Genomic DNA, 60,948 nt, shown 5'->3' on the forward strand with positions numbered 1-60,948 from the left:
AAAGAAATTTTAAATTTTTTTTTAAAATACTTTCCAGTACCAAACACTGCTTTCTCTCTGATAATAGATCATGATGAAAAATATCACCATGTCGTTTATAACTTATTCAACTGTATCAGTTGACATCGAACTTGTACGAGTGAGCCTTGTAATAATCAGCTTTTGTAATATATATATATATATTTTGGTGGTGGGGGCGAAAGCTTTTCCTCCATGAGTGGTCACGGAAGCTGCTTACCTACCTTTAGCCACATTCATCTATTAGGTGGGGAAAACAAAGCAAACATAGAGCAAAAATAGAAGCCGTTCTTTTTCTCAATAATGATATATATGAGAAAAAATGGCATATACTATGTAATAATGCATCATCAAATATGTGAATGATAATGTGCCCCCCATTATAGACACATTATTAACATATCTCATGTGTATAAGGGTCGAAGTTTGTCTTTTTATAGGTACATGTTATGAGTGTGTCTGCGTGGTAATAAAGTTTCATCTAATTTTTTTATATAACTTTAATTTTTTAAAATAAAAAAATCCATCCTCTCTATGGTGATAAAGTTTCATCTAATTTATTTTTATATAATTTTATATTTTTTTAAAAATTCATCTCCTCTATTTACACATGTATATATAACATTTTGAATTAAATGGAAGGGAGAAATTGACACTAAATAAATTTTGTTTGTAGTGGTGTGTGGTTATGGATTTTTTGGTTGTATGTGCTTGTGGTTATTATGTATTCTCGTTCAAAATTATTGCATATAACAATAAAGCAATCTCCTCCACCGACTATCACAATCGGTATTTTTTGTTTTTAATAATAGAAGGTTTTGATGTTACTCAAAATATCACAATCGATAAGAGGAGCGTCACTTGGATTAATTAATCCACAAAATAAACAATCTAACAAAATTTTTAGATTTGTTTTATGCTCTTTTCGCTGATATGAATTTTACTGATAGTTTCATGGATTGAAATACTTGATCGGAAAAACTCTCATAGATAATTTGTAGTTTTTTGATACATTCTTTGATAATAACATTACTTATAAATTTACTAACAGTACAAGTGCACCAAAAAAAATTCATCTGCTTTATTTTATTGATATTTTTATTTGTGAATATAATATATCACCGAAAGAAAAACCATATATAATTCAATCAATGATTTTTTTTTTCACCATCGATATTTCTCTTGATGAATTTCACATATAATTGATAAAAAAAAGCGTATGCAATTCCATTGGTAATTAAACAATTAAAGTGATATTTGCAATAATTCTATTTTCGCTCTCTAGAATATACCAACAAACTTAATATGTGAGTAACACCATCAATAATAGTATAAAAATATTTTTTTACAAAAAATCTATTAAATAGAAGTAGAAAATAATTAAAATAAAAATAAAATATTTATTACAAATCTAAACATTTATAAGTTTAAATATAATCAATCCAACATAGAAGCGCTGGAAGAGAAAGAAGAGGTGGGTCTTTGTAGAGATCGTGGGGCCAATAAAAGGAAGTACACGTACCACCCATATGTGATTTCATTTTCATTACCAATCGACGGAGTTCGACTGTCTCCGCACTCAGTCGTGCATAATCATCATTAAGATAGGTCATCCGAGCTTATACTCGTTGGTCTAAAATCGTCTTGAAATTCAGAGTTTGAGTGCTCAGAACTGATTATGAACATCCAATGGTTGAAACACAATGTGCTGTCCGTAAGTTCTCTGTTGTAGTGTACAAAGACCAAACACCTGATTTTTATTGGGTTCACCGAATGATCTTTTCTCTAACTATAAATCCGGATCGAAATTCAGATAAATCAAAGGATCATCCATGTATCTTTTCTTTAACTAGATATTATATGTATCCTAAAACAAAGTCTAATGTCAATATAATAATTACTCTTAAGAAGTATTTTTAAAAAGTATTCTTATTATAATATCAAACATCAAAATAAATCTCATAGCCCGAGGCCAATATAATAATTACTTGTTGTGCATGACAATCAAAACTTTAATCATCTCTCTCATTATTTTCATTTTTTAAGAAGATGGAAAACAAAGACATTATCCAACCAAAAAAGTTGTAATCTCCGTCAACTAAAGTGAAATGATTAAAAAATACAAAAAGTAGACACCATTTTATATATATATATATATATATATATATATATAAACTATAAAGACGGTTGGAAGGGGCTTAGAACAACTTTCTGAATTGCGAAAGAGTAACCTTTCCACCATCCCCTAGCTACTATTCTAGCCTATAATTAACTCTATATTTAATGAAGGTATAAACTGCTTCTGATAAAAATCTTGTAGTTAAAATCTCTGTTAAAAATTTCTCAAATAATAGATTATTATGAAAAATGTCATCATGCCATTTATAACGTATTCAACTGTACCAGTTGACATCGAACTGGTATGAATGATCCTTGTAATAATCAGCTTTTGTAATTAATATATATATTTTGGTGGTGAGGGCGAAAGCTTTTTCTCCTTGAGTGGGCACGGAAGCTGCCGACCTACCTTTATCTATATTCATCCATTTGGGGGGAAAACAAAACAAAAGAAACATTTTGCGAAAATAGAAGCCGTTCTTATTTTTCCAGAGGTTACTTGAAAATGTAATATCGGTTGTTTTTTAAAATTTTTTATTTTAAAATATATTAAAGTAATATTTTTTATTTTTAAAAAATTATTTTTGACATCAGCACATTAAAATAATCAAAAAATATTAAAAATATATTAATTTAAAGCAAAATAAAAAATAAAAAAATTTTAAATTTTTTTAAAAGTACTTTCCAACTGCACTTACAAACACATAATAGCATATCATATGTAACAATGCATCAGCAAATATCACTAATTTTTTCCTTTTATTTTTATTAAAGGAAGCCTATTATAAGAAATAAGTGTTCAGTCTAGGAGACCAGCCCACACTATACAAGACCACAAAAACCGACTAAAAAAATAAAATCATCTTATCCAGAGAAAAAAAGGCAATAAAACAGTATTTTTCTTTGTATATTTTCCAATTACATTGAATAGAAAAAATACTGTCAAATTTCCATATATATAAACACATACACATATGTGATTGATAATTTGTCCCATGTTATAGAGACATTAATAACATGTCTCATGTATATAAGGGCTTGTATTGTTTTTATAGTTACATGTTATCGGTGTGTCGGCACGGTTACAAAGTGTTATGTTTTTTAATATAACTTTAAATTAAAAATCTCGTCCCCTCTCTTTACACATGAACATATGTACATGATGATGATATATCCTTGCGCCATGGAACATGTATGTATATAAACTAATGTTTGAAGTCCAACTTTGATTTTATGTCAAAAGTGCTAGCTAGGAAGGCATTGAGGCCAAATTGAATTAATTGGAAGGTAGAAGTTGACACTAAATATATTTTGTTTGTATGTGCTTGTGGTTATGTATTCTCCTTCAGAATTACTGCGTGTAACAATAAAGCAATCTCCTCCACCGACTATCACAATCGATATGCAGTAGCTAGCTCGACTTAGATAATTAATCCACTAAAATAAACATATATTTAAGAAAAAGAAATTGGTTACCTTATCTTCTTGATTTGTTGGTTTGCTATTGTTGTTTTGTTAAAATGATTTTTAAATTATTTTTTTATCTAAAAAATTATTAAATTAATATTTTTAAATGTTTTTTTTATGATTTTGATGTGCTAACATAGAAAAACAATTATAAAAAAATTATTTTGATATATTTTTAATTAAAAAATATTTTTTAAAAATACCATACATTATAATATCAAACATCACAATAAAAATTACATAGCTTGAGGCCACATAATAATTACTTTTGTTGTGCATGAAAATTAAAACTTCAACCCTTCTCATTATCTTCAAATTTTACAAAGATGCACATAAAGGCATTATCTAAAATACAAGTGGTAATCTTCAAAAACTAAAGTGAAATAACTAAAAATACAAACATTCGACACAATTGGTTTAGCAATAATATTACCCATTGCTCAGAAATAGACTTGGAGGATCAATTCTCAGGCCCTCCTCCAAATTAATTAACACTTTTAAGAGACTAAAAGTGAAAAAAAAAAAGAAGATAAAAAAGAGTGAGTGAAGGAAAAAAAGTTAAACGCTAATTTACGAAGGACGAGCACTCTCTGAAATGGTTAGAAGATCTTCCAAGTAATCAGCCCCTAAATCCTCCAGGACCACCACATTTTCCATTCCAATTCTCGTTCCTTTCTCTTTCCTTTTCCTACTCTCGGCTTTCCTATTCATTGAGTGTCTTTTTTTCATTGCTACAATTGGCGATTGCCCTTCTTGGAAACCATAGCCCATTTGTTGAAGTGACTCATAAACTTTTTGAACAGGAAAATTTAGTACGGCCATTGAACCTCTAATTGTAAATGCAGCTTGATCATAAGCTAAGGCCGCGGCCTCGGCAGTATCAAATGTTCCTAACCAAACTCTCACATGTTTTCTTGTTGAATCCCTTATCTCGGCAGCATACTTGCCCCAAGGCCGCCTCCTAACCCCTCTATAAGCAATTTCTTGGGGTGGCTCCTCTTGATAATTAGCTCTAGAACTTGCCTCGTCATAGTTAGTATTGGTGGATGAAGAGGTATCAAAGGAGTTGATGGGGGGCTCATTTGGGACTCCTAAGAGAAGCATTTCTTGGGAATCATTTTGATTAAAAGGAAGGGGTTCGCTGTAGAAGTTTTGTACGTTACATGAGAAAGAATCAAGGGAATTGAAAGAAGAAGATGATCCCGGGAAGAATTGAGAGTTTTGGGAGTGAAAATATGAAGAATCCATTAATGGATCGAGCGAATTTCTTTTGATGTTTGAATGAGTATTTATCTTCAATTTTTTGAATAGTAGAACTTTTGGTAGTGAAATGGCCTTTGGTCATAGGAGATACTTGTTCTGAAGCCAAGGGAGAATATATAGGCAAAATAGAGGGAAAAACCCTGAAGTTACTGAATAATATAAGGTAAAAGAGATAGATAACATGAATATAATATGGTAATTGGAGGATATTTTTCAATAAATTTGGTCGTTATAGGGACCCATGAACGAGTCAAAGGACCCATGGCGGCTAAGGTCAAATAAGAATTCATGCTGACATAATCAAGGGAATTGAAAGAAGAGGATGAGTTCAGTGATTTTGGTGTTTTGTAGGTTGATGGTGGATTAATACCAGTTGCAGTTGTCTCCTAGGCACCCTAGCCTAGATCTATTTGGCAGTGACACCCACTAATAATTGATTCGTCGTGTCCATATTCAGCAACTTGCGTGTCTCACTCTCATTTTTGTTCACACTTGTCAATGCAATTGCCCGACAAAATAGTAACAGCATCAAGTATCAAGAGCACGTTCAATGAAAAGGTAGGTTTCAAAGAGTTTTTTAAATTATATTTTATTTAAAAAGATATTAAACAATTTGTTTTTGGATGTCCTAAGTAGTATAGTTTTGATGTTCATCTTCAGATATTAAAAATAAAAAATATAAAAAATTATTATTATTATTATTATTATTATTATTATTATTATGCATTTTTATAAAAAATATTATTATTTAATATAAAAATATTTTTATAAAAGTATATTGCAGTGCATTACCAACCATATAAGCACTAGAAGACTAATTTGGATTTTTTTGTTAAAAAATAAAAAAAAAAATCTCTTTTATTTGGAGTTATATATATATATATGGCTTGTGAAAGTGATTAATATGGTTTTATATTAGTAAATAACTCATTTTACATGTGTGTAGCGTTGCGATGATCATCCTCCCGAATTGAGATCTTTGTGGTGATTGGTGGAAATAAAAAGATATTCTTATTTCTTATCAATAAAAGGGGATAGAGTCTCCATCTAGTATTTTGATCACTAAAAACCCTAACTGATCTCAGAGTTTTGATAAAAAAAAAAAACGGATTGTGTATAGGGAGGGCGTGTAAACCCCTGGTCAAAAATAAATAAATTTAAGTTAAATAGTATAACTATTAATTAAAAATGATAAATTAGGAAGAAAATCTTATGAATCATTTCCAGGAAATTAATTTAAAATTCATAGAAGATAAAGTAATAAAATAGAATAATAATTTGTAGGATAAACTTTTGTAAATTGGGTGATATTATATGTCCAATAAAATGAAATGTCAAATAAATCAATACATAACCCTTTGCGTGGGAAACTTTGAATTCCAGTATAATCCTCGCGCACAATCACGCTATTAGGACTGAACGTGGTAAAAAACTATGAGGAAGATTTTATGATAATTATGAATAAGAATATACAAAGATTTAGTCTAAGATCCAAGATGATTTAAGTAAATTATACGGTGTACAAAATTCAAATTTTGGCGTGAAATTACCGACTAATTTTACAATATTGAACATATCATTCAATCTGATTATTGGATCGGACTGAAATTTTATGTGAGGACTTAAAACATATTGTTGTATCTTTGGTTAAACTTTGAGGTCTATCGGAGTTCATAAAAATCCTAAAAATAAAGACACAGTGTTGGGTCAGTACAACAAACCAGAATTAGGGGGTAAGTAGGGGTATAATAGTAATGAACCTAGAAAAAACCTAATATAACTACTATAGTTGCTACTGTTCACCCCTAACAACAACTAAAAAAAAAGGAAGAGGCTTCTCTCTTGCCTCTCTTCAAAAATTATTTAAGAAATCCTTCCAAAATTATGAGATTGAAGCTTACAAATAGGTTTTTGTAAGGAGAGAAACACATTTAGGCTAAAATTAGAAAGTTTGGTTGGAGGAGAGGAGCTTGAGGGACAAGTATGGGTGATTAAAAGGAAGAATAACTAAAGAATAAATTGGTAAGAACTCTTCAATTTGAACTTGAAATTATTAATAAAAGTGTTTTTCTTTAGTTTTCCTCTTTGATTTCTTAGGTAGTAAAGGATAATTGAAAAAAATATCAATGTTGTGATTCTAGGGTTCTTGAAAATATATAGGAAATGAGAATTTCTTTGAATAAATAGGTTAGGATGTTAATAAAAAGGCTTAAGCCAAAGAAATGATGGAAGAAAATAGAAAAATTTAAGAAGAAATCTTACCTATAGGGCTGGCTAGTTTTAATCTAAGTGGAGGGGTGGAAAAATTGGGTTAAAAATGGTAATATTATGTTTTTGAACAAGCCATGTGAAAGAGAAGTGGTGGTTAAAATGAGTTTTAATTAGGTTGATGAATTATATGCTCTTGTACAAGTGGAATGATGAACAACGATGAGGTTAGGAAAATTTTTTTGATATGTGAAGATGTTTAAATAAAGAAAACTAAATGATAGGATGTATATGTGTGAATGAGATAGAAAAATGAAGCAAATACAATAAAAAAAAAATAAAAATTTGAACATGTTAAGGCTAGCCATGTGAATGGTTTAAAGGAAATTGATGAGTGATGGAAAGATCCATTGTTATGAAATGATGTAAGAACATTAGTTGATATTGTGCACGTATCTAAAATTACTAGTACAATTCTAAACATGAGTTGTAAATTTGAAAGTAGAAGTATGAGTAATTATAATAGATGTGACAATGCATGAAAATACTTAGTGTGCTTGTTAAATTTATCTCTCATGTAACTAAAATTTTGATAGTCTTACTAGCTAACTTCTAGTTGGAATTACAACTTGCAAATAATATAAGTTAGAGTTGGTGTCTTTATAAAAGTTTTAGGAATGAATGTTATATTTCAAATAAAACTGATCTTGATTTATTTGGAGTTGTATAACTCCAGATATGAGAAGCACACTAAGTAAAGGTCCAGATAGACATAGTACTAGATAAATTTCAGGTACTACCATAATTATTAATTTTGAGCCTTAAAACAATATAATTTGGAGTTTATGTCTTTATAGAGGTTGTAGGTATGGATGTTATATTTCCAATGGAACTAGTATTGACTTATTTGAAGTTGTATAACTCCACGTATGAGTACAACATTGAGTAAAGGTCAAGACTAATTTAGTATTAGACATATTTCTTATGGTACTGTAATGAGCGAGTTTAGACATGTAGATGACAACATTGAGTGTTGTGTCTTTCATGAAAGGTATAGCCCTATGTAATAACTTTCTATATAGACAAACCATGCAAAAAATAATAATTCTAAAACTTTAGTTACGATTAAAATACCAAACAGTGTTCGAGGTTGGGTGGATTAAACCAACTAGGCCTAATCAATCCCTAATCTTTACTTGGAATTTGTTGTTGATTGAGGGTTCTAACATTTGGATTAATAAGAATAATTATGAATATGGGAAATATGTATGTGTAAGGAATTTTAAGGATTTTCCTTGCCAATGGTTTGAATAAAATGATGATTAAATGAGAATTGAAATGAAATGTTGATGTTGGTTGCATTGTTGATGATAAATGTATCCTTAATGGTACATGATAGGACAATAACAGGGAGTAGCAGCACATGCACAAGATCAATGTGGATGCTCGACACTTTATCTTTTTAGAATTAATACAATTTTAATTTATGAAATTCATAATTTCTATGCTTCTTATTTCCTATGGATGGTAAAAAAATATGAGTAGAGTATAATACTGAAATACCTAAAATACAAAAGAAAAGAGCTAGTACTCTAAGGTATATGAATCTCTCTCTTCTAAAAGGGTTTAAGAGATTTCTCACTAGTCATTCATGTGGATTATCATTACAGGCCGGACAATTGAATAACTTATGGTTTACGACAACTCAGCCTTTGAAGCAACTATTCAAAGTAAAAACTACACCTGATCTTCTAGTAATCTTCACATAAAACTATAAAACAACTCTAGATTTGTCTAACGAGATCCTTGAAATTCCTAAAAAATTTTAAATTTACCGTTTTCGCTATGTTAATATGTTTCAGAAAACCCAACATAAAAATAAAAACGGATCAGTTTATAGCTAGATTTGATGGTGTGAAAACAAGAGTCTTTCTCACTTTATTCTCTTTACACAATATACATATATAGAGTCTACACAATGAACTAGAGAATACATTAATTTTACACTAGGATCAAGGTATATCTATAATTATGGAATTATAGGTCTAAATATGGTAAGATAAGAATCATATTATGGAATTATATGTCTAAATAAGGTAGGTCAACATTTTTGTAACCAAGGTTGTTAAAAATGTTTTTATGACATGACATTGAAAATACAATATAAACTTGGATCGTAAAAACATATCATAAAATCATAAGTGATTTTTTTCATACATGTTCCATATAAACAATAAACAATTTCATCAATAAAGATATGGTGTATTTGTTTTTGCATGATAAAAACCTATTATGCAAAATCCAAGAAAAAAAGTCAGAAATGCTTGATAAGGCTCTACGTCCAAGAAAAAAACATTGAAAACAACTATTTCTTTAAAATTATGCTCCCTTGTTGCCAATTTCAATGCTCCCTCCAAATGCATGACCATTTGTAGTGTTTTAGTTCATCTGATATCTTTTGTCTTGATGAAGATTGATCATTTTTAGATATTGTTATAATTTTATAAGTTTTAGATATTCTTTATTACACACCATGATTCTCAACAAGTGGATCTATAAAGAATTGTAGGTTTTATATGAACTAAAACAAATGAATCAAACAATTCAAAGCAAAACCTTTATTATTATTATTATTATTATTATTATTATTATTATTATTATTATCTTGAAGTCTAGTTCCTTGTTAGATCATATCTTAGAGAAGTCATGTGATTTTCTATAGAGAAATCACAATATTGTAAACTTGTTTAAAAGGCTATAATGTTTAGGCATAAACACATGGTGGATCAAACTTCAAAGCATGGTTTGTCACTCTTATTCGTAAAAATATCCCTATAGAATAAGAATTTTCATTTTTCTATCCCATAATAAATAATTTTTTTATTTATTAGGAAGGGTTTAAGCAAGACTATGTTTCTTTCATCATTGCACTATTGATTAAAGAAGGAATCCATGAATATAGGCTTTTATAGGGCTTATGTGTTAGTGAGTAAACACAAGGGTATGCAATACAGAAGGTAAGAATTGAAAATATGGAATTATTGTAAAATCATATTAAAATCATGATTTTACCTGATTTTACCGATTTTACACGATTTCAGTTTGATTTTATCATTTTTTTTCTTTTACATGATTTTGCACAATAAATATATGTTGACCTATAAAATTGTATGATTTTACGAGTTAACTCATGGTTTTAACAATACCTCCATTATGATCTTTAGTTGGGCAACCCCTTCATTCTAGTCCTTTTATTGATTCCTGCAATCCCTTCATTATGATATGGTTTATAGATTGATATTTAGATTGATAATTTTGTTTAGGAAATGAAATACTGAGTTTGATAATTTTGTTTATTTTTTTTTAGTTTAGGAATTTTTAAAATAATCGTATAATTATTTACGGAGATTCTTTTCCTTTCCATCAATAATTATAGGGTTATTTTAAGCATTACAAAACTAATAAGGAAAAATAAAATTACGAATCTTAATATTTTTTTCTAGATAAATAGGAAAAAAATGAAAACGCTTGTATAATATTTTCTTAAACCAAATAGAAAATAATAATAACTAAGAAAAATAACTTCTCCCTATAAATCCTCTTGCATTGCTTTTTCTCTGTAACTATAATGGGAAAACCAAAAAAGAAAAGAAGAAACCCTACTCTCTTATCTCCAATTGAAAATCCTATGAACCCTTTGTAAGGAATCCAATTTGAAAATCTCAAGTAAATTTATCTAAAAACCATAATTATAAGACCCGACCTGGTTTAAAGTATAGGTTATGTGTTAGACAGGTCAATCTCTATGTTTGCGAGTGGACTAAATCTATTTTTTCAGTCGAAAACAACCTCATTTTGTAAAAAAATTGATTGTGTCACACATGATTTGCGGGTTGACCCTTAGTCATCCAAATTTGACTAGGTCAACTCTTCAAGTTCTCAACATCAAACCTAGCTTGAGCTAGACCTTGAGTCACCAGGTCAACTTGTTAGTCTTAAGTGTGTTTGATAACTACGCTAAACATCCTAAGTTACTATTTGTTGTTATTCTCATTGTCATTTTTATTGTTATTGTTGTTATTATTGTTGTTGTCGCTACTACATGTTATTGTTGTTGTTTATTATAATGATAATGGTAAAGTTAAAGTTAAAGGGGTGGATGGGAAATATAAGGATCGGAAGGAATAGATGAAAAATAAAAGGACTTATCAGGATTTTTATGGGTTTTTCCATCGATTTATCCGTCAAAGGCTAATAGGATAAGCACATTAAAAAAACATCAATCAAGTTTTTTTTTCCATTTAGGACTATTTATTTTTTAGGTGGTGGGTTATTACAATTTAGCATAAAAGAATATGTTAAAAATCGGGTTGTATCTCTCACCTACCTCTCCACTCGGCTTTGATTAAAGTGGTAAGATTTACCTATTTTTGATTTGACCCTACTTAAATTGAATAAAAATCCGATCCAACAGGATTAAATGACACCGATCCTTTGGATACCAACAAGTCAAAATAAAATTGCCGTACCTAACCACTAGTCTAGTTTTGTAAAAACTAAAATCTCTTATCACTAGAAACAGGGAAACTTAGCAATAGCTTTATTAAATTTGAAGAAAAAATCGATGCAGTACTAGCCATTAATGCAATGTCACAACCACCATCCATTTCCACTAAGAACATCTTGCACCAATCAAGGTTATTGACAACATTTTTTTAAACAGCTATAATAACAAAGGAAACTTCAGTGATTTTCCAATGCACAGCGTGAAATTATACGTGCAGAGGAGCCACCATCTAGAACTTTCAAGCAGTTATGAGAAACGTAGTTTATCACCTCCATTTCCTTCTATAAATGATGGGTTTCCATATGCTATTAACTGTTTTTATTATTATTATTATTATTATAAATATACAAATCAGTTTATATACATCTCAACTGATTACATAAATCTTAAAATTAATAATAAATTTTTAATAATCCTGAAAACTCCAACTAACTGTAAAGAGCAAAGCTATTAACATTAACTGCTTTGTTTGGACCATAAAGTGAGCACCCTGTGCTCAGTACTTTTTGAATTGTCATTTCAGATAGCTGTTCCATCACAAAAATCAGAAAATAAAATATTAACTAGCACTGTTAAGCAACTTCAATGATGCAAAGGTGAAAGGATTTGGTTTTTCTATTCAAATGGAATGATATACAAGCACAAAGTATAACAATGTCACTCTTGAACTGGCCATATGCTCTCGAATGCATGGTCAAACATTCAGTAATCCTTTGACAACATAATCACGAACAAAGTGTAAATCAATGGAAATATGTTTCATGCGAGAAGGATGCACTGGATTTATACTTAACTAAGTTTGATGTGAATCTCAATTTTATAAAAGTGTAATTGGCCTAATTAGAACTTGCATTGGATCTTTTTCTGTAGTCTTGATTATATCAAAGTTACTCTAATATTACATAAAATGACAGGTGATTGCTAAATGGGAATACGAAGTTCCCTGAAAAGAGAGGAGAGCTACCCAATTTCAGAAGTTATTGCAGCTAATGCATGATACTCCGCCTCTGTTGAAGAACACGAGCAACTACATGTTGCTTTTCTGTGCTTCAAGATATTGGGTTAGACCCTAGAAAGACCATATAAGCATTTGTGGAGGTTCGATCTGTCATCCAAATTTCCAACCAAATCAACATCAAAATATGTAGTAACAACCATTGATGAAGCATGTCGAAGATGTAGTCCATAGTATAAGGTGCCTTTGAGATAGCGAAGTAGTCTCTTGACTGTAGATAAGTGAGTTTGAGATGGCTTATGCATAAACTGAGCTAGTTTATTTACTGGAAAAGAAAATGTCTGGTTGGGTCAGTGACAAATACTATAAGGTACAAATAACACTTTTATACAGAGAGGAATGGAATCAGTAGCAGCACTACCATCATGTAGCATGAGTGATTCTGTCATGGATATAGGTGTGTGAATTGGTTTAGCTCCTTCCAGGTTGTATCGTGCAAGTATGTCACAAATATAGCGATGCTGATTTAGGAAGAGAAAACCTGTCGTGGTATGAACTACCTACTCTTTTAGAAAGAAATGCACGTTTCCAAGGTCCTTAAGATTAAATTGTTGGTTTAATGCGAAAATGAACCTGTCAAGAAAAAGATTAGAGTTTCGTGTGAAGATTAAATCATCTACATAAACCAAGTAGTATGCAATATGATTTGCATGATTGTAGAGAAATAGGGAAGGATCTATTTGAGATTGTTGAAATCCCAATGAGGTTAGGCCTTGACTAAAAGCTTGATACTAGGCACGGTGCCTGTTTGAGAACATAAAGAGACCATCTGAGTTTGCAAATGTGATATGGATGGTGTGTACTATCAATAAATCCTACTAGTTGCTGCATGTAAACAACTTCATTAAGTTTTCCATGAAAAATGCATTATTCACGTCTTGTTGATGAGGAGACCTGTTCTGAGTGATGGCAAGTGGTAGAAAAATTCGTTTTGTTGCTGGTTTAATGTTAGGTCAAAACATTTATGCGTAGTCAATACCAGGTCGCTGATGAAACATGACGTCAGACCTAAGGCTTGTAACTGAACTTCAAGCTGGGGAAGGAAAGCAAGGAACTGATACGCAAAACTAACTAGCAAGCAAGGCACAAAAGGCACTCCTTAGGCCTCATCAATCGAAGATGGAGACATTCCAATCGTTGAAAAAGCCTTCTTGATATTGGTTGGCCTTTCATCGTCCTTTAGGATATTTGATTGAATCAGAGAATCAGTTCTTACAGTGCCCGAAATTAGACAAATCCTTTTGCAATAAGACGAGCTTTGTATTTTTCAATGGTGCCATCTACCCTTCTTTTGATACAAAAACCCTTTTACAACCAATTGGTTTGATGTTTTCAGCAAGTGGTACCAGCTCCCAAGTGGACACCATAGTTTGTATATGCTTTGTATTTAACTTGATGATTTGGGAGGCAATTATCTTTGATGGATGGCCTAGACGTTAATGCCATTGAACACCAGAATGAAATTCAGTGGCATTGGCAGCAAATTTGTCAGGAGCAGTATGGCTTGCTAGTGGATACACACCATTTTGACATCTTCCTTGTAGCATAGTCGCCCCTATGATCCGATCTTTCACAAGAAAGTAATCAGGATGAAATTCAATGAGTACATAATTTAAATTTGATTGAGCTGAAAATTTGATGTTGTTGCCAAGTATCAATACTTTGTCCTTAAAGCTTGATTTTTCGTCACTTGATGCAAACATATAAAATGCAATAAGTCTCTTAAGATTTGAACAACAACACTTGATTCATTTTGTACTAAATTTGATTGCATTTTTGTGTTCTTGTTGTATCTGCTCAAGATTGAAAAACAGAACAAACTTGTCTGTATGTATGTATTAACAGAAGCTAAAAATATGTTTCTTTTAGAAAAGATCTGAACTGATGGGTTTTGTATTCTTCTTACTTCTTTTCTGCGTTATCTGGTGAGTTTCTTATAGGAAAAAATGTACTGATAAAGGAAATTTTTTAAGGTAGAATCAAATATCCTGAGGTTACGTTCGGACAAAAGACTAATATAACATTTCCTCATCATTTATATAGATATTCAGTTCTTAATCTTATTTTACTGAGAACATTGATCTAGCTATCAAAATGAAGACGTCAATCTCTTATACTTTGAGAGCGATATGTTCATATGGTTGGAGAATGACTTGAACTCCATGTTGGGGGCACATTGTTAGAACTTCAGTTGGGCAGTGGGCATAAGTTGGTGAGAGAGTAAAACTGTAACGTTGCAGGATCATAGAGAGTGCTAACTTTGTCTCTGTGATAGCAAAGTTCATCCCCGCACAATTTCGAGGTCCCAGACCAAATGGCATGAACGCAGCTATGTTATTGTTTGTAGCTTTAACCACCCCGTCTGCAAATCTCTCTGGTTTAAAAAGAAGAGCATCTTCTCCCCATATTTCAGGATTTTGATGAACTGCTAAAGTTGAAATGTAAACTTCAGTATTCGCTGGAACAGTTATTTTTCCCAATTTAGTTTCCCTTTCAACTCTCCTCATCAGAATAGCATTAGGAGTATATAGTCTTAGAGATTCGTTAATTACCATGCCCATCTACAAAGAAGAGACAGAAAATTTAGTTAAAGAACTGAATCAAGAGGTATAATGTTGCAAAGTTCATAATTTTGGTTAGAAGGTAGCCATGGTGGAATGGTTGCTTACAATTTTCAATTTTGCAATGCGATCTTGACTTGGAATTTGTAGGCCAAATAATTCAAGCACCTCTTTCCTTGCTTTATCTTGCCAATCTGAGTGGACTGCTAGAAGAAAAACAATCCAGGTAAGTGCGCTTGCTGATGTTTCTTGCCCAGCTAGATAAAAATTCTTGCACTGATCAATCAGGTCATCTAATGATATTTTCCTGGTCTCATCCGAATCATGATACGCCTTTAGGAGCAATCCAAATAAATCATGTCCATAGCCATCCAGTTCTCCCAACGTAGCGTCTTTCTCTCTTCTCTTCATCATGTTCATAAATGATTTTCTTATCTTCGCTTCCAGATTTTCAAATTCAATATCATAACTCGCTTTAACAAATTTTCTGCAACAATAGAAAAATGCCATTCATTTCTGCAACATTAGAATCTTGTATAAATGAAAAGGTGGGAGCCTGAAAATGACAGAATTAAAAGATTTAAAATTTCACGTCAGCAAGATAATTGTCTACAAGGAAAAACTCATGTCAGGCATGATTATGCCGATGCATGCACATTTATGGTGTTTACCCCATTCCAGGAATTCTAACTCTGTAATTGTTTTCTGAAATAATGTGAGTCATTCTCGTAAGCATATCAAATACGTGCTGCCCTTCCAAGTAGCTGCTTCCAAAAGACGTCCTGGAAATTACTTCTGATGTTAAAATCTTGAACTCTACAAATATATCTATCTCCTTGCTATGATGGTGTCTCCATCTTTCAAGCATAATCTCTAAACTGGCGATCATTTCTGGAACCATACCCTGCAGAGCATAGAAACGGTGCTTAGTAGTTGATAGAATTACCCTAGGTGGGTGACTTTCGTATATATTTGTACTGTTTATCTAGTTCAATAGTAGTTTAGTTATATATCTGCCAGCTTCATGATCACAGTTCAAAACCAAAACAAGAATTTACTTTTATGCTCTCTCCATGGAAAGCGTGGTTGGCCAGCTTCCTGAGTTTAACCCATTTTTCCCCTTCTGATAAGACAATTCCATCCCCTAGGAGCTTCTTTATTTCACTTGAGACCTTCGTTTTGGGGTACGCTCGATCTTTGTTGCTTAATATTTGTTTGACCAGCTCAGGTTCAGTGATGATCAGTTGTGCTTGGGGACCATACCATTGAAGGAAGTTCATCCCTGTACAGAAATATGTAGTCAAAGTCAATTTATATAATTCTGCAGACATTTTGTTGATGTAAGAAGTTATAATTCATCTAAATTTAAGCAAGAATATTGCTTGATATCTAAAGTATGAGAAGATTGTTACCGTAGAGCTTGATCCATGAATAAAAGTGGGGATGAACCATGGGCAATGTATGATGTAGTAATTCCTGGGGACTGCTCCTAATTTTTCTTATCATTGTGGAGATCTCTTTGGTGTTACCATGCAGAAATCTGTAAGAAGGGCCTCTGATTCCCTGTGACTTCATCAAAGACTGGATGCGAATGGGAGTCCACCATACTTTATTAAAGAACTTGATGAGAATAATGAGAATAGATAGGAACAGACAGCCTGAAAAGTAGATTAAAGGGTTCGCCATTGTTGCTAGAAGCATGTGTTCTTCACTGACTGAACAAAAACAGAGAAACCATGGTCATAGATGGCTTTGGCATCTATGAATTGTTGTTTACATGAGAGAAAACTAGGGTACCATTTGGCTATCCGATGCAGTAGCTTTTTAGAGAATAAATCTAACTCGAATAATATGATTTTGGGCCAGGATCAAGGTATCTACAATTATTGTTCTTGCTAAGGTAAGTTAATAATCCTTTTATGGAATTATGGGTCCAAATAAGGTATTTCAACATTGTTGTAAACTTGTAATCCCTCCATTCATTCTGATATGGTTTACAGCTCGCTCCAACAAGATTTTGTTCCACCGATCTTTGTCACAAAATATTTAAAACCATCGTCATTCTCTGTATGATTTTTTTAAATCAGTTTAAAAACAAATAAATTTGAAAATCAAACTATATTTTTATCTAATTTTTCATAAAATAGAATTTAAATTTAAAATCTATGTATAAAAATGTAAAAATACTTCATAAATTATTAGATAAAAATCCAAGTATTTCTAAAAAATAAAACTATAACTTCACATATTTTTTTTTTTAAGTCAAACTATATGGTGTATAACATTTTTCTATAACGCACAGTTTAATATTAGTGGGTATACATTTTAATTTAATTGTTGGATCGGGATAAAAAAAAATTTAAAAAAAATCTAGAAGCTTGTTTCCTTTAAAGTTAAAATTTCATAACAATGAAAGTTTAGAAAGATCTTCAAATAATGCTCATAATTAAGTTATTGTTGGGATTTATTATATTTTTTTTCTATTTAGTTTAAAACTTTTTTATTATTTTTTCAACTTTGTTTAGGATTTTTTACTAGTATATAAACAAACCTATAAAAGTTGTAATATAGAGTTTTGATTAGAATATTTGTGTGGTAAAATATTTAGTAATAAAATTTTTGATTAAGGATTCACAGTGTGACCTTATTTGGTGGAATTACTACCAGAAATTTGACAAATATAAATGAAAACACTGACATAATTTTTTTGTTGGTAGATTGCAGTGAATTTTACCAACAAACTTTTTCATTGTTGTATCCCTTGGTAAACACCAACGAAAACATTTTGTTAGTATATACCGAGGAAATTACAGTGAAAAAAAAAAGAAAAAAAACGGATAATAACAAATTTTCTTAATTGGAAAAGTTTGGAATTAAACAAAATTTAAATTAATGATATTTTAAGGATATAAAATAATAAATATTATCTCAAGAGATACATCTTTTTTATACCTCCTATCTTGGAAATATAAAAATTCTTTCTAAAATTATATAAATAATGACTTTATTTTTATATTTCTATCGCTATCTATTACCTTCTCTCTTATCCTAAAAAATTAACCAAACATTATCTAAAATCTCATTTTATATTTGTGAATTAAGGTAATTTAGTTCCTTCCCAACCAATTCCAATTACTCAAGAATTCTCCCTCTAAAACATATTTTCCTCGTAATGCTTGAAAACCATATTATAGAAAGTGCTAATTTATATATTATAGTAATTATATTTACAATGTGTATAGATTGAGTTTTGTCTTATAATTTCTACATCAACTATTATATACTTCCCTATATATATAAATAAAAAAAATTGACGGACTAATAAGTTTAAATCTTCTATTATTTTTAACTTGGTATGAGAATCCTCAGCATTAAAATTATATCTTTTCTTTCTCTTTAATGGACGCAATCACTGCAAGTCATGTTGCCCCTTCTACTACTGTAAATCCAATTCTAATTTCTTCCCAACCCATAGCTTCTACACTGGTGCCGTCTTCACTCTCCTCCTTTGTATTGAATGGTGATTATTTTTCTCCTTCCACTATCATTGTTGCTGTTGTCACTGATTCTTCCATTGGAGAAGTTGTTCCTGAAATGTAAATAAGTTAAGCTTCCTATTATTCTGAACTAAACACAACAAACATTTACAGTTTTTGAAAAATATATTTCGATGGATCAAGAATAAAAAGATCAATTGGGGAAAGTGGAAGCAAAGACCACTCATTAAGAATAATAGAGAGATTAATCAAGCCACTCCACATGATGCATATTAATACAACACGTTACACACACATAACATAAATAAAGAAGATCTTCTCTTGCTTCTGGAAGAAACTTAAGAAGAGTACATTGTTTCCTCATTATTTATGACAGAGGTACATAATTATCAACTCAACACACCTCACAACGAAGCCTGACTTGAACTAGTGCTAACAGTGACTCCAGCACTAAAGTCACAGGCAAATTTGAAACAGTACTAATCATACGGGCAGGTAACTTGGACAACGTTGCCTTGGACATTAGCAACGTTCTACTTTATGAATTGTCAAGCAGATATGTGGGTTAAGCGAGCTTTCCGTATCTCGACCAATCGGCTTGCAAAACTGCACAACATCAAAGCGAGGTTGCAATAATTAAGATCAACAAGTTAGCTTGCTTCGGTGCTAATTGGAAAAGCCAAGATGATTCATAAATCTAGCTCTTACGCTTCAAGTTTGGCATCATTTTGTTCTGCTAAATCCTGACCGATCTTCTTGAGTCTCTCCAGATTTTCTTTGCTTGTATTGTCCATCATGCCTTCACTGGGTTTTAGCTCAACCTGATTGTAGTATGAAATGGCAACGCATCATTAACAATGAAATGCCAGCTTCCCTAATTTCACCACGACCAAATAAATAGCTATCTCGTTGCCGAAAATTCCTCCTTTTTATACTTTCAAGTGGTTTACCTGGATCCGAGTATAGTTGTGTTCTAATCCACTGTATTGAAAGACGGTAGACATGTACATCTCAGTCATTTCATCTGGTGCAGTCGTCAAGATATCCAGCAACGGGTTGGAATTGTCATCCTGCCAAAGCCAATCAACAATTCCCCATTTTCCGTCTCTAACCTCTAGCCTGCCACTTGCATCTGGTGCTCCAGTTCCAAGGGAAAGAACAACAAATTTGTGAAAATCTGTCTTTTGTTCTTTCATCGCCTCACACACAGCTAGGAAAGACTGATAAGATTATGACAAGAGAGATAAGCCATTAATTAAAACAAAGACTATAAATGCATTATAGAACTACAAAAACGTGGGACTTGATTGCCAAATAGCAGTATAATTTCTACAAATGATAGTGCATTCTTTTTCCTAGCGATGCTAGCTTATCATTTTCCTAGTATAAATGTTATTATATCACAATAAACAGCAACTTACAGGATTATTGGCTGCAACACCGCCATCAACTAGGTTGAAGGGCTTGCTGGTTTTAAAATGATAAGGGGGAAAGTAATACGGTGCTGCAGAGGTGGCCCTACAAACGTCTGCTAGTGGAGCATCCATTGACCTGTCACGCTTGGCCTACAATTAATTTGTTCATACACAGGCGAATATCGTTAAAGGAAAAAATGTTATGCGGACTTAGTGCATGCAAATTGAATTCATTAATATTTTCAATGCATATAATAGAATTTTTTTTTTTCTATGTGTTTTGAACATGCTCATAGAAAGAAGAATCATGTTGCAGATTATTTGGCCAAACAAAACGTTTTTAGAGTAGTTGACTTAGTTGTTTGGTTTTGATTGTGAATTTAGTTTTGTTCATAAGTTTTCCGACTCTTCTGAGTTTTTTATACTATTTTAATTGTTAAGCCATATTTTTAATGACTATATATAATAGATGATTAATAAATCTCTGGTATTTGATAAAAATAAAATCAAGATGAGATCGATACGTACATTACAAACATCAGGTAACATTAATAAATGTTGGAATATACAAGTATATATTGGAAAATATTAGAAAATCAAGAAGAACAGTGACCTTTAAGGTAGAAAAGATGGTAGGCCCAAAATGCTTGATGTCGAAGGCGGGGATTATCACATTCGTTAGAGTCTCACTGAGAGCTAGTTTCTCTCCCAAAAGTCCCTTAATCGTATCTTGCAGATTCTTACCGTCATATTTTGGTTGTAGTAAATATGTATTAAGAGGTTCTACATAATCCTTCGCCTCAGGACTGAGGTCTACGATAATATCAATAATACCCCGCAAAAAAGTAGCTGGAGTATTAATGACTTCGGCGGACCTGTTCAAAAGACAGATCCTGTCAGCGATATTAATTTATGTAAATGTCGTTAACCATTCAGCAGAAAAGGAAGAGATTTGTTCGGAGAACATGGTTTGAATTACAAAACAAGTTCAATCCATTATTGGATTTGTTTTACCTACGTTGTCAAAGGTTCTTCCGTCGCTTCATCAGGATCAGAGATTCTGGAATCCTCTTCAGTGGACGGAGGTTGGTTTGTTTCAGGTGTTTTGAGAAAGATATTTGGACTCTTGTCTTGATAAAACTTGGCAATATCTTTTGCAGCAAACAGAGGTCGTTTTTCATCATTTGGGGCCGTAAGCATAGCTGTCATGAGGCCTCCTGTGCTTGTCCCAGCAATGAAGTCAAAATAATCTGCAATCCTTGCATCCTTGTTGTCCACATCCAGTTTCTACGTGAAGAACAATAATGAAACGAGGCTGACTACATGCAGTTCTCTTGTGTACAAGATTGATGAAGGAAAAAATGAGCAAGCATGTTGAGAGAGTAAAATAACCTGGAGCTTCGCTTCAAGAACACTTAGAACTTCACTAGGAATGATACCTCTCACTCCTCCACCATCAATACTAAGGATTGTGATGAAGTCTCCCTGATTCTCTGGTTCACGAGAACTTCCATTCCCTGAAAATTTAACAAGGAACATAACAAGAACAAAGTGAATTAGCAAATAATACTGGTGATTGTATGCAACTTAAATCATGAGACTGATCAGCAACAGAAGATCATGTTGTAGGAATCAATGCAAATGCTAGCTTTGGCATGGTGGTGATTAAGGGCCCACCCATTTTGTGAAAGCCGAAGTATTAGAACCTTTCGGCTTGTGACTATGTTTGCTCAACTACCACTCTCGAACTAGGATCGAAGGCTCCCTTTTTATAGCACAATTTGGGGTGATGATTCATCAATGTGAACGAGAAAATAAATAAATAAATAAAGGGTTATCCTTAAAGTCGCTGTGCGCTTGATTGCCTTTGGGCCCAGCTCCAACCTAATGACGAGATAAGGTTAGTTGTTTCTGTGTGGATAAGAGTAAACAACATGTTATTGGCTAAGTTGCATTGCGCATGAGCAAAATAATTCGGATTATTAGGAATATCTATATAAATTAACTACAGATTAATCTTAGTTTCATGAATTTATTATATATTTTTTTCATTTTTTTAATTTTAATTTGGTGTGGTATTGATTTTAAATTTTAGAACAAAAAAATCAATTTAAATTATATCAAATTAATCATTTTATTAAATCCGAATAAACTAGGTTAGCTGAATACATATAGTCAAATCTTATTAAAAATAGCTTAACTAAAAATTTGTTGAATTTCTTTTTCAAACTAAATTATCACTTTTATCTTTTATGTAGTAATCTTATAAATTTCACCTTTTTTGGATTTTACAATAAATAATGCAAGTATTTTTACTAATTAATCATCAGAGTATTCTAATGCTAATTATTAGTATACCCGACATGTATAGAAATGTTTTTTAAAAAAAATTAATTACACGTAAAATTGATAAATCAATATGATATATAATTACTCAAATATATATATATATATATATATATATATATATATAAGAAGTTAGTGTAAGTTATTGTAAGGGGAAAATTACAGTAACCCCTCGATCGAGGTATAATGAAATCACAATGATAATTCGTTAGATAAATCTTATTTTATATCCAAAATATCCTTAAACTATGAACCCTTTCAAAGAGAAATCAAAACCCTAATAAATAAGAAAAATACACAAAAATCGACAGATTAGACATCAGATTTGGGATTGTTGACTACAAAAATAAAAGAAAAGAACAAAAAAAACCCTCAAGGGGGAAGGGAAATTATTTTTATTTTTATTTTTGTTGTAATTAGACAAGACAAAATAATGCAATGCACTAAAGCCATGTTGCCTAGGCCCATAATGGCCTATGTGAAAATTGTCATCTCACATACCTACAGACACCACTGAAAATAATTATACCCCGGTAACCCACCAGCCATGAAAGCACCATGCAACGTGAAACACGAATTTTTTTATTGTTTTGTGTTTAAAAAATATTTTTAAAAAGATTTAAAAGTTTTTTGTTTTTTATTTTAAATTAATATTATTTTTTTTTAATATTTTCAGATATTTTAATATATTAATGTCAAAAATAATTTTAAAAAAATAAAAAAATTATTATTTTAATATATTTTTAAATAAAAAATATTTTTTAAGTAACTGTTATCATATTTTCAAATAAATCTCATGAGACATAACCAGACAATCCACTAACTCCATGGATGTCTGCTTGCTAAGGATTTGTTTCGATTCCTTTTAACTTTGACATGACACTGATATATATTGATGTGTATAAAGGAAAACAACCACCACCATCACCACTGGCTTGATCTTTATCAACTTTGATGTCCTAAGCATATTGAATGGCTAAGTGTATACTTCACAATAATTTAATTTCTTTGAGTTTTCTTAAAACTAACACAGTAAAAAAAACTTATTTATGGATATATAATAGAGTTTGTTGAGCTACGGCAACATCATTAACACAAGCTCAACGAAATTTTTATTGGCTGAAACAATGTTATTGTAAATTTTTTGAAAAAAAATAAAGGTTGCGACAATAATACTCAGTCAACCTTTAAGTTTATATATATATATATATAAAAATTGTTACAAATGCTTTGACAGTGTGAAGTGTAGTTGCATTTTAGGTGATTAGTAGATAACTATTATCCGATATGCTCCATGTTAGATTATTTTTTTTAATATAAAAAATATCCAATGATTTTTTTGGTAAAAAAAATTAAATTATTTGAAAATTAACTTGATATGACCTAATAAACTTAATAGATCAGAAAATAGCATGGGTGAACATTAAATAAGATAAAAACAAATTGGATTGACTCAAATCAATCCAAGTTAATTATCAAATTCATGATCCGGATCATGAGAATAGAATAATCATTAACTTGTTAAATTTGTGACCAGATCATGAAACCGAGATAACCTCATATAAATCAAATCGGAAAAAATTATGAAACTCAAATTTCAATCAACTCAATGTTAAAAGAATAAAAATAAAAAAAATACCATAAAACAAATAACTCAAGTCAACTCAAGCTAATATATCAAAGCCTCAACCCGGGTCATGTGACTGGGATTATAGAAAGCAAATCGAAACAAATTATGAAACTCAAATCTCAATCAATCTAATCTTTAAAGATGAAGTTGAAAAAAAATCATTTAAAAAAATAAATCAATATAGGTTAACTTGACAAACCTACTAACTAGGTAATTAAATCAAGATAACCTAATAGAAAACAAACTAAAAAAATAAAATCTACTTCTAAATCAACAAAATATTTAATGATAAAATTAAAGAAAAAATAATTAAAAAAAAAGAGAAAAACTCTGAATTAACCTATCAATCCTGCGACTTGAATCATAAATTAAAATCATGATAAGTAAATCTAATATTATATTGAAAAAAATAAATTAAAAAATAAACCTTAAAAATATAAAATAAAACAAATCAAAACAAGTTATGAGGAGAGAAACATTGAATTTCCCTTCTCAATTAGTTTATGTTAATATGCTGTCTTTTGTTGTTGTTTTGGTCAATCCATTTAATTATTAAATGAGTTAAACAATTGGTAGCCATACCTTATTTATATTTATGGATGTTACAGTGGTGGTCTTATGGACTGTTTGTGTGCATTTCTGAGAGAGAGGTTCTCACAACAAGAGGTTACAATTAAGTTTGTCCAGTAGTGAGAGAGAAAAAGTAGGCAAAAGTCATGATCATGCCTTGTTCTTTTCTTTTCTTTTTTCATGTACATGAAAGAAATGTCTCATTTAATGGAGGAACTTCACACCATCAACGCATTTGTTAAGTGCATGGGTAAGTGGCACTAGCCAAGTTCTCAGTAAGATTATGAAAAATCGATATTTCTAGTTGATTTTATATTTATTTATGAATTGAAAAATATAAGGGATAGAATTAGAATCAGAAAATCAAAAATGTCTTCTTCTTTTAATTGATTTCTTATCACTTAACTATTGTTATTAAGCTACTAACTCACTTGTGGTTTCTTAACTAAGAGTGTGTTTGAGATTATGATAATGATAACGGTTCAAAGTATATTTTATTTAGAAATATATTAAAATAAAAAAAAATTAAAATTATTTTTGATATTAAGATATTAAAAAAATTTAAAAATTTTATTTTAAATAAAATTTTAAAAAATATAATTTGGATCCTGTTTCAAACACAGCGTAAATATTCACACCTCCCTGTTGGGATCAGAAAATATGTGCATCGCAGTATGTGCTCGCGCGGGTGAAGAAGCTCTACGGTGGCACATAGATTTGGAAACTTAGGATGGGAGGGAGGGAGAAAGAGAGCAGCTAGGTTTATACAATCAAACATATTTATATAAAAACTCAAAGACAAAAAATGTGCATTTATTTACTCGATTGAAGAAGTCAGAATAAAATTTCACATTCCATTCTAACATGGAGGGAAATAAAAATTTAGACTAATGGTGTTGGATCCAAAATTGAGAAAAAAGAGTTTGATTGCATAACTTCTACGAAGTTACTAATTTTTTGAAAAAACCAAATTAGATGAAGTTGGAAACAAAAAAACCTAATACATAATTACAATCATTAATAGTTAAAGAAAAAGGTGTATTGAAATTAAATATTACAAGAATGAAGAATTATTAAGTATTGTTTATATATGTTTTGAATCATAAATTATTTATTTTGTAATTGAAAAATTTTAAGATTATCATATGTGAATTTTGAGATAGTAAAAATTAACGATGTTATTTATGAGAAATTATTCAATTTATCAGTTTATAAGAGTATACAAGAAAAAATATTTAAAATAACATGTTAATATTGTACTTACTGGATAATAGATCTCAATTCATTATAGTTAAATAACATATAATTATATACATGTCTAAATTTGATTTCTATCAATTATCTTTCTCTCACTGTATTTTTTTTATAAAGGTCATCTAGAATGGGAAAATATTGATAAATTCCTATAAGAAGACATTTCACCACCATTATCATGTCTTGGAATGCATGTGATTATTGTTTTGAAGTGCAACTTAAAATAGTACAAGATAAATTTTGAGATCTCTTAAAAAATATAAGCCTCAACATACACCTTATTTTAAATTTTTTTTCTTAAAGTTGAATAAATATCTGGATGAAATAAATGAGTGTTTTAAATTAAAAAATAAAGTAAACATAAATTTAATTATGATGCATTTGTAATCCATAACCTCTTGAATAGATACATCCATTTATATTTAATATGACCTTCAACTTTTGTCTCAAATAATAAATGTAAGGGTAGATGCTTCATTGAGTTGAAGAAGGATAAAGGAAATATTATGTAAAGTTTGCAGATTATCTGGACGATATTCGTTTCAAATTTCTCCATGTGTTGAGTATGTAACTTGTTAGAGCATATATCTTTAAAAAGTGATTGCTCTCTGTAAGTGCATCTCATATCTCTTTTTGCAATTAATCTCAGTACACAAATGAAATGGGTGTTTGCATAACCATGTGGCAGTCATGACTCTTTATTTTATTAAATCTATCATCCATCAAATTCCCTAATTTAGATATGTTTGAAGCATATCCATAAGGCAAATACAGGCTCTTGAGCCATTGATAGATAAGTAATTGTGCATTATTGTTTAAGGAGAAGATGACTTTGGGTTTTGTGACCTGTAATCTATCATAAATCAACTTTATATTCTTACAGTGAAAAAATAAAGGTATGTATTTTCTAGTCTTTATGTTGTCCCCTGTTAAAATATTTTCAAACATGTTCTTTTTTATATGTATGACATCCAGATTATGACGAAGTAATTTATTCTTTTAATAAAAAAATTTCCAAAAATTACTTCGCTTTATTCAATTATAGGTTACACTAAAACTAGAAAACTTTTGCTTACTGGATTAAAAACCAAACACAATGCCCTCGCGCTGTGATACCACGGCATACAATTCTTCATCCGACGATACTAGTAGTGTAACATATCTTTCAACTCTACCTACAAAATTTTTTTTTTGTTCTTTTTATACTTATCGGTTGGATTCTGGTGGTAAAAAAAAAAAAAACTTTACCACCATTTGTTAAGATGAATACCTTGTAATATTCTATATAATATAGACACGTTATTTTTATGTTTAAATCCTAGTTTGATTTAGGAGTGAGAAATTAGTACTTTCTATTTTGCAATCTGTAAGAAAAACCACATAATCCTAGATGCTATCAGAGTAAAGGATCATAAACAAAGACTTTCAATCATTCAATGCTACATATTTGATTCAAGCAATGGTCATTCGCCTGAAAATTAAAAGAATCGATAATCAATAAAAGTTGCAACCTAATTAATTGACTTAAGTTTGCTCAAAGAAAAGCTATTGAATTGTTCGCATAAATTAACACATTTAATTCAATTTATATAAATAATTACCTGAAGGATCGGGAGGAGTTGTGAGCTCAACAGTGCTACCATGTCGTCCAGCACTTTTTATTGCATGGTGACCTCCTACAACCTTCCATTTTGCAGCGGATTCTTTCTGTGCCAAGACCATATTTTACGTCACAATTAAATATGTTTCCAAACAATTATTATTTTGTTAATTATGCAGCTAGCTAATTGATTGATCAAGAAGGTAATATGCCACTCCAATCATACACATGTTCCTCTGGCTCTCTTTTATATATATATATAAAATAAATAAAGCCTAGAAAAGGCAGAACCAGCTACCCAATGAGTAGATTGTAAATAGAATCAATAGATACAATAGAAACAGAGAGACCAAGCAAAAGAAATATAACCCAAAGGCTGTAGTTTAAAACAATAACAGATCCATCCTTAGTAAAATCCTTTAGATCCTCAAAACAATAATCGACTTGGGTCTTCGAAGCATGATAACGATTGTTTTTTAAATTATTTTTTATTCAGAAATGTATTAAAATATTTTTTTTAATTTTTAAAAATTATTTTTAACATCAATACATCAAAATAATATAAAACATTAAAAAATATTAATTTCAAGCAAAGAAAAAAATATAAAAATTTAAATATTTTCAAAAACATTTTTTAAACTAAAAAACAAATAAGATTTATTTGTATTTAAGAATGTGATTGCGGTTGTAATTTAAAATATTTTTTACTTAAAAATATATAAAAATAATATTTTCTTATGACTTTAACTAGTAAAAACAATCTAAACATATAAGAATAATTAATTTTTTTTAACAAATTTAAATTTTTAAAAAATGTAATTTCAACTGTATTTTCAACCTGTCTCCCGGGCAGCTTCAATGAAATCCAAAATCTTGCCTCTCTATAAAAGAAACTAGAGTCCTGCCCATAAAATCAGCTGTGCCCCAAAAGACAATCAGGATAATAGGACAAAATGTCTGCATCACCCAATCACAGCAGAACAGAGAGCCCAGGAACCTGCCAGCAGTTACTACCCGAAGAAATCCATAGCGGTCCTCTGGTTTATTTAAAATAAAAAAAAAATAGAAAGAATAGCTGTGTGGTTGTTTTTTAAAGTGTTTTTTTATTTAAAAAGATATGTTAATAATATTTTTTTATTTTTTAAAAATTATTTTTAACATCAACATATCAAAATAATTTGAAAACATCAAAAAAATATCACTTCAAAGTAAAAAAAATTTTTAAATTTTTTCAGAAATACTTTTAAAAAACACTTCCAATCAGGAATTAAGTATTTGTTGACCAGAGGAGATGTGTCTGTGAAGAAAAAACTCTGCTATTTCCGCAGCAGGAAAGCTTTTAAAATTGTTAAAATTATAATTTCTGAAAATAGTTTTTGAAATGGAAAACTGAAGGAAGTTTACCGGTGATGACAATGGATGATCTCAGGCGAAGCCATTTGCTATCCATTTCTCGAAGAACTGGACTCAGTTGTGCCTCAACATCACCCCTATACATCATATGGTTTCCCGGAACTGCAGCATATAATATATTCTTAGTATATTGTCCAAAAAATATCAATTTAAGGTCGGTATTAATTGTTTTTAAATGTAAAAATAATATTAAAAATATGTAGAATATTTTAAGCAATTTAGTTCTAATAATCATGCTAAAAAACATTAATTTAAAATTATTATTTTTTAGAAACATGGTTGGATTGGACAAATAAATATGATCTTTGAGGAAAGGGGTTTTCGAGGATGCTTATATTTCTAGTTTTAGGTGCTTTTTTAAATATATTAAATTAGTATTTTTTTTAATAATTTTAATGTAATTATATAAAAAATAAAAAATTATTTTATATATTTTTAAATAAAAAATTATTTTAAAAATAATTTTTACTACAATTCTAAACCAGCAACTAGTGATGGAAGAAAATTTTTTATCTCCTAAATTTTGTTGTTAGAGATCCAAGTTTCAGTTAAGAGAGTGATGGCTATAATGATTTTGTTTTTTTTTAATTCAATTATAAAATTATAATATAAAATATAAAATATTTTTAGTTATTAAATAAAATATAATAATAAATTTATAAATAATTTATATTTTTTATTGATTTTTTTAACATATTAAAAATATTAAATATATAAAATATTATAAACTTATAAACTTTAAAAATATATTTTTTAAAAGAATGGATTAAAGAAAGAGAGTACTAAATAACCCTACTTATAATATCATTTCCTACTTAAAAGACCCAAAATAACATTTAAAAAATAAAACCAAAATTCATTGAGAAGGTGAGTGAAGGAACTGAGCGGGAAAATTCAGCAAACCATGAAACCGGTCAATGAATCCGAAAGCATGGAGAAGGAAGAAGACAGTGAAGTGAAGTCCTTAGCTGAGTTTCTGATGACCCATCACTCTGAACAGCTTCATTCCATAGTCGTCTCTCCAGACCCTAAGCTTCATTACCCTCTCTACATCGAGTATGCCATCCATTTACATTCTAAGTTCAAACCCTTCTTTGTTTTTCATAAAAAGTTTGGCCCTTGATTTTGTTCTCTGTTTCAGTTTTACAGATTTGCTGAACGATAATTCTCGACTTGCTCATCTTGTTTTGGCTCAGCCAACTGTGTACTTGCTGCTTTTCGACCGGGCTGCCTTCTGGGCTCATGTATGATTTTCTTTTCCTTTGTTATTTTTACCAATTTCATTGAATTCATGTTCTTAGTAGTTATAATGGTAAATTGAGAATTTTGATCTGGGCTGTAGAAAATTGTGATCAAGGGTTTGAAATTCGGGGAGAAAGGGGTTGAGAAGAAGTTCATTCATGTGCGGATTAATGTATGTGGATCTCCACTTGAATGCCCTGGTACGGTTATGGTTTTGTTTCTTGTCAATTTTTTTTTTTAATGTTTTTGGATGGGATCATTGATTGGTTTGTTTTGGTTATGGGGTTCGTAGAGACGTTTCCGAGCATTGGGCGTGTGAGAGTGAAGCATCGCGGAATTCTTCTCACTCTTAAGGGGACTTTAATCAGGTCTGGAGCGATTAAGATGTATGAAGGGGAAAGGATGTATCAGTGTCGGAAATGCAAGCATGTGTAGGTTTATTTTTTTGTTTGCTTGCTTATGTTTTTGTCTAAGTTTCCTTTAGCTTAAGTTTATTGGCCTAGTCCATGGCTATGTATAGGTTTTGGAGGGAAAAGGGTAAGGTTTTCTTGTTGATTTAGTTTATTCTTGGGTTTTGTGAAGAACGGGAATTTTCCTACAAGACCATGAGTGACTTGCTTATGTAAATGGATCAGAATCCAAAAATTTATTTAAGGTTGTTTCTCATCTGATTGACTTACATTGACAAATGCTGAAATCGTGTAGATTGGTGTGAATTGCTGGAGTCAGCTTATTGTTTTTAGGAAAATCACTATGTGTTTATTTAGATAAGAGAAGCTCTTTTAAAGGAGCTCTTGTCAGGTGACTCAGAGAAATCCAGGCTTAACATGGGTTAAGGTCCTGGAGTGGGATTACTTTTAGATGGTTTAACATGTTTTATTGCAAATAACATTTATATGATTTTTTCTTGAGATACATGACCAAGAAATCTCTTACTATAATTGCATTCTCAATCAGAAAATTTTCCTTCAATTTTTTGTTTCAAACAAACATTTCACTGGTGAATCCAATGGGCATACCTTCTAGGTGCTATATCAATTTTCATTTTTTCACCAAATTTGATTTCATTTAGGGGGAAAACGGAATTTGTGTGCCAGTTTTTGAGCCAACATTCTTCTTGTGCAGTTTCCCGGTTCACCCTGAGTTGGAAAGTAGAAACTCCATAACACTACCTTCGTTTTGCCCTTCTCAGGTTTATTGTCTCTATCCTTGATTTTCTCTTGTTAATTCTTATCCCAGTGCAATTTTGCAAGGTTTGCGGACAACACATAGAAAGTAGTTTGCAACACCCTTTTGACAGCATATTATTGAGCACAATTATGAAGCTTCATGCTTAGTCTTTTCCTAATTCATGCTGATACCATTGGCATCTGCGGTGTAATTCTTTGGACTGACATCTTTAATCTTTTATTGTATTGCATTAACGTTATGGAATTATAGATTGAAGGATAAGCTTACTCTTTCTGTTGTACCTTTTCAGGGTGAATTTTAGAATTTATTGATATCTTTCAGTACATGATTTACAACAAGGCATTAGTTGGTCTTTTGTGGTAGATGTAGTCTCTTTTGGTGTCATGAACTTTGTGTTCGATCACTAATCCACTGTATCCAATGACAGAGGTCTAAATCCTGTGAAGGCACGAGGTTCGACTGTGTCGATGAATCTGTAATACGCCATGATTACCAGGAAATCAAAATCCAAGAGAGCACACAGGTGTTGGGTGTTGGGGTCATTCCTCGGTCAATTCCTGTTATTCTCATGGATGATCTTGTTGACATTGTAAAAACAGGAGGTACCAATTTCAAGGAAGCCTTGTATTCCAGTTCTTAAGATTTGCTTTCTTGAATTGCTAATATGAACTTGTGCATTAATTAAAATGACGTGAAATCAAGCTGGGACTTGTTCTATCTTTATTAACCGTTAAAAAATATGAAAGATTCATTTCTTAATTCTGCTTTGATTTATCCATTCAGATTACTAATGTTTTTTGGAAAAGTGCATTTTGTATTAAAATGACTATTTTCAATACGTATGTCTTGGTTGCTTGGAACATTGAGCTTCTAAATCCAATTTTTGTCGTGATTCTCAGCATTTATTGTCTATTTCTTGTTAATCTGGAGATGTTAAATCTCATTCTGTATTTAACCTGAATTTATTGTAAAACCTAAGCATTGATGATATATATTTTTTTATCATATTTTTTAAAAAACATTTCTGGGATATTGGTCCATAATAAATACCTTTACCAAACATGACTTTATGATGTATATGTGTATGCTACCTGTATGATTTTTTTTTCCAATTTATCTAAAGTAATATGATCTTTTAAATTCTTTTTTTGTTAAGAAATAACTACGACAAAACTACTTAATAGGTTCATTATATTATTAAAGAATAACATTTGGAAATTTACCTTGGCATTCTTGTTTCAGTATCTGCTTCTTGTCCTTTCATATTAACCCTGTTTTATACATTGTTTTGGAATACCAAAAGGAGTCCCTCATTTCTGTGTGGATGGGGTGTGGTGAATTGGGGCATTATGGATATGTTTTTGTTGCAGATGATATCATTGTTACTGGGATTTTGACTGCAAAATGGTCTCCTGATTTAAAAGATGTTCGACCCAATCTTGATCCTATATTAATTGCTAATTATGTGAGGTAATGAGATCTTTCTTATGGGTTCTATCTTATTCTGTCTACTGAAGTTATTGTGGGCTTGTACCTTTGTTAAGTATTTGGCAGCCAAACTCTATCTATTGATGCATCTGCTGCTTCACCCTGTAGATAACTTATCATTTTACACCACTTTCCACAGTCACACCCCTGAAGACTTGCTTCTGAGTGCATGCTTTCTTAGTGTCCATTGTCTTTTGCTTTCCTAAGAGTGCAGTTATTGTTCTTTCATCCTTTCATTCTCTTAATTCTCTCCACAATATTCTCAGTTCCTGCTGTTTTTTAATTTATTTCTTGACCAAACCTTTTCTTTTAAATTCTTAACTGTGAAAGTGGAATCTACAGCAGTATAGCCCATTTTGAGCACATGTGGAAGTGTTTCTAGAATATATCCCTGCCATAATATTAAATCTGTATCCTTTTCCTTCAAATTTTGTCTCTCTGTTGTTCTCAGGAGAACTAACGAGCTGAAAGCAGATATTGACATCCCAAGTGATGTTATAATGAAATTCAAGCAGTTCTGGTCAGATTTCAATGATACTCCTTTGAAAGGTAAAAACTATTTGCAATGTTCTTATCTTTAAGATGTTTATGTAGAGTAGTAGTTCATCTTTATAACCGTTTATGAGAAATACTGAGATAACACTCCTTGGATGTTATCCTTTCTTTTGACTTATTGCATATGATTTTACTGTTAGATTTGGTCCTTTAGCTTATTTTTTCTATTTCAAGTTTTTAAATGAGCTTGGTATCAGGGAGAAATGCCATTCTGCGAGGTCTCTGCCCCCAAATTTTTGGACTCTTCACTGTGAAGCTTGCTGGTATGTTGTCATTTTGTGTCATTCCATTCTATTGTTCTAAAAGATGGAAGTCTGATTGTATTACACTACTTTAACATTTGTGAAACTGATGATTATGTGGATTGAATATAATTATGCAATGATGCATGTTTTCTCATGTGTTAGAATTCTTCATCATTGTTTACTTGAATGACACATTGACATTCCTTAAATTTAGTTGCATTAACACTTATTGGAGGGGTGCAACATGTTGATGCTTCTGGTTCAAAGATTCGAGGAGAGTCTCATTTGCTTTTGGTTGGTGATCCAGGTGAATTTTCCTCTTTTACTGGTACATGTATATTTATTTTATAACAAGAATTGATTCCTTGAATTCTACTTAAATTGGAAAATTTGCCTTATGCTTCATTTTTTGAGTTAGTTGCATGATTGTTTTTGTTGGAATAAAATTTATTTTATCTATGGGAAGACTGTTGAACTAAGTTAATGTATAGCATATAAGAAGAGTTATGCATTTACCTGGCAGTAAGCAATGGTGGATTAGGCATTACAGGTGATTGCTGATCGCTTTCCTAATGTGTATCAAAACTGGATGATAGCTCAAATACTCTCATTGTTCACATATATTTCTGAAATTTGCCATGAGTTGACATGCATTTTATTGGTTTTAAGCTGCAAGACTAATCTGTGATATAATGCCTTGCATTGGGAATTTGGGATTCATTTACCCTGCCAACACATCTTATACTTTTGTTAAGACACAATCCCCTGCTGGGAACGTGTGCAAAGAGATCCAACAATCATGTGCTTTGTTTGCCCATCCATTCATCCTTTCAATGAAAACTAGGAAAGCAGAAAAAGCTCGAACAAGATTAAACCAATTTCTCCAATTATGTGAGTGAGATGTTCCACATGGTTCTGTTTAGGTACACCATACATATTATAGAGTGAAGTGAGATCTACCTTCGAGTTCCTGATATAAATGTTTATTGTCTGAGCTGTAAGTGAGATAGTCTGTGCGGTTCTGTTTAGGTACACAATACATATTACAGAGTAAAGTGAGATATACCTTTGAGTTCCTGATATAAATGCTTTTTATCTGAGCTGTGTGATGTAGTTGTTATGATTAATGACTCTTGCATAAATCTGTACTTTGAACTTAAAATCTGACCTTGTCCATAATGATTGTTTGGCTTTAATAGACTACAAGTTTCATTATGCATAAATTAAATTCCTTGATTATTATGATGCCATCTGAAAATAAATAATAATGCTTAGACAATATGGAATTAATCTCACAGGTACAGGGAAGTCTCAGTTCTTAAAATTTGCTGCAAAGCTGAGCAACCGGTCTGTTATCACTACTGGGTTGGGGAGTACTAGTGCAGGATTAACTGTCACTGCAGTCAAGGATGGAGGTATTTCTATTCTCTGAAGCTAAAAATATTGGAACTTTGTCCATAGTTGTAACAGTTTCTTCCACTGATTCCCTGTTCTCTATTAATCTGAAATTACCTAAATGGGTTAAATTCTTGAACTCAATTTGGTATTTTACTATTAGCTTCTAAAGCCTTCCAAGGAATCAATGTTGCTGAAAAAATTTCTGCTCATGACAAGTGTGTGCTTGGGATTGTGGTACGAGTGCTTTTCAATTGAAAATACATCAAAATGATTTTTTTTTCAAATTTGTTTTTCATTCTTGACATCAGTACATCAAAACCATTCAAAAACATCTAAAAATGCTTTTTTGGGTGAAAAACAATTTGAAAGCCATTTTAAAAAACTGATTGTAACACAAGAAAAAACACACTAAAAAAGAAATGTTATGATGGAAATCACATGGTCAGTTAGGATGCGCTTTGTTATATATGTTGTGCACTATCTTTTCATGTTTTTCTGACATCTACTAAAGATAAATATTCTTGGATCAAAATTTGGCATTTTAAGAAAATACGATAACAGTTTTTTCCTGTTTATGCTCCGTTGCTGAATTGATATTTTGGCCATTGCCTGGAATCTGGTATCTTTCGTTTGAGGAACACTGATTGTTATCCATGGAGAATACTAGCATGCCATATAAATGAAATTATGCATTATTTTGAAATCTCGAAGGACTAATCAATGTCTTTGATGTAAATAGGGGAGTGGATGTTGGAAGCTGGAGCCCTTGTTCTGGCAGATGGAGGGCTTTGTTGCATTGATGAATTTGACAGGTAATCTCAGCATGAAACCACTCTTGATTAAAACTTGTAATTTTGTATTCAATACAGATCACCAAAGATTTGATTTGCAGAACTGATCACCAATAACAGAATAGTTTTCCACCGATTATGCTTATGAGTGCTTGATATTGAGCTAAACCAACTTCTGTTGGCAGCATGAGGGAGCATGACAGGGCAACGATACATGAAGCAATGGAGCAACAGACTATAAGTGTTGCTAAGGTTGCTCCTCTGTTTTTTTTTTTTTAAATATATTTACTTTGATGTCTAAATTTGATTGCAGAATGTAATATAATGTTGTCTCATTTGTCTGTCACAAGTATTCATTTGTTCTTGAAATATCATCTTTTATAGAAACCATCCCATAGGTCTTCAAACAAGAGATTGTTATTTGAAATTTACGTTCAATATGCCCCAACAATTAAGATATCCTCCTTTTCAAGCCCCATCGTGTAGCCCAAAATCTGTTAGCCTTGCAATAATTCTCTTTCACACAGCATATAGAATATGCATTGACTAAAACTTCTGAAAATAATGTAGCAATTGCTATGTTAACTTCTAATGCTCTGTAGAATTCTGCCTTGATTGAGTGATGGAAAATGAAGAAAAATGATATGGGAATTAACATTTGATTGCTTAAGATGGAGGCTTGTTTGAGATTCTTAGAAGTATCAATATCTACCATTTAGCTGGGTTTTTTTAAAAAGAAACAGGGGAGAAGCTTTAACCCAAGACTTCTTAAACGAGAGGGATAGGGGTGGCAATTGAGCCACATGCTCATTGGTTATTTAAATAAAGTCTGTTTTACAAATAATATGGTTATATCTCCTATCTAGTGGGTTGTACTGTTGTTTAGTTTCCCTATAGGATTTGGCTTACATATTTCTATATGCATTATGTCCATGAATAGCACCCTAGTTAAACATTAGAAAGAAACTCTTGTTCAATCAGTACAGTTTTCGGTTTCACCTAAACAAGGAACTGTAGGAAGTTTCTCAGGCTCCTCTTACTCCATGATCAATTGATAATATAGAAGATTGATAAATGAGTTTTCAGAGATTTGGTTCTCATGAGTTTTGGAGGTTGTTTCCTTAATGTTCATAAATTGGTTCTGCATCATTTAGGGTGGAAGAAATACAGATCATATTGATGACAGAAAATACATGTTGTATCATCACGTCATGTGTCATAGATGTTATCACGCATCAAATTTTCATACATGTATCCATGGCCCCTAGGGCTATACTACTGTATGCTTTATATGCTTTCAGTATTCTGTTTGAGATTCTCTGAAATTTCTTTTTATCATTTTTTATTAGTTGTTCTTGTCTATTGACTGCTTGGTCTTAAGCTTGAATCCAATTTTGTATTTGTTCTTTTTTTTTTCCAGGCTGGTCTTGTTACTACTTTAAGTACTAGGACAATTGTCTTTGGTGCAACAAATCCCAAAGGACAGTATGACCCTGATCAATGTATCACTTCCGTCTACTCAATTAATCAAACTAAATTGTGTCATCAAGAAAAAGAAAAAAAGGAAGAATATATTAACCAATTGGTTGTCACTGGCCGTTTAAATTTGTTTACCCACCTATGTGATTTGGAGGCTGAAATCACCCTTATCACCTCTATTGTTGGACATTGTTTGAAACGTTACTTTGCTTTCTTCAACACCCCCCCCTCCACACACACACACACAAGTGATAGTATTGCTTTGTCCTTAACTTAATCTAGCTCTCTCTGTCAACACTGCACTCTCGAGACCATTATTGAGCAGATTTGACATTGTTTTGGTCCTCTTGGATACGAAGAATCCTGAATGGGATGCTGTTGTATCGTCTCACATTCTCAATGAGGTGATGTGGAAATCAAATATGGGTTCAATGTTATGTCATAAAGCAACTGACTCATTTAAAACCTCACTGTTTTCTGGAACTTATTTGTAGGGTGAATCAAACAAAGGAGATCATGATGAAGATTTGGGTAATATCTGGCCATTTTCTATGCTTCGCAGGTAAAATACTCTTTTGGTTCAATAGTAAATGGAGAGAGAGTAGAGCATAGTGGTCATAATTGACTGTCTGGTGACTGGGGACTCAGGTCAACAAGACAACTTTTCTAGGGAATCATTTAACTCCCATGCTTGGAGGGTGACATTGCACCTCTCCTCCCTGTTTTGGAGTGAAATGTTATCATTCATGATTTTCCTGTTTCTTTTGTATTCTAAATTAGTTAAATGGGGGATTTGATGTTACTCTGGTAACATTTTGTCCCTGCCAACTTAAAGAGAGAATTCTGGCGTAACTGTCTTTGAGACACACACACACGCACGCACGCACGCACATTTGTGTTTCAATTAAGCACATTATGCTGAATAACCTGTTCCTGTTTCAGAAAGGCAAGTGCTCAGCTTCTTCAAAACATATTGCAGGTATATTCATTTTGTTAAGGGGTACTTCAGGCCTGTGCTTACCAAGGAAGCTGAAAAGGTTATTTCAAGTTATTATCAACTCCAACGAAGATCTGCAACTTATAATGCAGGTTCCTCAGTAAATTACTCTTTCAAGCCTATTATTATTTTTGCTTTTTTATTTTTCCTTTTATTGTATCGTACCATTTCTAATTTCTAATTTGTAGCAAGGACTACCGTGCGCATGCTGGAAAGTTTGATACGCCTAGCTCAAGGTATTTCAATATTTATGTTGATTATTTGTCCATTAAATTATCAGAATTTGACTTCTCCATGTTGCAGCACATGCAAGACTTATGTTCAGAAATGAGGTCACTCGGATAGATGCCATTATGGCAATTTTATGTATCGAATCATCTATGACTACATCAGCCATTGTTGACAGTGTTGGGAATTCCCTGCACTCAAATTTCACAGAAAATCCTGATGAAGAATGTATCCTTGTTAGCAATCTGGGCATGCTTAACTGTACATACAAGCTTGCAAAAACTGTGATTGGCTGGTATCTATCACAGCATTTATTTGTGCATGCTAAATATTATTACTGAGTGAAAGATGTTTGGTTTTCCCAGCATGATGATGCATGAATTTGTTCTCTAGTTAATTATTCTCACTACACTTTCTCTTTTATGAAAAATTAGTTCCCTCTTTGACAGCATTCAACTATTTTGCTAGAATTTTAGACACTTCTTTGTAGAGGCCTATCAAAAGAGTAGGTGGAGAATCCTATAGAAAGTTTCTCTGTAAAATTTCTTGGTACATGAGCTTGGCCACTTGAACCAATTTTTGTCCAACACCAAGCTTCTATAGTCCTTTCTCTTGTTTAAAGTAGTAAAGGATTTCTTTCTTTCTGTTGTTTAAATGACATAAAGATTACTGTATGTTCATTTTACAGATCATGATGCATATTCATGTTGATCCATCCATAGTTATCTAACTCTTAAATGCATGGTATTGAATCTTAACTACACCTAATACCTAGATGCCAAGCAGGAGGGACTAATACTTGAAAAGTTGAGATCGTTTGATGAGTTTTCTGATGTTAACATCATAGACGGATTGTCTAGATGACAATACAGAAAGCAAAAGCATCTTCACCAGCAGTATGATTTCATTCCCACCTGCTTTTCATAATCAAGCATTTATCCTAAGGTGACTGCCATTTTGTTTTGTAGCTTTTTCCGTGACTATATTACTGCTTGACATACATTCATTGAAATGTTAATTATTGTATAGAGTTTGGCAATGGTCAGATTAAGTAGACGTGGAATTGCTTTTTATGCTTATTTAACAAAAGTTATAATTTAAGTGCGTAGTAGAACATGGAAAATCATATTTGAATTCACAGGAGGGGTTTAACCTGATTTCATTCCATTTTTTCTAGGAAGACAAAAAAGTAGGATGCAGCACGTGGAATTTCAAGGAGCTGAAGTGATTTTCAGAGAATACTACATTTTGATTGAGGGAAACTATGTGTGGGAGAAGTAGAAGCTGGGAGGAAAGAAAATGAAGGAGAGGAAAACATAAAATCAATGCATCTCTCTTTTTTGGAACAACCATGAGGGAAAATAGAGGGAGAAGATTTTGCCCCATAGGTTCACATTTACCATTGTTTAATTTCCAAGTGAGAGGAAACCTAGTAAAATTTCTAGTGTCATTGACAAGTTACAACATGGTAGTTTAAATTAAGGAATATGTTAGTACTTCTATATCTTGTCAATTGTTTCCTTGAAGTATTTATTGTTTCGAGTCGAGAAAACCACATGCAAACATAACTTGCATTGAATGAGAGATGTCTAACCATATGATATAGTATCTTACTATCATTTGATTGAGCAGTTTTCCTTGTTATTCATCTGATTGATTGATGATTTTGGATGAAGGTTTCCTTGTTTGTTGTTGTGTTAACTTTTAGTCAAATCATGAAGCTTTGTGTGATCTTTTAATGAATGTTATTGCCAGGTTGAGGAGCCACAAGTTGTCAATACCTTCAAGAAATTAAGATCAATCAGAGAACAAGATTTGGTGACAAGATTGTACTCCATCCAATATCTTTCTTGGAATATCTTCCAGGAAATGCTTGATTTACATGTATATTAGACCAAGACCTAGGAAAAATGTATGATTGTGATCATTATAACAAGATGGCGTACTAGTAGTACACTAAATAAAGGTATGATTTGCTAACCATAAATTTCACCATGTTTCTTGTTTATTTGAAGGTTAGATGTAGCTTTTTCTGCTCTTTAGTGCTATAAGCCAAAGTATATTTTTGTAAATGTTGGCGAATATAATAGAAGCCTAAAATTGCATGGACCCGAAAGAATACGTTGTCAGGTTCAGGTTTGTAAAAACGCTTACTTGAGATACTAGGGTAATGGTGTAGATTAATGAACCATGAACATAAACGACGATAATTGGACCCCAGAGAACGAAACAGTTGTGCTTTGAGGAAATTTCTCCGTTTTGTTTTCCTCCGTTTTTCTCTTTCCCCAGTTGTGGTTTATTTGAGCCTAAAAGAGGAGGCTTTAGCAGTTTTGGAGCCTGTTGGAAAAAAGTTTTGGTGCTTTAGCAGTTTTGGTGCTTGTCAGACCATGAGTTTGTGCAAAATTTTGCATGTTCTTCATTCACTATGGCTGTTGTGTCTAATTCGATTTCACGAAAACCTTGTTAAAGAGAAATTGTGATTTGTCGTTTGTTGATAACAGATAACCTAAATGCAAAATGCTGATAGCTTGCTAATGGCAGACTGTTCAATTGCAGTTTCCAGGTACCAATTTGTAGTACGAGAGGCAATATTCTGGTTTAAGATTTTTCCCAAGTCTTTAATTTGCTAGAAATTGGTTTAAAATATGGTTAATTAGTATATTAAAGACTAATTTAATTGTAAGGTTCACTCATAATTGGGGTTAAGAATTTCTTCAAAATAGATATTGTAACATGGAAAATTAAGATATTTAAATTGTGAATGAAAGAGAAAATCAAAAGGGTACTCTTCTATTATATACTAGTTTTGTGAATAGTCTATATATATATTTTATTTCCTATTATGTTGCTGTGACATGTAATCTTATATAATAGGTCCAATTTTTATGTTTCTGATTTTTCTTAAGCCTTCTTCTTGAAAATAAAGTACTGGAGAGTTGTTGGGTTCTTTTGTATTTGATTTTGGTGCCTACCTTGTAAATACACTCTTCAACCACTTGACATTGTTCTCACACAATATTGTCTAATAGCTAATTAATCGAAAGATCATTTGAACTCTTTGTTAAATCTAATTCAACTCTTGATTTTTTAATTTTTATTTTGATCCATCAAACTATCTGGTCAAGGTAATTAATTCATTGTCTCCATTAATAGGGTTTCATGGAATTCCATACATTATAACATTTAAATTAATATAGGAAGTATGTATTACGTTGTGAAGTTTATATCCCGTATATTAATTAAACAAATTAAATTTTGTGAGATTTTTAAAATTTTGAACAAATCTTAATAGATAATAATAAACTGGTTATGATATTTATTTTATATTTTAAAACAAGATAAAAATATAATTTTGTTTTATTAGAAAATATGCATGAAAATTTTAGAATTTGATTGTATGCGTGAAAACAAAACATCTCTCTCTCTCTCTCTCTCTTTTTAAATAAAGTTCATTTTTAAAATTTTGAATTTTTCATGGGGAAAAAAAATCAGATATTTTGATATCAGATTCATATTTTACACTGTAATAAGTCTATGACCCAATATTAAACAAAATTATTAGAAAAATGCGCGACAAACCCATAAATAATTGCAAAATGGTCTTTTAATTTTTTTTGTTATATATATATATTATTTTTTAAAATGAATGGGATGGACTAGACTTAAAGTCTAGGCTCGACCTGACCAGACTAGACTAGGTTGGGTCGACTAACAACCCAACATTCTTTTATCTTTTCTATAAATTAGACTGGACCTGACCCAACATTCTTGGCTGGGCTGAAACAAGTCCAGCCTAACACAACTTAGTCACTAGCCAGCCAGCCTAGTGACTAAGTTGCATTGTAAAAAGTAGAATGTGAATTATAATTCACGTTCTACATGTTTACATGTAGAAGAAGAAAAAGAAAAACAAGGCGGGGATGAATATGGTTACTTGGCATGAAGGTGGCTGGTTTGTGGATGTGTTGGGAGGGTTGACGTGAGGCTGATGGCGGCGTTGGTAGCGAGGACACAACGGAGGAAAAGAAGAATAAGGCTGGCAGATGAAGAAAAAATTGGGAGGCTAATTTTTTGTGTGTACTTTGCACTTCAATTTCTTGTCCTTTAATACTCGAAATCCACTCATAGAGGATGGAAGAGGGACATCTTGTCTTTATCGTGGATCAATCTTGGCTCTTGATTTAAGCGAGAAGGATCCCAACCGTTGGCTCAAAGGTGTCATCATGATCTTTGAAAAATTAGGCTGCTAGGGATTCTCGGGTGGACCTCTTTAGGGCGGCATCGCGATAATTGTAGGAGCAATTAGCCGACAAGAATTATACTGGTGTAAGATCCCACATCGGAAGCGAGCGTCCAGAGCCAGGGCCTTATAAGTGGTGCTGGTTCCTAACATGTTGTACGCGTTTTGGAGCAGGCGTGGCTACCAAGAACAAAACCGTGAGGGGGACCTAGGTGGAAGCCCTGGTAATGGGTGGACTGGGAGGCCCAAAGCGGACAATATACAGCATGTTGGGCCACGCCGTTACATTTGGTATCAGAGCCGAGGACGACTAGTCTTAAGGTGGGGGGATTGTAAGATCCCACATCGGAAGCGAGCGTCCAGAGCCAGGGCCTTATAAGTGGTGCTGGTTCCTAACATGTTGTACGCATTTTAGGGCCATGTGTGGCTACCAAGAACAAAACCGTGAGGGGGATCTGGATGGAAGCCCTGGTAATGGGTGGACTAGGAGGCCCAAAGCGGACAATATACAACATATTAGGCTAGGCCGTTACAACTGGGGTGTAGTACAAGGTCACACCATCATAGTGATGCATGGTTTGTCAAGTTTGGTTGAGAGATGAAGCATTAAATGTTCTGAAAAAATTGTCATCCGAGCAGTATTTTTAGGTAAAAAGGTAGGGGATGATGAACAATCTTTCTTGTTTTTGTTTGGTCAAAATATGTCGTTTCATTTAATTAAAACAATGTTGTTTTGGCTTTATGGTTTTAATTAGGGATTTGACTAAAATTCAATTTAGTTTTTTGACTTTTGATTTTTTTTAATTACATCCCTAATTGACTTCGAACTTTTATTTTATGCAATTTTATCTCTGCCAAACTTCAATGTTAACCTTGAATTTCAGAGCCTTTTTCATTGTGGTGTTTGATTTTGGATTTATGCAAATTGATCATCAATTGACCATTAAATTTTTAATTTCTTTAATTTCATGCTTGTCTTCAATAGAATTAAGTCTCTGAACTTTAGTGCCCTTTCCAAAGAGGTTATTGAATGTTAATTTCTTCAATTTAACTTCTAATTGACCTAAAACTTTGTTTTTCTTGCAAATTTACCCATGATTTTAATTAATTGACTTTGTAAAAACTAAGTTTGGTCCTCTAAAATTCTAGTGTTCTCAATTAAGCTCAAATTGGGCTCCCAAACTTAATTTTTCACCTATTAAGTCTCTAATAAAATTAATTTGACCTATTAAAAGTATAATTAAGACCTTGCACCTAATTAAATCTTTTAATTTGACCCAAATTAATTCTTAAACATAATTAAACTTTTAATTTAGCCTATGATTAAATCAAATTGGCCTATTAAAAATCTAATTATGTCCATGAATTTAATTGTTTTTATGCAGATTCATCCAATAATCAATTAATTTGATCTTAAATCTGAATAGTTTCTACAATCTTAAATACAATAAGGTATGATTAGGCTCTCAATTTCATCCAATACTCCAACATGATTCTTCTACATATATATATATATATATATATATATATATATATAATTGACAATGTTGTATGATTAACATTGAATACTTTATTGATCGCAATAAACATTAGCATTTTTAGAGGCATGATTTAGATAAAAAAAAAAAAACACACACACACATATATTTTGACTGTCACTTATATCTTTGAACTAATTTATATGTCAATTGATCCAACCACTGAATAACTAGACGAATTTATAGGAAATTTATTTTCTATACCATCATTTGAAATTAAATATTTATAGTTAAAGATGAAATACACTTCCTTAACCATCGTCACCAACGTAATGGTGTTGCTTTGATATTAGTTTCCAAGCTTACAGAATAGTGTAAATCTCCTGACGAGGGAATTCTTGAACAACCACTATAAAGTGAGAATTAAATCATTTTTTGTTCAGTTTTCTCCAAGACATGTTAATATGATTAAAAAAAGATAGATATGATTACTTCAAACCTACAAATCATATATGTTAATCCTTATATATGCGTGTACCACGAGAACAGACAAATGCTAAAAAAAGTGCAAAAGACAAAAGGATTGGAAAAGAAAAAGCTCTAACAAGAAAAGAAAATTCTTACCGTAAGGATTTTAAAAGAAAAGCAATCATAATAAAAGAAAATTCATGTCATAATATTCTTGTCATCGAAGTCTACATACACACACACACACGAATAGAATCAAGTCATGTGAAACACATACATTATAAATATAATTTATAAATACTAAATTCAGAGGATGTACACTGTGTAATTATTAGTTGTTTATTAATTTTTAATAGGCCAATTTAATTTAATCATGGGTTAATAAAAGTTTAATTATATTTAAGAATTAATTTGGATCCAATTAAAGGATTTAATTAAGTGCAAGGACTTAATTATACTTTAAATGAGTTAAATTAATTTTCTTGGGGATTTAATTGGAGAAACATTAAGTTTGAGAGTCTAATTTGGGCTTAATTGAGAAGGTTGAAATTTTAAAGGACCAAACTTAATTTTTACAAAGCCAATTGGTTCAAATCAGGGGTGAAATTAAAAGAAAATCAAACATTTAGGGTCAATTAGGGGTCACATTAAAGAAAATCATAGCCAAGAACCTTTTTGTAAAAAATGTTGAACTATGGAGGCCTAATTGATTGAAATCAGGGGTCAAATTAAAAAGAATTGAAAGTTTAATGGCCAGTTGAAGATTAATTTGCATAAATTCAAGATCAAGGACCAAAATGAAAAAGATGTCAAAATACAAGGGTGATGTTGAAGTTAGGTAGGGGGAAAATTGCACAAAATTAAAATTTTAAAGCCAATCATGGGTGTAATTGAATGTAATTAAAAATCAAAAGACTAAATTGAACTTTGACCAAACAACATCGTTTTAGTTACTGTTCATCATTTTTTTTTTTTTTTTGCCTGAAAAGACTACTTGGGTGGGTACTTTTCAGGAGAATTTAATTCTTTTTTTCCCACTAAACCAGCCAAATCATATAATAACATGATTATCTAATATTTTTAGAGGCGTGATTTAGATAATAATAATAATAAAAAAAAACAAGACACACATGTGTGTATATATTTTGACTGTCACATATATCTTTGAACTAGTTTATATGTCAATTAAGACATGTCATTACAAAGTATTATCGTGGAAATTGTCGCACAATTATGAATTTAAAATAATATATCTCCTTGCAACTAAATTTTCATAAAAAAATAAAATTTTCTTTTCTTTTTTCTGTTTTTATTTTATTTATACGTGGTACTTTTTAATTGGAATTCATATATTAAGATAAAATTAATTTCTTTAGTCTGGTTAAAAATAGACTCCAAACACTGAATAACTAGACGAATTTATAGGAACTTTATTTTTTATACCATCATTTGAAATTAAATATTTATAGTTAAAGATGAAATACACTTCCTTAACCATCGTCACCAACGTAATGGTGTTGCTTTGATATTAGTTTCCAAGCTTACAGAATAGTGTAAATCTCCTGACGAGGGAATGCTTGAACAACCACTATAAAGTGAGAATTAAATCATTTTTTGTTCAATTTTCTCCAAGACATGTTAATATGATTAACAAAGATAGATAGGATTACTTCAGTTAAACAAACCTACAAATCATATATGTTAATCCTTATATATGTGTGTAACACGAGAAGAGACAAATGATAAAAAAGTGCAAAAGACAAAAGGATTGGAAAAGAAAAAGCTCTAACAAGAAAAGAAAATTCTTACCGTAAGGATTTTAAAAGAAAAAGCAATCATAATAAAAGAAAATTCATGTCATAATATCCTTGTCAGACGTCTTTATATATACACGAATAGAATCAAGTCATGTGAAACACATACATTATAAATACTAAATTTTTATGTTTCTTATTTTATTTGTTAAACTTTCCCTCTTGAAACTAAAATACTTGAGAGTTGTTGGATCCTTTTGTATTTGACTTTGGTGCCTTCCTATTAAATACACTCTTCAACCACTTGACATTATACCACATGGTTGAGAATAATAGAATGGTCTAGCTTGTGTCTTAGCCAACCTTTCTTATTTATATATATATATGGCAGAACACGACAGTAACTGTAGGGATTACAATATTGGAATAATCCTACATTAATTTCCTATTCAGATATATACATGCTATACATTCTATAATATGCCTCCTCAAGCTGAGGGTGGAGGATCGACTCGAAGCTTGAATTGAAAAGCTATACATTCGCGGAGAGATAGGTCGCACCAAGGTTATCACACCAAATGGAGGGAACCTGTAGATTTGTTAACAGATATTGAAGCTAAATGACCTCAGCAGTACCATCTGCTAAAGCTTTATACTCAACTTCAGTAGATGAGCGAGCAAGTATTGTAGACTGAACCTCAATACCTAGAAAGCAGTGAACTGCGCCTAAATCACGAAGTTTGAATTCAGAGCTGAGTAACTGTATTAGGCGATGAAGCATAGCAGAGTTGTTACCTGTAAGCAGGATATCATCAACATACACCAGAAGATAGAAGATGTTAGTGCCATCAGACAATAAATAGGGAGGTGTCAACCTTGGAGGCAAGAAAACCAATGGAGAGCAAAAAATCACTCAAACAAGTGTACCATGCCCGCGGTGTTTGTTTTAAACAATACAATATGACTTCCGCAATCTGCACACATGAGATGGGAGAGTAGAGTCAACAAAACTTGGAGGTTGTTTCATGTAGACCTCTTCAGTAAGAACACCATTGAGAAAGACATTACGAATATCAAGTTGATGAATCTTCCAATTACGCGAGACCACAATGGAGAAGACTAGGCGGACGGTGGCCTACTTAATAATCGGGCTGAAGGTTTCAGAATAATCAATGCCTTCCTGCTAAGTAAAACCTCTAGCAACGAGGCGTGCTTTATAACGCTCAACATTGCCATCGGCACGATGCTTGATCCAATACACCCATCGGCTGCCAACAATGTTCATCGAAGGATGAAAGGGAACTAAAGACCAAGTGTGATTAGAGCGCAAGGCCTTGATTTCATCACACATCGTATCATGCCAAACAAAATACCTGTCAGCAGCAGAGAAAGCAAGAGGTTCTGAAGAGGGAGAGTGCATTACCCGGGGGGGAGCAATACAGCGGTAGGGGAAGCAACTAGATTGGCTGTCTTCGGCTGCTGCGGTCGAAGAATCATAGGGTGTTTGCTGATCAAGGGCAGCGATGCTGGAGAAGAAGATGGCCATAAGATGTTCGGCTGCAGTGGATAGGAGGATAAATCGACCACAAGATCCAGGCCAGTCGAAGTGGCTGAGGAAGAATCTGTCGCAATAAGGGGATTGCCTGCAGAAACGGGACTGTCAGTAGAGGCAGAGTCGGTAGCAGCTGAGACGCTGGCCAAATGAGGAGGAGTAGAGGATGAAGTAGGGGATGTCCCATCACCAGCAGAGGAGTCATGGTGGAATATGGAATACACTGATTTGCAAGCTGTATCTGCAGCAGATTGGTTAGATAAACATGCATGTGATGATGGGCAAAGGAATGGTGGATGTTGTGGCAGGTAGGCTGTAGGGGATGAGAGGGTTGTATGGGTGGGGAACAACGATGAGTGGAGCAGATTCTGGAGGACAGTAGTGGTAGGTTAGGGTTGGGGAGGGGAGGAGACCTTTGCAATATGTTCAAAATTTTTAAATGGAAAAACATGTTCAAGAAAGCGGATATGACGGGAGATATAAATATGTTCAGATGTAATGTCAAAACACCAATAGCCAAGGTGCGAGAAGCTGTAACCAAGAAACACACATGGAGAGGAACGAAAATCCAATTTATGATTGTTATATGGACATAAAAAGGTAAAGCAGAGACACCCAAATGTACGTAAAAAATGATAATCAGGAGACCGTATAAACAAACAATCAAATGGAGATCTATTTGCAAGAATAGGAGTAGGCATGCGATTGATAAGATAAACTGAGATTTCAAAAGCATAATTCCAAAAGCGGAATGGTGCTTCACATTGCCCTAGAAAAGTGAGTCCTGTTTCTATAATATGCTTATGATGACGTTCTACTGTGCTATTTTGTTCATGACTGTGAGGACAAATCAGACGATGTTGAATGCTAATGGTGTTAAAAAAAGTGGATAGTTTGCGGTATTCACCACCCCAATCAGTTTGAATAGATTTTATTTTTAATGAAAATTGACGCTTAACGAGAGTCTGGAATTGGTGAAAGAGAGAATAAACATCAAACTTGACAACAAGAGGATAATACCATATATATTTTGTGTATGCATCAACAAAGATAACAAAATAACGATAGCCATCCAAAGAAAAAAGGGGAGCAAGACCCCACACATCACTAAAAATTAATTTAAGCGGAGCAGAAGTTTTGTGACCCATAGGTCTTAAAGACAAACGCGATGTTTTTCCTAACAGACAACTTTGACATTGAAGATTAAGATGTTTGTTGTCACAAATAATCTTATTTTTGGAGACTAACAAATGAAAGATACGAGAGGTAGGATGACCTAGTCGATGATGCCATAACTCGACAAAAGGAGAAATACAGGGAGACTAATAGGCTTGAGGAACAGACGTGATGGAAGACCTGGATAAGACATAGAGACTATCTTGACTCTGACCTAAGAGCAGGACTTCATTGGTGTTTCAATCCTTGACATAAAACACAAAAGGGTGAAAGTCAAAATAAACATTGTTATCAAGATAAAATTTCTGAATAGAAAGCAAATGTTTCCTGATGGCAGGAACATGAAGAACATTAGACAAAGTGAAAGAACGATGAGGTGTATGTATTTTTGTATGACCAATATGAGATATGGGGAGTCCCTTACCATCACCAACATGCAAATTATCATTACCGAGATATGGTTCTGAGGCAGCCAAACCTGCAAGGTCAGGTGTAACGTGTTGATTTGCACTGGTGTCCGGAAACCAATCGTTAGTACCAGTTGAGGAAATATTACTCAGCGTCATATTTGCACTAGGCTGTTGTCTATAGCCCCGATGCTGGAGTTGAGGGCAGTGAGGGGTTGTATGGCTGAATGTTTGGCACAACTGGCAGTGAGGATTCTGCCCCCTGTTGCGTTGCTAGTTGCCTTGCCAGTGGCCTTGCCTATCGCTGTCATTGTTTGAGGAGTTAGGGAGGCTGTGGAAATCAAGTCTGGATGCAGCAGATATGTGGCCTCTACTGTTGAACTGGTTGGGACGCCATCCTCCATGGAAACGACCTCTGTTGCGACCAAGGTTTCCACGAGACTGACGGTTAGAGAAGAAGGCTGTGGGAGGAGTATTGGGTGTAGGCAGCAGAGGTTGATTGATGACAGTAGACCCCATGGAGGACAAGGACATTTAGTGAAGGAATTCGTGTGTTAGGAGATGACTATGAAGATCAACATATAAAAGAGGCTCGGCTTTGGTCACAAGACTTGTTACTAAGTCCTTGAACTCTCCTCAAAGGCCACGAAACATATAAAAGTTGAAATCCTCTAGCGATACCGGCCGGCCAGCAGCGACTAATTCATCAAATAAGGCCTTAGCTTTTTGCATAAACTGAGTTACCGACTCATCATCTTGTCGAAGATCTTGAATGGAGCCATAAAGTTGCATAATTCTGGAATTGGATTTGGAAGCTAAAGCTTGCTCAAGGGTGTGCCAAACAGAGCTTGAAGTTTGGCAATCAACAATAAGATGGAGAACTTCCATGGAGAGTGAAGAAATTAGAGCACTTAGAATGAGTTGGTCCTGATGTTTCCAACGAAGAAAGAACGGATTTACCTGAAGATAGGTACCATCGGCAGCAAAAACATGTGGAGAGGGACAATAATTTGAACCATCAACAAAGCCAAAAATTCCTTGGCCTAGGAGATATGGTTGCATCTGCATTCGCCAATATAGATAATTGGTGTTTGTTAACTTGAGAGAGATGACTCGGTGAGTGTGGGAGAGAGAGACATGCTGGCGGCAGAATCTGTAGTAGCAGCAGAAGAAGGTTGTGGCAGAGGAGAATGAATTTGGTTGAGAAGGGTGTGGCCACCATTTGTAGGCTGTGGCCACGATAGAACATAAGCGTTGGAGGAGGCAGGGGCTGCGGCAGCAGAGGAAGTAGGCAGCTTGCGGCTGGTTTTAGAAGTCCATGGTAGAGAGAAGAGGAAGTGTTTTAATTTGTTTAGGGCTCTGATACCAAGTTAAGAATAATACAATGGCCTAGCTTGTACCTTAGCCAACCTTTCCTATATATATATATATATATATATGTGTGTGTGTGGCAGAACACGGGAGTAACTGTAAGTATTACAACATTTGAATAATCCTACATTAATTTCCTATTCAAATATATACATGCTATACATTCTATAATACACATAATATTGCACAATATTGTATAAAAGGCTAATTGGTTAAAGAAAAAAAAAACCTTAGAACTTTTGATCAAACTCAACCACGCATTTGGCTTTTTAATTTTCTGATTTTGGTCCATCAAACTATCTGATAAAGGCACTCTATTGTTTCTGTTAGGGTTTGTTAGATTTCTATCCATTACAACTTGTTAATTACACGTGAGGTGCATATGTATGACTCCCTCCTGATTCTTATAAACCTAAACTAAAAGACTTAATAGAGATGGTGGATTGCATTGAGATCAAATTAGAGGTGAAATTAGAAGAAAATAACAAATTTAGAGTCAATTAGGGGTCAAATTGAAAAACATTATAGCCAAGGACCTTTCAGAAAAAGGCACTAAACTATGGGGCCTAATTGATTGAAATCAGGGGTGAAATTGAAAAGAATTGAAAGTTTAATAGTCAGTTGAGAGTCCATTTGCATAAATCCAAGACCAATGATTAAAATGGAAAAGACGTAGAAATGTAAGGGTGATGTTGAAGTTAGGTTGGGGCAAAATTGCATAAAATTTAAATGTTAAAGCTAATTAGGGTGTAATTGAATGAAATTAAAAACCAAAGGACTAAATTGAACTTTAGCAAAACGGTGCCATTTTGGTTACTGTTCATCATCTTCTTCTTTTTTTTACTTGAAAAGGCTACTCGGGTAGCTACTTTTTAGGGGCATTTAATGCTTCTTCTCCCTACCAATACCAAGCAAACCACACACCAATAGGACGGTGAGATTGTACTACACCACAAAGTAGCTAGGTCTCGTTGACCAACTATTCCTATGACCATTGCAGTGCGCCCTAAAATGGCTAACTCGACCAACCTTTTTGCAACCATTTTGATAGTTCATGATGGCTACTTTGAGCTAACTATTAGGATCCTTTCAGGTCGAATCAAGGGCCAAGATTTGGCATTAGTAATGACAAAATATCCCTCTTCCTTCTATAAATAAGGGTGGATTCTATGCATTGAGCATAAAAAAATCAGTGTGCAAAGTTGGAAAAAAATAATCTCTTCCTTATTTTTTTTCTTACAATTTTATTCTTTCTCTCTCTCTTCACCGCTTCTTCATCCACCGACCATCTCACCGCTAGCTTATCCACTTACTGCTCCACCACGAGTTGCCAAAACAACCACTAGTTGGCCACCCCTACTTTAGAAGGCAACCCTTCCAATAGTGGCCAAGCCGCTACAAGTTTCTTTTTCTTCCTCCACCACAGCCTTTGTGGCAACCACCACCATCCTCACGCTGGCCCTCCTAGACCACCAGCTGAACCTTCTAATCACTCTAGACACACCCTCCACTCCAGGTAGCTTCCTTCTCCTTTGTTCTTCCTCTTCCCCCCTCCCATGGCCACTGCATATAGAATGAATTCTGCATGTAGCGACTAAAATAATTAACATGGTTGCTGGGCTAGGTTAACAACCATATGGGCCGTGAGCTAAACCTGTTTCAAAACAAACTAGATGGCTGGGTCGGGCCTAGCCTTAAAAAAAGGAGAGAAGGCTATTAGGCCACTAATCAGTCGAACCCGACTAAGTCGAGCTGGACCCATTCCAGCCTAGCCTGGATGGTTTGGTTAGGCCGGGTGCAGCCCAATATATATAATAAAATAATATTAAAATATAATAATATTAAAAAATAAAAAAATAAAAAACTTCAAATTTTTAGAGGGCATTTTAAAAACATTTGTGGGTGTCTTGTATGTTTTTCTAAAAATTTTGCATAATATCAGGCTCTATATTTACACTGTAAGATACAAATCTAGTATCAAAATACCTGGTTTTATTCGAAACTTAGATTTTTTTTGAAAATTTTTAAAAATTCAAAAAACCTTTAAATTAATTTCCTTTTAAAAAAAATATTTTTTTCGTGCATACGGTGAAATCCTAAAAGTTTTCCAAGCATACTTTTATAAAAAAATGCATTTTTCTAATGTTTTAAAATGCAAAAATAAATATCATAACTAGTTTATGATTATTCGTTAGGGTTTGGTCAAAATATCAAAAACCCTTCACCAATCATTTTGTTCACTTTATATTTAAAGTGTTAGGGTTTAGCTGTAGACTTTAATATTTTAGGGTGTGAAACTACATGGTAGAGTACACCCTCGGTTATTAAAGATATAAAAAAACAAATGCAATGCTAAAATTTAGACCTTAGAATGGTTAATATTTAACTCGATAAGATAGAAACTTACTCATGAAAGGAGATCTACCTTGAATCTTAGATAAGATCAATGGATAGAAATGCGACTTAGAATAACAATCAAACAATAATAGAGCTTACCTTAGGTAGGGTGCACTAGGGGTGATGTATTTTTTCCTTGCACAACCAGTCCCTTACTCGGGCACTTGCAGACCATAAGTTTCCTAGTAAACATAATATTAGGTGGTGACTCCTAAACCTTATAATCATAACTTTATGATTATACCCAAACTCTCTTTTCAACACATTTCTTAGAAGGCACACCAGACATTCTTGACACCGCATGCCCTATGACAATTTTGTCACAATTGATTTTATTGTATTAGCTCTTAATTCTTAATATTTTTTAGGTTTTGAGGATTTTCAAACAAGTCCAACGCGTAGTCTAATAAAAATAGACCTAACTTTTGATTCAACTATTGGATCAGACATAAATTTTATTAAATTGTTCTAAAAACCTAATTATACAGGAGAAGATGCTTGTTCTCTAGGCTCACATTAGTCCTAGAACACTAGTTGCTTTTAAATTCTTTTTCCTATTTGATTAGGAGTACTCTTAATTTAATTAGGATTTTACTAATTAATATGGTTATATATATATGCTATATTTCGGAAGAGAATTTATAAAAGAAATCTTTTGAAATATATTAGAGTAATGTTTTCTTCGATCTTCTCTATAGTTATGGGTTGAAACCTTAGGCTTGAGAACACTATTTTCTCTATAGTTTACGGTTGTAAAACTTTAGTTATTGAGAAACCTTATCTATACTATATGTTGCATCAATTGGTAAGAATATGTTAGTCTCTTCGATGGATGGAGATGATAACAACATCCTACCTCTATGATGTAGGAGTTAAGGTCATCTAGGATGTTGCACTAAGAACAAGCAAAGAATCATAGTAATGTTAAATAACTTAGAACATCTAATTCTTATTTTAGGTAAGGGCTCAAAAGCGCACTCAAAGAAAAAAGAGATAGGGTTAGAAATCGCATTATCTGAAAGACGAGGACTAGAAAGCACACTCAAAGAAAAAAGAAGATATGGTTTGTCAAGAAAAAGATGATCTTTGTGAAAAACTAAAAGATGTTTTTTAAAGTGGTATAGTTTTACCAGATAATCTACTTATTGGTAACATTCAAAAAAATTAAAATGGTCAAATTATCATTGGTGACCTGCCTAGATGAAGAATACAAAGATTTTTCCAAATGATCTCATTGTAATGAAGAATACAAAGTGGTCGCATTGCAATGGGCGACCTGCCTAGGTGAAAAATGCAAAGATTTTTCAAAGTGGTCGCATTGTAATGGGTGACTAGCTCAGGTGAAAAATGTGAAGATTTTTCGAAGTGATCTCATTGTATTGGGTGACCTCCTTAGGTGAAAAATGTAAAGATTTTTCAAAGTGATCTCATTGTAATGGGCGACTTGTCCATATGAAAAATACGAAGATTTTCAAAGTGGTCTCATTATAATGGGCAACCGGTTTAGGTGAAAATGCAATTTTTTTTTAAAGTGATCTTATTGTAATGGATTACCTACCTAAGTGAAAAATTCGAAGATTTTTCAAAGTGGTCTTATTGTAATGGATGACCTATCTAGGTGGAAATACGACTAACCTGGAAAAAAGGTTTGGCTAGAGATGTCTTGAAGGGATGACAAGATAGGGCTCAAAGGTGCGCTATCTAGAAGATGAGAGCTCAAATGAGCATTTAAAATGAAAAGAGATAGGGCTCGAAGGTGGATGAGAGCTAAAAGACGCACTCAAAAGTTGGTAGGGTTAGAAAACACATTACCTGTGAGATGAGGGCTCAAAGGCATACTTGAAATAGGTAGGGTTAGAAAACGCATTACTTGAGTGATAATGGCTTAAAGGTGCATTCGAAAGGAAGAAAAATAGGGTTAGAAAGCACACTATTTAAGAGATGAGGGCTCAAAGACACACTCGGAAGGGATAGAGATAGGATTAGAGGGCTCAAAGACACACTCGAAAGGGATAGAGATAGGACTAGAAAGTACACTATGTAAGAAATGAGGGCTAGAAAGCACACTTGAAAGAGATAGGGATAGGTCTAGAAAGCACACTATCTGAGAGACAAGGGCTAGAAAGCGCACTCCGAAAGAAAAGGGAGATATGGTTAGAAAGCACATTATCTAAGTTGAGGGCTAAAAGACACTCTCAAAAGGGCAAGAGATATGGCTAGAAAACTATAAACCTATCAAGGATTATTTTCCTTAACTTCTCAACAAGGACCCAAGTGCAATGCATTATGATGTGTGTATACTTACCTAAGAAATATAGGTCCATTTTCTTCATGGATTACCCATTTATGAAGTTGGATCTTTATTAACTAGCTTTAATGGCTTCTTATTTTTTCTTACTCGAGCCATCACTTATGGTATTGATTTATGGAAATAACAAATCTTTAGATTGTATCTACATTGCCCCCGCTTAAATTTCTTTATCTTTAGTTTTGTTCAACATCCTCTATTTTCTCAAAAAGAGAGCCATCCCTATTATGTTCATTGGATTTCCCCCCAGCCTGATCATGCCTTTAATTGTTCAATTTTGGTTTTTATTCAGTTCAAAAGAACATTATAGGTCTAAACACTTTTACAGATATGATCAAGCAACTACATTTTGAACATAGTAGGGACAAACTCCATCCTCCAATTCTAGTACACTTTCCTCCAGCTAACCTCCTCATAAGCGCTCTTGTAGGGATCTCATCAACAGTGTTGTAACCTATTTTTGGGTCCCCCCACAAAAAAAAAATATATATAGCCGGAGGAAAATTAAAAAAATAATAAGAGGTGGGAGCGCTCAGAAAGAATCAGAAAAAAATTGATTAAGGAGGTTCAGAAATGCAAGGAGTGAATTTTTTGACAGTATATTCTTGAAGGAGGAGAGCCATGTTGAAAGAGAAAATTTAATTTGAAGAGAAAAGGGCCAAAGTTGGATGTTTATGGACTTAATTGGATTTTATTGAAGGTTTATTTGAATTTAGAGAGGTTTTGATTGCAAGGAAAATTGAGTTTTTAAGTCAATTTAGGCTTTAATTGGAAGAAATTAAAGTTCTGGGGTTAAATTATAATTTTTTAGAGTTGATTTGGTTAAATCAAGGGCCTAATTGCATACATATTGAAGTTTAAGGGCCAATTAGGGACTTAATTGAGAAAATCCGAAACCAGGGACCAATTTGAAAAAGGCGCGTAAATAAGAGGGGCTGTATTGGATTTGATCCGGGGCCAAATTAAAGAAATTGAAAACTGGAGGACTGATTTGAAAAGGGGCAGGAACTGTTCATTTTCTTCCCCACCGAGCTGCCCGAGTGGCCGACTTCCAGGCGTGTTTTCTGCCTCGTTTGACCCCCAAATCCGACAAAGCATGCACCAACATGTCCACATGAAACCCCTTTATCCCGGAGAATGGTCCGGTCGGGTCGAAAAAGTTAGAAACGGCTCCGTTGAGTGGCTCAAAGTGGCCACCTCGGGCAGTTCACAGCCTGGAGCTGCCAAATTTGGCAGCTCCAGGTGCACACTTTGAGCCAACGGTTGAGATGCTTCCCAACTGAATCAAGGGCTGTAATTTTTCCACAACGTAGACAAGATTTTCCTCTTCCACTTCCTATAAATAGAGTCGGATTTTATGATCGGAGGGGGGAGAAATTCGGGTCCAAAGTCAGCCAAAAACCAGTATTTTCACCCAATTTCTGCAGATTTTTCTTCTTTTTTCTTCCTCTGCCACAGGAAACCGACACCGTCTTCCTCCAACCCCACCGCTGCAACCACCGGCTGAACCACCTCATCACAGCAACCACAACCCCTTCGGCCAAATAACAACAGAACCACCGCGAGAGGGAAGAGCACCGTGAGAAACAGAAGAAGAAAGGAGAAGCAGAGGAGAACAGAGTAAGGGAAAACACAGTGAAGAAAGGGAAGAAAAGCTCACCACCGTCCAAACCATTCTCCGGTCAGCAACCGCCAGCAGCACCGCCTTCAGAGCCACCACAGGTCAGCCCTCTGACCCTTATCTCTGTTTACTGTTCATCGTCTTGCATGCAGAACGTGCATTGTGCACGTTCTGCAAGCAAGGAAATAATTACCCGGTTACTGTGTGCACAGTAACCGGCTAATTAATTAATGGGGTACTGTTCACGTGTGTATAGTGAACAGTAACCAGTCATGTGGTTTTGGGCTGGGCTGAGTCCAGCCCTGTAGGAAGTAGGCCCAATTTATTTTGGGCTGATTTCGGCCCAGTTTACTTTTGGGTCAGGTCTGGCCCGTTCGAACAAAAATTCTTCAAAAATTATTTCAAAAAATATGTGATTTTCTGTAATTTTATTACTGTATTTTGATCAATATCGGTTTGTATTTTTATACTGTAAAGATACAAATCAGGTATTAAAATACCTAGTTTTTGTCAAGTTTTCAAAAAATGTTTTGTTTTCATGCATACGGCCTAGTCTCTCCAACATATATATATAAATATTATAACATCATATTTTCACACAACAAAGGAAATTTCAAAACAATATACGTATTAACATGCATTTTGGCTTTAATAACTAGTTTATTCAAGCCATGAGAACTAGGCCAATATTTTAAAAATTCTAAAAAAATCTTTTTGTTTTCTTTTAGTATTTGGGATTACGAATTTATGCATAAAACGTATTCCTGATATTAAAAATATGGTTTTTTTTTACATAGACATTAGAACGGTTAGGCCCGATAAGATAAGGACCTCCTTATTGAGGAGAACTTTTCTTGAACCATAGACGGACCAACATACATAGACATTAGAACGATTAGGTTTTACCCGATAAGATAAGGACCTCCTTATTGAGGAGGACTTTTCTTGAACCACAGACGGACCAACAACTAGAAAACACAACGAGACCTTGAATTTTATCAGACAAATAAACAATGCAGCTTACCTTAGGTAGGGCGTATTTGGGGTGCTAATACCTTCCCTTTACGCAACCAGTCCCCGTACCCGATCTCTGAGACCAGTTAGGGTTCCTAGTGACCAAAATACTAGGTGGCGACTCCCATTCCTTTTTTTCACTGTTAAGAGACAAAGAATTCCTTGTCTCCCTATATTTACCAAATATATATATATATATATCCATACCCACATTTTGAGGGTGGACGATCATCGCGACGTCGCGCACCCCGCGACAGAATGGCGACTCCACTGGGGACCTTGTGGACTAAGCTTTGTTTTTGTCTGATTTGTTTTTTTTGTTTCATGTGTTTATTGTTAAATATAGAACTGTCTCATGTGTATATGCTTTAAATATTTTTACACATATTTTTACACCTATTGTTCATGCATTATATAGAACTGTCTCATGCATCACATACTTTGATTATTGAGAGCACACACAAACTTTAAGTTAAGTGGGGGACTAGCAGCTTACCTTACGACTGTTAGTCAAGGTTTAAGTTTGTGTAAACCCCAACTCTTCGCTGAGTGCTTAGACTGGCAATAGTTGGTACATGTGCCATATCATTGCCTACAAGCCCCCATATTGCCTCCATGAGGGCAATCACTGGGACAACAAGAGACCCTTTTTAGAGACCAAGTAGTAAACCTACCCTATGTCTCACGTAAAGGAACTAGAACCTACCTTTAGGTTGTATGCTCCATAATCTCTTTTGCATCAAAACAAGTCTAAACCTAAAGGCATTTTGAATCCCAGGACTTGTGAATGAAATGGCCACCATTGCTAAATTTTCCATCATAAAATATGAAATGTCACAATTGACTGAAGGAGACTGCCTTAAAAGCGATGCTAAGAAATTGTCACCAATCAAGAACCTAAATTGCATTATGAATGAGGTGAACAAGTTAACGACTCACTTTCAGAATGTGGATAAGGATGCATTTTTAGTAGATATGGACGTTTGATGGAAATTGCAAGGGTAGAAGTTTTAAGCCCAGTGATGCGAACCATAGTTCATTTTGGGGATCCAGACTACTGGTGTTTTTCTTTTGGAAGCATAGACCTACGTTCCACTATGGAGGAATATGGATTGTTGATTGAGTTTCCAAACAATCTGTATCGGATTTATTTGCTTTTGAGATCTAACAAGATCATCCTCAAACTGTCGAAACTGCTCAGAATCTCCAACTTGGAAAAGTTTTTGGAAAAGAATGGTACCAGACTAAAATGGAGGATGCTAGAAATTGAGCTGGAAAAGAAGTTAGGATTAGAAAAAGAGAGATTGATTGCCTTGGGCATAGTTGGCCTAGTGGTGATTTCAAGTGGATAGCCCCATGGGTAACGACAGTGAAAGTCCTAACGAGTTGTGGATAGAGATGTTGGGTGCCTTGGTAGGGATTACAGGCTATGTGAGTTATGCTTCTGCCCTGATCATAAGGCAACTTGGGGGCATGCAGTTTGTTCCAAGGACTATGGGAATTGCTCAATTCTTTGGTTTGTTCAAAGATCCTATTGCACAAGAAGTTTTGGAGATCATCAAACGAGATTGGAATCATCTGGTTTTGGTTGAGATAGAAGGTTTAAAGGATCCAAGTGCAAGTGAAGGATATGCAAGATGAGAGATTTAGCAGTTTCAGCCATGACTTATGTAGGAGTCAAATCTCCCCAAATTATAGAAAAGCCTATAAAAAAAAAGATCAAGAGAAAAAAGGACAATAATGAAGAGGAGTTGAGAAGACAAGGCAATGTTGGAAGAGCATTTCTAGATGAACAAACACAATCTAGAGATGCGAGAATAACAAAGCTTGAGTTAAAGCTAAGTGAAGAGAAGATTCCTAGGAAAGAAGTGAGAAGGAGCTAGGAGGGATGAGTTTTGATTGGATGCAAAGTTGCTTTAAACTTGAAGCATTGGAGATTGACTTTAAAGATTGCAGAGGAAGCGCAAAATATTACCAAGAAAAATTTGCACAAGTTCAATTCGAACAGATGGATAAGATTAGGAAGTATGAGGATTTGAGCAAGAAATATATTGAGTTGGAAAACTGTTTGACAGAGATTGTAAAGGAAGAGAATAAAAGGAAAGGTTTTAAGGCTATTGAAGCGGAGTTAGCGGTTAAGAAGAATGAGAAAAAAAGTTATAGGGATAAAACTTGACAAGCAATGCGAAAAGGTGAAGTATTTGGACAATAAACTAGCAGCAATGGAAAAATACAGGGATCAAATCGACGCTAACAATACCGCTTTGAACAGAACTAATGTGTTGCTCATAGAAAAGATGACCAAAACAGATGAGCAAATGGACGAAGTTGCTGCACATGCTCGGATTATTAGAATAAATGCGTGAAGAGTGGGAGGGGACATCATTCGCTAGCGCCGAAGCCTAGCTAAAATTGATGCCTTTCTAGGGAAGATTGAGAATCGCGGCTTTGCCTTTTTACCTTTGGCTAGAGAGTTTGTAGAGGAAAGGTAATAAACTTATCAAGCGTTAATGAAAAGGGCGTTGACCTATCTTCTTATGCAAAATCTGTCTCTTAGTGAACATGAATCAAGCAAACGACTTGAAAGGCAGTACTCCTAGCAATGT

General features: G+C 33.1%; 4 protein-coding genes across 14 annotated transcripts; 1 reads left to right on the forward strand and 3 right to left on the reverse strand.

Moving 5' to 3' along the window:
- Positions 1-3,880: 3,880 nt before the first annotated feature.
- Positions 3,881-4,961, reverse strand: LOC133706232 (ethylene-response factor C3-like). Its single transcript, XM_062131719.1, has one exon. The coding sequence runs from the start codon at positions 4,849-4,851 to the stop codon at positions 4,174-4,176; it is 678 nt and encodes a 225-aa protein (XP_061987703.1). The 5' UTR covers positions 4,852-4,961; the 3' UTR covers positions 3,881-4,173.
- A 9,806-nt stretch (positions 4,962-14,767) lies between these two features.
- On the reverse strand, positions 14,768-16,903 carry LOC133668118 (cytochrome P450 CYP749A22-like). The gene is made up of 5 exons (XM_062087859.1): positions 16,630-16,903; positions 16,276-16,499; positions 15,889-16,121; positions 15,326-15,704; positions 14,768-15,217 (listed from the first exon to the last, which is right to left on the reverse strand). Exons 1-5 carry the CDS (start codon positions 16,901-16,903, stop codon positions 14,768-14,770), a joined length of 1,560 nt encoding a protein of 519 aa, XP_061943843.1.
- Positions 16,904-18,405: 1,502 nt separating this feature from the next.
- LOC133668070 (patatin-like protein 2) lies at positions 18,406-21,905 on the reverse strand. Of its 2 annotated transcripts, XR_009833626.1 has the most exons (9): positions 21,807-21,905; positions 21,522-21,646; positions 21,148-21,416; positions 20,743-21,004; positions 20,136-20,279; positions 19,665-19,934; positions 19,423-19,535; positions 19,118-19,320; positions 18,406-18,806 (listed from the first exon to the last, which is right to left on the reverse strand). XR_009833626.1 is itself a non-coding variant. In XM_062087815.1 (8 exons), exons 1-8 carry the CDS (start codon positions 21,808-21,810, stop codon positions 19,263-19,265), a joined length of 1,245 nt encoding a protein of 414 aa, XP_061943799.1. In that variant the 5' UTR covers positions 21,811-21,905; the 3' UTR covers positions 18,912-19,262. The 2 variants fall into 2 exon arrangements, 1 of the variants encoding a protein (XP_061943799.1); XM_062087815.1 differs by lacking the exon at positions 18,406-18,806 and having other exon boundaries at positions 18,912-19,320.
- Positions 21,906-29,777: 7,872 nt separating this feature from the next.
- Positions 29,778-40,543, forward strand: LOC133667977 (probable DNA helicase MCM9). Of its 10 annotated transcripts, none has more exons than XR_009833606.1 (22): positions 29,778-29,998; positions 30,084-30,186; positions 30,285-30,384; positions 30,477-30,615; positions 31,310-31,376; positions 31,803-31,977; positions 32,746-32,845; positions 33,315-33,412; positions 33,616-33,681; positions 33,878-33,970; positions 34,962-35,078; positions 35,801-35,873; positions 36,038-36,104; positions 37,273-37,354; positions 37,614-37,735; positions 37,826-37,893; positions 38,311-38,420; positions 38,517-38,564; positions 38,632-38,784; positions 39,332-39,501; positions 39,734-39,973; positions 40,312-40,543. XR_009833606.1 is itself a non-coding variant. In XM_062087701.1 (21 exons), the coding sequence occupies exons 1-20, from the start codon at positions 29,847-29,849 to the stop codon at positions 39,418-39,420; spliced, it is 2,022 nt and encodes a 673-aa protein (XP_061943685.1). In that variant the 5' UTR covers positions 29,778-29,846; the 3' UTR covers positions 39,421-39,452; positions 40,312-40,543. The 10 variants fall into 10 exon arrangements, 4 of the variants coding, with proteins under 4 accessions (XP_061943685.1, XP_061943684.1, XP_061943683.1 ...); XR_009833605.1 differs by having other exon boundaries at positions 39,734-39,944; XR_009833604.1 differs by lacking the exon at positions 39,734-39,973.
- Positions 40,544-60,948: the final 20,405 nt, after the last annotated feature.

Source organism: Populus nigra, chromosome 11, assembly GCF_951802175.1.
Source record: "Populus nigra chromosome 11, ddPopNigr1.1, whole genome shotgun sequence".
NCBI lineage: Eukaryota > Viridiplantae > Streptophyta > Magnoliopsida > Malpighiales > Salicaceae > Populus > Populus nigra.

What these genes read in the sequence shown, in the direction of transcription:
- LOC133668070 (XM_062087815.1), bottom strand. An exon ending in TTCTTGAAGCGAAGCTCCAG is followed by an intron (nt 21,417 to 21,521) that starts GTTATTTTACTC and finishes TTCTTCACGTAG; the next exon opens with AAACTGGATGTGGACAACAA. An exon ending in GTGTTGCAGCCAATAATCCT is followed by an intron (nt 19,935 to 20,135) that starts GTAAGTTGCTGT and finishes TAATCTTATCAG; the next exon opens with TCTTTCCTAGCTGTGTGTGA.
- LOC133706232 (XM_062131719.1), bottom strand. Translation starts at nt 4,851, where the DNA reads ATGGATTCTTCATATTTTCACTCCCAAAACTCTCAATTCTTCCCGGGA.
- LOC133667977 (XM_062087699.1), top strand. Translation starts at nt 29,847, where the DNA reads ATGAAACCGGTCAATGAATCCGAAAGCATGGAGAAGGAAGAAGACAGT. An exon ending in TGCATTGATGAATTTGACAG is followed by an intron (nt 35,874 to 36,037) that starts GTAATCTCAGCA and finishes TTCTGTTGGCAG; the next exon opens with CATGAGGGAGCATGACAGGG. An exon ending in CGTCTCACATTCTCAATGAG is followed by an intron (nt 37,736 to 37,825) that starts GTGATGTGGAAA and finishes ACTTATTTGTAG; the next exon opens with GGTGAATCAAACAAAGGAGA.
- LOC133668118 (XM_062087859.1), bottom strand. Translation starts at nt 16,903, where the DNA reads ATGGCGAACCCTTTAATCTACTTTTCAGGCTGTCTGTTCCTATCTATT. An exon ending in TCCATGGAGAGAGCATAAAA is followed by an intron (nt 16,122 to 16,275) that starts GTAAATTCTTGT and finishes TATGCTCTGCAG; the next exon opens with GGTATGGTTCCAGAAATGAT. An exon ending in GCATTGCAAAATTGAAAATT is followed by an intron (nt 15,218 to 15,325) that starts GTAAGCAACCAT and finishes TCTTCTTTGTAG; the next exon opens with ATGGGCATGGTAATTAACGA.